At 41.4% G+C, this 72,089-nt stretch overlaps 2 protein-coding genes across 2 annotated transcripts; both read right to left on the reverse strand.

Moving 5' to 3' along the window:
• Nucleotides 1-4,556: 4,556 nt before the first annotated feature.
• On the reverse strand, nucleotides 4,557-11,066 carry LOC120019603 (enhancer of rudimentary homolog). Its single transcript, XM_038962937.1, has 4 exons — nucleotides 10,956-11,066; nucleotides 7,132-7,219; nucleotides 6,106-6,226; nucleotides 4,557-5,312 (listed from the first exon to the last, which is right to left on the reverse strand). Exons 1-4 carry the CDS (start codon nucleotides 10,956-10,958, stop codon nucleotides 5,210-5,212), a joined length of 315 nt encoding a protein of 104 aa, XP_038818865.1. The 5' UTR covers nucleotides 10,959-11,066; the 3' UTR covers nucleotides 4,557-5,209.
• Nucleotides 11,067-11,988: 922 nt separating this feature from the next.
• On the reverse strand, nucleotides 11,989-40,090 carry LOC120019244 (papilin-like). Its single transcript, XM_038962564.1, has 12 exons — nucleotides 40,034-40,090; nucleotides 39,431-39,636; nucleotides 39,276-39,336; nucleotides 39,059-39,161; nucleotides 29,948-30,078; nucleotides 25,407-25,715; nucleotides 22,533-22,709; nucleotides 18,195-18,345; nucleotides 16,483-16,554; nucleotides 14,033-14,180; nucleotides 13,699-13,777; nucleotides 11,989-12,261 (listed from the first exon to the last, which is right to left on the reverse strand). The coding sequence occupies exons 1-12, from the start codon at nucleotides 40,088-40,090 to the stop codon at nucleotides 11,989-11,991; spliced, it is 1,767 nt and encodes a 588-aa protein (XP_038818492.1).
• Nucleotides 40,091-72,089: the final 31,999 nt, after the last annotated feature.

Genomic DNA, 72,089 nt, shown 5'->3' on the forward strand with positions numbered 1-72,089 from the left:
GCAGTAAATAACAATAGCGGGACTATATACAGGGGGTACCGGTACAGAGTCAATGTGCAAATAGTTTGGGTAGCCATTTGATTAGCTGTTCAGGAGTCTTATGGCTTGGGGGTAGAAGCTGTTTAGAAGCCTCTTGGACCTAGACTTGGCGCTCCGGTACCACTTGCCGTGCAGTAGCAGAGAGAACAGTCTATGACCAGGGTGGCTGGAGTCTTTGACATTTTTTAGGGCCTTCCTCTGACACCGCCTGGTATAGAGGTCCTGGATGGCAGGAAGATTGGCCCCGGTGATGTACTGTGCCATACGCACTACCCTCTGTAGTGCCTTGCGTTCGGAGGCCGAGCAGTTGCCATACCAGGCACTGATGCAACCCATCAGGATGCTCTCGATGGTGCAGCTGTAGAACTTTTTGAGGATCTGAGGACCCATGCCAAATCTTTTCAGTCTCCTGAGGGCGAATATGTTATGTCATGCCCCCTTCACGACTGTCTTGGTGTGCTTGGACCATGTTAGTTTGTTGGTGATGTGGATGCCAAGGAACTTGAAGCTCTCAATCTGCTCCACTACAGCCCCGTCGATAAGAATGGGGGCGTGCTCGGCCCTCCTTTTCCTGTAGTCCACAAGCATCTCCTTTGTCTTGATCACGTTGAGGGAGAGGTTGTTGTCCTTGCACCACAAGGTCAGGTCTCTGACCTCCTCCCTATAGGCTGTCTCATTGTTAACAGTGATCAGGCCTACCACTGTTGTGTCATCAGCAAACTTAATCATGGTGTTGGAGTCGTGCCTGGCCGTCCAGTCATAAGTGAACAGGGAGTACAGGAGGGGACTGAGCACGAACCCTTGAGGGGCCCCCGTGTTGAGGATCAGCGTGGCGGATGTGTTGTTACCTACCCTTACTACCTGGGGGAGGCCGTCAGGAAGTCCAGGATCCAGTTGCAGAGGGAGGTGTTTAGTCCCATGGTCCTTAAATTAGTGATGAGCTTTGAGGGCACTATGGTGTTGAATGCTGAGCTGTAGTCAATGAATAGCATTCTCACATACGTAGGTGTCCCTTTTTTCCAAGTGTGAAAGGGCAGTGTGGAGTGCAATAAAGATGATGGCATAGCAGTAGGACGCCTGTTTGTCTTGTCCCGTCCCATGTATATATATTTTTCATATTTTTTTAAATCTCAATTTCCATCTACGGACTGAACACACTCTCCTGCAACCCGCCTCACCCAATGTGGTACGGATCTGCTATTTTTTACACTTTAGAACAGGAACCCCCATCAGAGGCTAACCAGCTATTTAGCTACTAGCTAGTAGTCAGTTAGCCACTGCTAGCGGCCTTGTCTGTACATTATGCCTTGAATCTATTCTTCCACTCTCAGAAATCTGCTCCTTTTACTCTCTGCTCCGAACACACTAGACGACCAGTTCTTATAGCCTTTAGCCGTACCCTTATCCTACTCCTCTTCTGTTCCTCTGGTGATGTAGAGGTTAACCCAGGCCCTGCAGCCCCAAGCTCCACTCTCATTCCCCAGGCGCTCTCATTTGTTGACTTCTGTAACCGTAAAAGCCTTGGTTTCATGCATGTTAACATTAGAAGCCTCCTCCCTAAGTTTGTTTTATTCCCTGCTTTAGCACACTCTGCCAACCCGGATGTCCTAACCGTGTCTGAATCCTGGCTTAAGAAGGCCACCAAAAATCTTGAAATTTCCATCCCTAACTATAACATTTTCAGACAAGATAGAACTGCCAAAGGGGGCGGAGTTGCAATCTACTGCAGAGATATCCTGCAGATTTCTGTCATACTATCCAGGTCTGTGCCTAAACAATTCGAGCTTCTACTTTTAAAAATCCACCTTTCCAGAAACAAGTCTCTCACCGTTGCCGCTTGTTATAGAACCCCCTCAGCCGTGCCCTGGACACCATATGGGAATTGATTGCCCCCATCTATCTTCATAGTTCGTACTGTTAGGTGACCTAAACTGGGACATGCTTAACACCCCGGCCGTCCTAGAATCTAAACTAGATGCCCTCAATCTCACACAAATTATCAAGGAACCTACCAGGTACGACACTAAATCCATAACCATGGGCACCCTCTTAGATATCATCCTGACCAACTTGCCCTCTAAATACACCTCTGCTGTCTACAACCAGGATCTCAGCGATCATTGCCTGCGTCCGTAATGGTTCCGCGGTCAAACGACCAGCCCTCATCACTGTCAAACGCTCCCTAAAACACTTCAGCAAGCAGGCCTTTCTAATCGACCTGGCCCGGGTATCCTGGAAGGATATTGACCTCATCCCGTCAGTAGAGGATGCCTGGTTGCTCTTTAAAAGTGCTTTCCTCACTGTCTTAAATAAGCATGCCCCATTTAAAAAATGTAGAACTAAGAACAGATATAGCTCTTGGTTCACCCCAGACTTGACTGCCCTTGACAGCACAAAAACATCCTGTGGCATTGTGCATTAGCATCGAATAACCCCTGCGATATGCAACTTTTCAGGTTAGTCAGGAACCAATATACTCAGTCAGTTAGGAAATCTAAGGCTAGCTTTTTTAGACAGAAATTTGCATCCTGTAGCACTAATTCCAAAAAGTTTGGGACTCTAAAGTCCATGGAGAATGAGAGCACCCCAGCTGCCCACTGCACTGAGGATAGGAAACACTGTCACCACCGATAAATCTACTACAATCAATAATTTCATTAAGCATTTTTCTACCGCTGGCCATGCTTTCCACCTGGCTACCCCTACCCCAGCCAACATCTCAGCACCCCCTGCAGCAACTTGGACAAGCCCCCTCGCTTCTCCACCAAAATCCAGACAGCTTATGTTCTGAAAGAGCTGCAAAATCTGGATCCCTACAAATCAGCTGGGCTAGACAATCTGGACCCTCTCTAAAATTCTCAGCCGAAATTGTTGCAACCCCTATTACTAGCCTATTCCACCTCTCTTTCGTATCGTCTGAGATCGCCAAAGATTGGAAATATGCCACGGTCATCCCCCTCTTCAAAGGGGGAGACACTCTAGACCCAAACTGTTATAGACCTATATCCATCCTGGCCTGCCTTTATAAAATTTTCAAAAGCCAAGTTAACAAACAGATCACCGACCATTTCGAATCCCACCGTACCTTCTCCACTATGCAATTTGGTTTCCGAGCTGGTTATGGGTGCACGTCAGCCACGCTCAAGGTCCTAAACGATATAACCGCCATCGATAAAAGACAGTACTGTGCAGCAGTCTTCATTGACCTGGCCAAGGCTTTCGACTCTGAATCACCGCATTCTTATCGGCAGACTCAATTGCCTCAGCTTCTCAAATGACTGCCTCGCCTGGTTCACCAACTACTTCTCAGACAGAGTTCAGTGTGTCAAATTGGAGGGCCTGTTGTCCGGACCTCTGGCAGTCTCTATGGGGGTGCCACAGGGTTCAAATCTCGGGCCGACTCTTTTCTCTTTATATATTATTGTCACTCTTGTTGCTGGTGATTCTCTGATCCACCTCTACGCAGACGACACCATTCTGTATACATTTGGAACTTCTTTCGACACTGCTAACAAACCTCCAAACGAGCTTCAATGCCATAACACTCCTTCCGAGGCCGCCAACTGCTTTTAAATGCAAGTAAAACTAAGTGCATGCTCTTCAACCGATTGCTGCCCACACGTGTCACTGGACAGCTCTCGGCTGTGCTTCCCTTTGTAGTCTAATAGTTTGCAAGCCCTGCCACAGCCGACGAGCGTCAGAGCCGGTGTAGTAGAACTTGTTCACATCTTCTCAGTAAATAAACAGATGCACTCGTACAGTAGTGTATTGATATGCTTCCAGTAAAACACTCCAAATAAAATCTGAAAAGTTTATTCCCTGTATTCAGAGAAAAAACAATTACCAGAGAACATGAAATCAGAAATTCCAAATATCAAGTTTACAAAAACAGGATTTCACAGGTCTAAAATAAAAATGGTAGCAAGAGGTGCAAATATGGAAAATAAAGCCAACATAATTCACCCTAAATTAATAATCAGCATTTCAGGTAAATCACATTCGTCAATGTTACAAAATGACCAAATTACACCCTTAACGGACACCATCAGTGGCATGTTTCAATTCAACTCTCCCCTACTTTTCATTAAAAAACAAAGCAAGGCCTCCCGGGTGGCGCAGTGGTCTAGGGCACTGCATCGCAGTGCTAACTGCGCCACCAGAGTCTCTGGGTTCGCGCCCAGGCTCTGTCGCAGCCGGCCGCGACCGGGAGGTCCGTGGGGCGACGCACAATTGGCATAGCGTCGTCCGGGTTAGGGAGGGTTTGGCCGGTAGGGATATCCTTGTCTCATCGCGCTCCAGCGACTCCTGTGGCGGGCCGGGCGCAGTGCGCGCTAACCAAGGGGGCCAGGTACACGGTGTTTCCTCCGACACATTGGTGCGGCTGGCTTCCGGGTTGGAGGCGCGCTGTGTTAAGAAGCAGTGCGGCTTGGTTGGGTTGTGCTTCGGAGGACGCATGGCTTTCGACCTTCGTCTCTCCCGAGCCCGTACGGGAGTTGTAGCGATGAGACAAGATAGTAATTACTAGCGATTGGATACCACGAAAATTGGGGAGAAAATGGGATAAAAAAATAAATAAAAAATTTAAAAAAAACAAAGCAAAGTCACACTCCTCATAACCCTCTTCCTTGAACAGAAATGGACATTTAATGAAAGAAACAATACAAAAATAGTTGTCCTGTTTTTAGTTCATGTAACCTTGTCTAGTTTCTTTTGTTCAAAAGACCCATCTTCACCAATACATTTGTCCTTCAATCAATTAGCCACTCCGACAAAGAATAGACCCAAACAAATTATAGGCTTGTCTCCCCGCCCATAGATCACTGTCGCCGTTCGAATACTTTCCTCCCTTCCTTGGAGTAATCAATGATCAGATTCAGTTGAATTGGTGAAAGCAACAGGTTGATAACCTTGCTCTCATCTATCCAATCACTTCTAGATCTGTGATTATCTCAAGGGAGGGTGAATGCACGCTGTGTATTCGAAAAGGGCCACTGTCCCCCTCCCTCTTTACAACCTCTACCAAAAAGCCAAGGATGAAGTTGCCCCTATGTACTGGTCCCGAATCAGTTTGGGCTTTTTACTTCCTACTGGTTTTCATTTCAGGGTGGAGTAAACTGATCCTAGAGCTGTGCAAAGGGGACAACCTCTTGGCTCCTTTCCCTTCCTATCTTTACTTCCCAGCTTGTTGGGCTTGACGCCGCAGCAGCACGTAGATCTTCTCCTTGATCCAGTCTTTGTTGTACGGCTGGTATGTCTGAGTGTCCGCCCGGTATCTGGATGGAGAGGAGGTGGTTCGTATTCATTAGACAACAAATGCAAGAAGAAAAAAAAAGACACATTTGTCTTTTTTACCTGGGGTGTATTCACTAGGAAGCAAACATAACGAAACGTAGAGGGACCTACCTTAATTTGTCCAATAGAAACTCTCGTTGTCGTTGCAAAATGCAACTGTTTGAAAGGGTTTGGACTAATGATTACACCCATTGAATTGTCCAATAAGAAACACTAGTTTTCTATCACAAAACATTTTGAATACGACCCAGGAGAGACATGTCAATAACATAACTTTGTTCTCATGAGATGAAGCCTTAGGGTCAAATAGCCTACTGGACCTCATTATTAGTGGGGTGAAAACAGAAGGTAATTCTTAGTCCCAATCTAAAGTTGACCCCTAGCCCCCTAAACCTTAGCCACTTTTGACAGCTCCTCAGAGCTGTGAAATGACTGGATAGAACAGGGTCGTATTCACTAGGAACGAAACGGGGAGGGATTACCTGATAAAGGCTTGTATTCATTTTACATTGCAAACCGTATTGCTAGTGTGGACTAATGAGTACAATCCTGCAGTATAGTATTAGCTCGATTAGCACTCTAGTAAGCAAGGTGAAGTTTAAGCTACACCATTAGGTGTAGCATGCTAGCTGTTCCTGTAGACTTCGCCATTACACTAACGCTAATTAGCGATGGCCCCAGAAACGACCTCAAACTTCCTTCAAACTGCAGGCAGAGACATAGAAATGGTACTGCACTATCCCTTTAACAGTGAGGTTGTACAGTATTACTTACACTAAACAGCTGAGGTCCGCCAAATCGTCAATGAAGTCAAACAGCTGGCTGATGTCATAGGTGATGGAGGGACTGTTGGGGTTCATCCTCTTCAGGTGCTCCTCGTACATTTTACACACACCTGGATTAAGAGGGACACAGGGCGAGACATAGAACTACATGTGAAAAATACTTAAGTTACGGACAAAACACCTCGCCAACAAACTAGATTCTGCAGCAAGCCTTTTTTCTTTTTCTTGAGCGGATGGTCAGGAGGCCGGGAACATATGAAATAATTTGTAGACTGCAAATTGACCGCAAGAAGCCCAAACATATATTTGACTAAAACAATCATTTCAAACCTTGCTTACATTTGTATGCGATTACATCTCGTATGTGTGGGAATACTTTGGAACAGATTTCCAAAGCTAAAAATCACTTGGAGCTGATTTGCTGGTGTACAGTCTTATGTCAACCAAATCAAGATATTTTAAAACATTTTAACTTTAGAGCTGAAAACTTGTAGGGCCAGATCTGCGGGTTGGGGACCCTGATGTTGATGTTCTGGTCAGAGTTGATTTGATGGCCACCTGCTGCTTTTAACCATTTGCTGGCACAGTGCGCTTTATTTTTTACACTAGGGTCGTGTTCAAAAGGGCACACTGTAGCAAAACGGCGACGTCAGCTAGCTGAGCTCATGTGCAGAAACGTCATCTCATCTAACGGTTGTGTCGCGCATGTGCAGGTCGTCAAACCAAAGGCATTCCTTTGCTATAACGTAGTTTTTGATGAAAGTGTCAGCTTGTCATTTTCACGAGGTTGTAGTAATGACATGCTCAGCTACGTTAGAAATTGGCTCAAATCTAGGTTGTGCCTTTAGATTGAAAAAAATTAACAAATAAGGACAAATTGAACTTCTACCGTCCACTTCCCAAACCACGGTCTGGTCTGTGGGGTCTGCTTCTCAAGGGCATTCCCCGGAAGTATTAGCCAGTTGGAACTCTTGGTTTAAAAACTGTTGCACTCTGTCTGTAGATTGACTCTCACCCTCCATGCATTCGTTGACTGACTCGTAGTCGGCATATGTTCTCCCCTCTGGTCTCTTTGTTGGCTGGACAAGCAGAATTGTGTGTGACTGCAAAACAGAGAAACGAGAAGAGTTATCACAGACTACGGCTGACCACAACTGGTCGATCGTTTGGTCGACTGAGATTGTTTAGTCGAGCAGTAACACATTTGACATTTGTTATGGATCCACACTAGCACTCTTCCTGCAGTCCGGCAAAATTAAGGCAGTTATACAATTGTAAAAACATAATACATTTGTTACAGAATTCACAACACACTTTGTGTATGCCCTCAGGCCCACACTCCACTACCACACATCTACAACGCAAAATCCATGTGTACGTGTGTGTATAGTGCGTATGTTATGTGTTAGTATGCATGTGTCTGTGCCTATGTTTGTTGCTTCACAGTCCCCGCTGTTCCATAAGGTGTATTTTTACCTGCTTTTAAAATCTGATTATACTGCTTGCATCAATTACTTGATATGGTAGAGAGTTCCATGTAGTCATGGCTCTATGTAGTACTGTGCGCCTCCCATAGTGTGTTCTGGACTTGGACTGTGAAGAGACCTCTGGTGGCATGTCTTGTGGGGTATGAATGGGTGTCCGAGCTGTGTGCTAGTATTTTAAACAGACAGCTCGGTACCTTCAGCTTGTCAACACCTCTTACAAAAACAAGTAAGGAAGAAGTCAATCTCTCTTCCACTTTGAGCCATGAGAGGTTGAAATGCATATCATTAATGTTAGCTCTCCGTGTACTTTTAAGGGCCAGCCGTGCGCACCCTGTTCTGAGCCAACTGCAATTTTCCCGAGTCCCTCTTTGTGGCACCCGACCACACGACTGAACAGTAGTCCAGGTGCGACAAAACCAGGGCCTGTTGGACCTGCCTTGAGTGTTAAGGCAGAGCAGCTCTAAGTGTTTGTCATTTCAGTCGCTGTAGTAGCTGACGTGTATAGTGTTGAGTCATCCGCATACATAGACACTCTCGCTTTACTCAGTCAGTGGCATGTCGTTAGTAAAAATTGTCAGTATCTCTGTCTGACCGCAGCGACCGTGCAAATAGCAGGCCCGGAATGAAGCATGACTAGTAGTGATTTAATGACGCTTTGAACATATTGCGACCTCTAGGTCACACAGAGACAAGCCGTTTTCGAGGGGCCTAAACAGCTACCCTGGAAAATTCCTTCTACCCGGATTATGTTTGAGAGGCTTCCATTAAAGAACACCCTCTGTGTTGTTAGACAGGTAACTCTTCATCCACATTATAACAGGGGGTGTAAAGCCATAACACATACGATTTTCCAGCAGCAGACTGTGATCGATAATGTCAAAAAGCTGGACTGAAGACATGATTGGTTGACGGTAGGTGGGGGCGGTACATCCTGTATAAACAAACTCACTTCCTTGACAACAGCGCTGCACTGCTCTGCGAAGTGCAATAATTGTGAATGCCCTGACTTTAGCTGAGGCCATATCACCGTAAATGCTGCATGGCCAATGCAGACTTCGGATTGACCATGTGCCCAGATGCACTTCTCTCCAGAATGCGCTCTCCCTCAAAATTGTACACATTCATTGTTTCATAAATTCATTGTGTGAATTGTTTGCGTTTGATTGTTAGTGTATATAAATTCCCCATTACATATCACCAGTAGGACATTTACTGTTAATTCCTATCATTTATAATCTACAATGTTTTACTTTGGTTACGGTCATTTCTTTTAATGCATTTATTATTATTATTCCAATCTTGCTGTTCTCATTGTCTGAGTGGACACATTGTTTGCAGAGTGCACAACCTATGTGACACGGCAGGTAGCCTAGTGGTTAGAGCGTTGGGCCAGTAACCGAAAGGTTGCTAGATCGAATCCCTGAGCCGACGAGGTAAAAATCTGTCGATCTGCCCCTGAACAAGGTAGTTAACCCACTGTTTCTAGGTCGTCATTGTAACTGACTTGCTTGATAGTGTCGTGGCTTTACTTTCATTAATTTGATGGCTGTTATTTATTCAATCAACTAACTGTATAATTGTTACCCGATTTAAATTAATCATGTAACAATTAACTCATTAGGATTTGGGGCACCACGGAAGAGGTTGTGTAAAGACGCTCATCTCCCGGACAATCACTGGTATGGCTGATTAACTGTCAGCTATACAAAAATATCTAGACAAGCGAACTCTTCACACCATCCTATTACTCTTTTCAAATCACCGTATTCTCCTACCATCATCACGGCTGGCTACCTTCCAGAGTGAACAACAGTAGAACCTGTCGGACAATCAGAGCCTTACCACCGTGCCGCTGAAAGGCCAACCCACATCCTTCCTAAGGCGGCCTGGTTCAGACAGAGAGACGGCAAACAAAGGCACTCACACGTAAATACATTCACGACTTCTTATTCCAAACGGGTAGCTGTTCGTGTGCATAGTATATGAACACTGTGGGAAAAGTTCTAAAATGTATCCACGATAAGTGTCCCTCTTTCTCTCCCCCCACTATTCATTTTCTGCGTAACAAGCCACCATATGAAAAGAGTTCGCTAGGGACCCGTTTCTCATGTATTAAGGGTGTATGTTTATTCTGTGTTATTTAATTAGCTAGTAAATAAATAAGCCAATTTGTCTCGAACCGAATGATATGACACGAGGTAATGATTAATAAGATGACTGTTCATCAATGTAATAGATATACCTTCTAGAGTTTAATTCGGGAGATGGTAACTATTTAAATAACCTCTTTCGTGGTTCCCCAAATCCTAATGAGTTAATTGCTACATGATATATATATTTTTTAATCGGGTAACAATTAAACATTTATTTAGAGATAGCAGTCATCAGATTAATTAAAGTATAGTCACAACAATAGTTATCTAAGTAAGTTACTGAATTAATAAGGTGATGGGCCATCATATTGTGTAAGCTTTCTGCCATGTTTGAGAAGTGAAAGCCCTTTGGATGAGTTCTTTTGATCTCCTTGTTTTTATTCTCCTCTGTTCTCAGCCCACCTGCTCCTCCCCCATCTGCTCCTTTATTAGCCTGATACACAATTAATTGGTATATACAGCCTGAAACTAATGACTACAAAATCATGTAAATGTTCCTTGTTTGTTTAATAAAATAACATCTTTACACACTACTGGTTGTCTGTGGTGTTGGTCCTTAAGATGGTCGAAATTTGAGACAATATCAACAGGAATGTATTTTTGACCTGACTTTTTAGAGTGCTGGTCCTGAAGTTGACATTTCTATCACCAGGCACACGCTCAAAACAATATAAATACCCGCTGACTTCAGTTAGTATGTGTGCACAGTGTTTGCTCATGACCGAAGGCACGTACACAAGACTTTTGTATCAAATTTTGACCATCTGAAGGACCAACACCACAGCAGGTAAAGGTCAAATGTAATTTTATTAAACATTCTTGCTCGAAAGGAACATTTAAGATTTTGCAGTCATTAGTTTCCTGCTGTATATGCCAATTAATTGTGTATTACAGCCTGATTAAATCAGACTAGGACTGTATCAACCGTGAAAGAAAAAAATGAGTGGCTTTTCCCTTTAACATGACCGACCTACCTACCTAATAACGCACAGGCTAACATTAGTAGCTATATTTAGCTCATACCATTTAGACAAATTAGAAACTATAGTAGTAGCTAGTAAAGTCGCCAGCTCATGCCAGAGCCCTGTGGCTCGGGCTAGTGCTAGCCACAGTAAGCTATCTTAGAGTATGCCAAACGATTGAATAAAGGTTTATCTTGCAATATATGAAGAAAAACTCCCATAAACAATCACTCTTACCATGTTTGTTCTGGTCTCCAAACTAGACTTGCAGATTCAGTGTTTAATTTGCTGTTATATTGCTTTGCTATCCCCGTGCAATGCAGCTGTTAAGGAAAGAAAGGAAGTAGAGGTAGATTCTCTTCCGGTAGAAAAGGTCAATGTCTACTTCAAAGTAAAAGCACCAATTTGTTAAAAGTGTTTTGTACCTTTTATTTAACATTAATAAACTGGGGTCAGACTCAATGTAAAAGGGCAGTGGTGTAAAAATACTTTAAAGTACTTAAGTCGTTTTTTGGGGTATCTATACTTTACTATTTTATCTTTTTGACAACTTTTACTTCACTAGATTCCTAAAGACAATAATGTACTTTTTACTCTATACATTTTCCCTGACAACCAAAAGTACTCCTTACATTTTGAATGGTTAGCAGGACAGGACAATGGCCCAATTGACACACTTATCAAGAGAATATCCCTGGTCATCCCTACTGCCCCTGATCTGGCGGACTCACTAAACACATGCTTTGTTTGTAAATTTTGTCTGAGTGATAAGAGTGTGCCCCTGCCTATCTGTAAATAAATAAAAACAAGAATAGCGTCATCTGGTTTTCTTAAAAAGGAATTTAAAATTTTACTTTTCATTTTGATACTTTATTATGTTTTAGTAATTACATTTACTTTTGATACTTAAGTATATTTAAAACCAAATACGTTGTATTTTACTCAAGTAGTATTTTACTGGGTGACTTACTTTAGTCATTTTCTATTAAGGTATCTTTACTTTTACTCAAGTATGAAAATTGGGTACTTTATTCAACCCTGTAAAAAGGAAATAAAAAGTGTATGATACAAGAAGAAGGACACCATGATTCAACAGATTTGTTCAGTTTATTGATATCAACAATGACAGAAAGAACAGAGAAATGGTGCAGGTCAGATTTTGGAAGACATTCATTCACAGATGAAATAGGTAAATCATATTGCTTCATATTTTTCCTTTCCCCTGTAAGGATACGGTGTGTGTCACTGAAACACATTCTTCTTGTGTCTCTTAAGACCGGACACGGTATGCCCTTGTCCTCACCCTCACGGTCCGTGCGTGTGGGGATTCCACTCTCGGTGTCACGACGGCACCGCCACACTTACTTTGGCAATAGTCCCTGGAGACAAAGTTGTTGGCATTGCCCTGGCATCCGCCGAACCAGAACTGGGTGCAACTGCCAGTGGCTGAGTTGTAGTAGAAGCGGGAAGTCCAAATGGCACAGGGTCCAGCGTCATGTGACAGGGAACACATATGGCCAGACTGAGCAGGAGCGGAGTGGTCCTAGAAAGTGAAAGAGAGAGTGAGAGAGAGCTGTGAACGATCTGAGACAAGGCAAGAAGGGCATTCTATGCCATCAAAAGGAACATCAAATTTGACATACCAATTAGGATTTGGCTAAAATACTAGAATCAGTTATAGAACCCATCGCCCTTTATGGTTGTGAGGTCTGGGGTCCGCTCCCCAACCAATAATTCACAAAATGGGACAAACACCAAATTGAGACTGCATGCAGAATTCTGCAAAAATATCCTTAGTGTAAAACCAAATCATGCATGCAGAGCAGAATAAGGCCGATACCCGCTAATTATCAAAATTCTACAACCACCTAAAAGGAAGCAATTCATACCTTCAATAACAAAGCCATCACCTACAGAGAAATACACCTGGAGAGGAGCCCCCTAAGCAAGCTGGTCCTGGGGCTCTGTTCATAAACACAAACAGACCTCACAGAGCCACAGGACAGCAACACAATTAGACCCAGCCAAATCATGAGAAAACAAAAAGATAATTACTTGACACATTGGAAAGAATTTACCAAAAACAGAGCAAATTAGAATGCTCTTTGGCCCAAAACAGAGAGTACACACTGGCAGAATACCTGAAATCTTTGACTATGTACATACTCAGTGAGCATAGCCTTGCTATTGAGAAAGGCCGCCGAAGGCAGACCTGGCTCTCAAGAGAAGACAGGCTATGTGCACACTGCCCACAAAATGAGGTGGAAACTGAGCTACACTTCCTAACCTCCTGCCAATTGTATGACCATATTAGAGACACATATTTCCCCTCAGATTACACAGACCCACAAAGAATTTGAAAACATATCCAATTTTGATAAACTCCCATATCTATTGGGTGAAATACCACAGTGTGCAGTCACAGCAGCAAGATATTGCCACTGTTGCCAACCAGTGAAGAACAAACATTGTAAATACTACCTATATTTATGTTTATTTATTTTCCCTTTCGTACTTTAACTATTTGCACATCATTACAACACTGTATATATAAATAATAGTTTGACATTTGAAATGTCTTTATTCTTTTGGAACTTTTGTAAGTGTAATGTTAATTGTTTTGTTTATTATCCATTTCACTTGCTTTGGAAATGTAAACGTACGTTTCCCATGCCAATAAATCCCTTAAATTGAATTGGAAAAAGACTGGTTGAGAGAGATGGAGAGCCATATTTCTGTGTATTAATTTTCCCTTTTGTACATCTTTACAACACTATATATAGACATATGACATTTGAAATGTCTTTACACTCAGAAGTTCTAAAATAATGTTTACTGTTAATTTTGTATTGTTTATTTCACTTTTGTTTATTATCTACTTTGAGAGAGAGATTTTCCAACCTAAAGGGATGGATAGACTGCTTTTGATTGTGAAAGACAAAGAGTGGTCTTGACATAATGGGTAGTGGGCAGCTCTTACCGCAAGTGGGTGAATATCAGGACATCCTGCCCTTCTATGACCCTGAGCAGGTGTCACCCCATCCAGACAGCAGCCGTACCTGACAACCAGAGACAAACACAGGTAAGATATAGGGTAGACAACAAACCGATAGCTGTTATGGAAAGGCACACAGGTAGGTGAGACAGAAACATGGACTCAAGATAGCATCCATGAATGTGAATGTCACTAGTTGGACTGTCAAAGTAACATCAAGTTGTGTCATAATCAGCCTCTGCATGCCATGTCTGTTTTACACAATGTTATCTCTATCGTAAAGTTGCACCCAACTGAACAGATGCCACCTAGGTCTTACCGGGTGCGTACGCAGTCATCTGCAGGACATTCCTCTCCTCTATGCCCACCGGAGGACGTGTGGCCATCAGGGCAGCAGCCGTAGTATGACTGGGAGCAGTGAGGACCAACCACAGTGGTGGAATGGGGGTCGTACACTGTGTTAGTGGCTAGAGAGAGCAAACACAGACACAGACATATGGCTACATCTTTAGATAATCTATACAAATAGCCTATATACTTAATGTACCTATAGTCTCAACAGTGACACGACTCCAGGATGCTGGCTTTTGCCTAAGCAGAGTTGCAAAGAAAAAGCCATATCTCAGACTGGCCAATAAAAATAAAAGATTAAGATGGGCAAAAGAACACAGACACTGGACAGGGGAACTCTGCCTAGAAGGCCAGCATCCCGGAGACTCTTATTCACTGATGTTGAGACTGGTGTTTTGCAGGTACTATTTAATGAAGCTGCCAGTTGAGGACTTGTGAGGCGTCTGTTTCTCAAACTAGACACTCTAATGTACTTGTCCTCTTGCTCAGTTGTGCACTGGGGCCTCCCACTCCTCTTCCTATTCTGGTTAGAGCCAGTTTGCGCTGTTCTTTGAAAGGAGTAGAACACAGCATTGTACCAGATCTTCAGTTTCTTGGCGATTTCTCGCATTGAATAGCCTTAATTTCTCAAAAAAAGAAAAGACTGACGAGTTTCAGGAGAAAGTCTTTGTTTCTGGCCATTTTGAGCCTGTAATCGAACCCACAAATGCTGATGCTCCAGATACTCAACTAGTCTAAAGAAGGCCAGTTGTATTGCTTCTTTAATCAGAACAGTTTTCAGCTGTGCTAACATAATTGCAAAAGGGTTTTCTATTGATCAATTAGCCTTTTAAAATTAGATAACACAACGTGCCATTGGAACACAGGAGTGATGGTTGCTGATAATTTGCCTCTGTATGCCTATGTAGATATTCCATTTTAAAAAATCAGCAGTTTCCAGCTACAATAGTAATTTACAATGTCTACGCTGTATTTCTGATCAATTTGATGTTATTTTAATTGACCAAAAATGTGCTTTTCTAAAACAAGGACATTTCTAAGTGACCCCCAAGCTTTTGAACAGTAGTGTAGATGGATAAAAATGTAAATAATACATGTTTTGACAGTGTATATTTTTGCTATTGTATATTTAGGAATGCCACAGTTATGTTTAGCCAGAGAGTATTTTCAGATGTTGATATACCACTTTGACTAGTTGAGCCTGTCTTGTCTATGTGTAGTTAAAAAAAATTGATGGATTACAACACTGTCTAGACAGAGAATGGGACATACTGTAAGAGAGGTGTGTTTTAGCGTAAGGAGAGATAGAAAAGTTCATTTTCAAATTCTTGTTTTGTTAAGCTATTTCTGTCTCTACCTTAAAGCCAGGATATGCATACAATTGGTACCATTGGAAAGAAAACCCTTTGAAGTTTGTAGAAATGTTAAAATAATGTAGGAGAATATAACACAATAGACATGGTAGGAGAAAATCCAAAGAAAAACCAACCTGAATTTTTTTTTGAGAGTGAGTGACCATCCTCTTTCAATGGCAAGTGTAAGAGCATACTAAAATTAACTCCCAGGATGCAATTCCTATGACTTCCACAGGGTGTCAGTCTATGTTCAATGTTTCAGGCTTGTAACTTCCAAAACGAATAAGAAATATTGGTTTTAGTACAAGGACACAGTCTTGGAAATTTGTGTTTGCGTGCTCCATGAAGACAGGACACACCTGCTAAAATTGGTTTCCTATTGAGCATACTTCTTTCTGTTAGAAATATTATAGTTTGATTACAATTTAGGGTGTCTGAAGAGTAAATAGAAATGTATTTTGACTTGTTGAAACAAAGTTTAGGGGTAGATTTTCGGATTCCTTTCTCTGCATGTTGAACGAGTCGATTACTTAAATCGATGGCGCCAACTAAACAGACTTTTTGGGATATAAAGAAGGATTTTATCCAACAAAACGACACTACATGTTATAGCTGGGACCCTTTGGATGACAAATCATAGGAATATTTTCAAAAAGTAAGTGAATATTTAATGGCTATTTGTGAATTTATGAAACCTATGCCGGTGGAAAAATATTTTGACATGAGGCGCCGTCCTCAAGCAATCGCATGGCATGTTTTCGCTGTAATAGCTACTGTAAACCGGACAGTGCAGTTAGATTAACAAGAATTTAAGCTTTCAACCGATTTAAGAAACGTATATTTACCTAAATGTTTAATATCCATCATTTTTATGATTATTTATTTGAATTGCGCGCCCTCCAGTGTCACCGGAAGTTGTCCCACTAGCGGGACGCCTAGCCCTAAGAAGTCTTTTAATTATCCCAAGTCAATCTCCACACATATGATTATAATTACGCACACAAATTGATACACATGCCCATGCATGCATAGAGACAAAAACATCCCTAACGCACACTCGTACCTGTAGAGTCATAAGGCACATATCCTCTCAGAGTGCTGTCATGTCCTGTTGGGTCATGGACACTTGGTACACCTAAACAGAGAGAGACAATGATACATGAATAGAAACTCCCCCACAGACACACACATATACTGAACAGAAGTATAAAAGCAACGTGCAACAATTTCAAAGGATTTACTGAGTTACAGTTCATAGTAGGAAATCAGTCCATTGAAATGTATTAATTTGGCCTAATTTTAAGGATTTCACATGACAGGGCAGGGGCGCAGCCATGGGTGGGCCTGGGAGGGTATAGGCCCACCCACTGGGGAGCGGGACCCAGCAAATCGGAATGAGGTTTTCGTCACAAAAGGGCTTTATTACAGACAGAAATACTCCTCATGGATTATCTTGGCAAAGGAGACATTCTTACTAGCAGAGATGTAAACAAATTTGTGCACAAAATTTGAGAGAAATAAGCTTTTGGAGTATATAGAACATTTGTGATCTTTTATTTCAGCTCATTAAAAACACTTTACAAGTTGTGTTTATATTTGTGTTCAGTATGTATGTATATACAGTACCAGGCAGAAGTTTGGACACACCCACTCATTCAAAGATGTCTTTATTTGACTATTTTCTACATTGTAGAATAATAGTGAAGACATCAAAGCTATGAAATAGCACATATGGAATCATGTAGTAACCAAAAAAGTGTTAAATAAATCAAAATATATTTTTGATTTGAGATTCTTCAAAGTAGCCATCATTTGCCTTGATGACATCTTTGCACACTCTTATTCGACTCTGGGATGCTGGCCTTGTAGGCAGAGTTGCAAAGAAAAGTCATATCACTGTCCAGTGTCTGTTCTTTTGCCCATCTTAATCTTTTCTTTTTATTGGCCAGTCTGAGATATGGCCTTTTCTTTGCAACTCTTTCTAGAAGGCCAGCATTCCAGAGTCGCCTTTTCAATGTTGATGTTGAGACTGATGTTTTGCAGGTACTATTTAATGAAGCTGCCAGTTGAGGACTTGTGAGGCGTCTGTTTCTCAAACTAGACACTCTAATGTACTTGTCCTCTTGCTCAGTTGTGCACCGGGGCCTCCCACTCTTCTTTCTATTTTATCTAGAGCCAGTTTGCTCTGTTCTGTGAAGGGAGCAGTACACCGCGTTGTACGAGATCTTCAGTTTCTTGGCAATTTCTTCCATGGAATAGCCTTCATTTCTCAGAACAAGAAAAGACTGACGAGTTTCAGAAGAAAGGTCTTTGTTTCTGGCCATTTTGAGCATGTAATCGAACCCACAAATGCTGATGCTCCAGATACTCAACTAGTCTAAAGAAGGCCAGGTTTATTGCTTCTTTAATTAGCACAACAGTTTTCAGCAGTGCTAACATAATTGCAAAAAGGTTTTCTAATGATCAATTAGCCTTTTAAAATGATCAATTGGATTAGCTAACACAACGTGCCACTGGAACACAGGAGTGATGGTTGCTGATAATGGGCGTCTCTACATCTATGTAGATATTATATTTTTTTAAATCAAGTGTTTCCAGCTACAAGTCATTTATAACATTAACAATGTCTACACAGTATTTCTGGTAAATTTTATGTAATTTTTTTGCTTTACTTTTAAAAACAAAGACATTTATAAGTGACCCCAAACTTTTGAATGGTAGTGTATATAGACACACACACACACACACACACACACACACTGGAATTGGACTCACTTTGGGCTTCATGGCAGGCCTGGGTGTTACAGTGCTCCACGGTAGCAGGTTTAGGGTGGGGGGCGCACCTGTCTTCCCCATATGGGTTCTGGTCTATGTCCATACACATTACCCTCCTCTCCCGCACCCCTCCACCACAATTCCTAGAGCACTATAGGGAGGAAGAGAGAGAGAGAGCAGAGAAAGAGAGGACAGAGAGAGCATGATAGATATATTTACACAGAAGTAGGAAGGATAAGAGAAAATGGTAGGACGTCGCCGGTCTACGAACCATCGGTCCTGGCAACCCATCATTACGCACATCTGGCAACCCATCATTACGCACACCTGCGCCCCATCATGAGGCACACCTGGACTTCATCACTTCCCTGATTACTTCCCCTTCATCTAGCACTCCGTTGTGTCACCCATTAGGTGGTATTGTTTCTTGTTTTCATGTTTAGACGCTACTCCTGTTTTTGTATTCACTCCATGGTCTTTCCTATTAAACTCACCGACTGCACCTTACTCCCTGCGTCTCCGTTACAGAATACTACCTAACAGAATGGAAGAAGCAGCCAACCGAGACCTCTCCCAGATGGTCGGCGAACAGGGGGACCTACACCGCCAACACCACGAGCAGCTGGGTCAACTGGAGACGGCAATGGATGAGGTTCTCTGCGTTCTTCAATGTATAGATCTTCCTCAAAGGACGTCCCCCCCCCAACGAGTGGAGGATCTTCTACAATGAGTCGAACCAGCACCCCAGCCTATTCAACAGTCTGCCCAGGTAAGTTTGTCCCTTCCAGACATATGACGGGACTCCATCATAATGCCATGGCCTCCTCCTCCAGTGCGCCCTCTATTTTTCTCATCAAACGGGAGCCCCCACCACCGAGAGGTCCGAGGTTGCCCCTGTTATATCCCTGCTGACCGGGCGGGTGTTGGAGTGGGCTACGGCTGTCTGGGGGAGAGGAGGAGCTGGTTTCCTATGGGAGGTTCATTGCTCTGTTCAGAGGAGACTTCGATCATCCACCGGAGGGCAGAGAGGGGGGTGAGCTCCTACTCCAACTATGGCAGGAGGACCAGACTGCTGCTGAGTACGCCCTTACCTTCCGTACAGTGGCAGCATTCAGCAGATGGAATGAGCTTGCACTCCGCTACTTATTCAGATGCGGATTGTGCGATGAGGTCCAGACGGAGCTGGCATGCCGAGTTGATACCCTCTCATTGGATGCACTCATCACGATGGCCATCCATCTGCATAAACTCCTTCGAGAGTGGTGGCACTCTCATCGCCTCTCTCCCTCCTTCGTTGACCGATCTGAGTAAGAGTCTGAACCCATGGAGGTAGGGGCCACACGCCTCCCCGTGGCTGAGTGACGCCGTTGGAGACAGCTCGGGCTCTGTCCCTATTGTGGTCAAGCGAGGCACCAGATTCAACGGTGTCCACTACGTCCCAACCCGGGAGCCACTAGAGCAGAGGGACGGTCCCGTGATCACCCGTCTCCTGGGGTAGGTGTGAGTATTCCATCATCATCACTCTCCACCAAACACTTTTTAGTATCGATTTCACTAGCTGGCTGTCCCTCGTGTCGTTCCTACAGCTCTAGTGGACTCCAGTGCCGCTGGGAATTTTATTGACCAGGCCCTTGCCTCTACCCTGAAAATAACATCATACCCGCTCTCCTTTCCGGTTCAAGCACTGTATAACTGACCACTGGGATCTGGGACACACATCACAGGACCACTCACCATCACCCTTTTGACCCCTGTACCAAGAAAATCTTCCCTTCCTCATCATCCAGGCACCCGTACACAAAGTCATCCTCGGCATCTTGTGGCTCCAACGCCACGACCCCACCATCTCCTTGTTGAGAATGGCGATCACTGTCTTGGCCGTGACCCTGGTGGTTGCTCTTCAGGCCAACATCCCGAAGGTTTACCAGGATCTCCGGGAGGTTTTTCCCAAGACCCATGCCACCTGTCTCCCTCCTCATCGCCCCTGGGACTGTGCCATCGACCTGCTAACAGACTATGCGCATTTGCGCAGCCGCATCTACCCCCTGTCAGTGGTTGAAACCAAGGCTATGGAGGAAAACAACATCCAGGAGGCTCTCCAACAGGGTTTCATCTGCCCATCCACCTCCCCTGCGTCAGCAGGTTTCTTCATGGCCAATAAGGAGGGGGGTATTCGTCCATGTATTGACTACAGAGGTCTCAATGCCATCACTACCAAGAACCGCTACCCCCTCCCGTTGGTGTCGGCTGCCATTGAACAGCTCCGTGGGGCCTGTTTTAAAGAAAAAGCTGGACCTAAGGAATGCCTACAATTTGATCCGCATCCGGGAGAGGGATGAATGGAATATGGCCTTCAGCATGATATCTGGGCACTATGAGTACTTAGTGATGCCTTATGGATAAGCCAATGCTCCGTCAGTGTTCCAGGCATTAGTGAATGAGGTGTTTCGGGAAATGCTTGGCCGTTAGGTGGTTGTGTATATCAATGATATCCTGATCTACTTGGCCACCTTGAATGAGCATATCGCCCACATCCGGGTAGTCCTGAAATGCCTCCTGGAGAACCAACTGTATGTCAAAGCGGAGAAGTGTCAGCTTCCTCAAGCTGCCGTCTCCTTCTTGGGATATAGGATCAGCCCGCAGGGAGTGGTTTTGGAGGAGAGGAAGGTAGCTGCAGTCAGGTCATGGCCAGTCCCAACCACCATAAAGGGACTACAACGGTTTTTGGAGTCCCCTCAAAGGTTGTCCCCGTAAGTTGGTGTGGAATTCTGCAGCCGATGAGGCCTTCCGCCTACTGAAAGGGGCGTTTCACCTCTGCCCCATTTCACCACCCAGATCCTATGCTTCCCTTCGTGGTGGAGGTGGACGCCTCAGAAGTGGGTGTGGGGACTGTCCTGTCACAACTTCAATGTAATCCACAAAAATTGTATCCATGTGTATACTACTCTAAAAAAGTGTCTCTTGCAGAAAGGAACCATGACGTCGGTGATCGGGAGCTCCTTGCGGTGAAGTTGGCATTAGAGGAGTGGAAATACTGGTTGAAGGGCGCCACGGACACATTTCTCATCCTCCCCGACCATCAGAACCTGGAGTACATATGGACAGCGAGGCGGCTGAACCCGCACCAAGCAAGATGGACCCTTTTCTTTACCAGATTCAACTTCACCCCGCTGCCCACATGAGGCTCCAATGCGCCGTCCTCCGCTGGGAGGAGCAGGTGGATCGTCACCGCAGTGAGGCGCCTGTGTTCCATCCTGGTGATCACGTCTGGCTCCACCAGGAACCTCCCGCTCTTCCTGCCCTGCCGGAAGCTGAGCCCTCGGTTTGTGGGGCCATTCAAAGTGCTCCGGAGGGTCAATGAGGTAACATACAGATTACAGCTTCCCACTAACTACCGGATCTCACCCTCTTTTCACGTTTCCCTCCTCAGGCCGGTGGTTCCTGGTTCCCTGGCTGATTCTGTCCCCCACGACCCACCTCCCCTGGACATCAAGGGAAGCCCCGCTTATGCGGTCAGATCCCTCCTGGACTCCTGACGTCGTGGGGGTCGGCTCCAGTACCTGGAAGACTGGGAGGGGTACAATCAAGAGGAGCGGTGATGGGTTCTGGGGGACGACATTCTAGATCCCAACATCCTCTCAGATTTCCACCTTCACCGACCGGACAAGCCCGCTCCTTGCCATCGGGGCCGTCCCCATGGCCGGCGTTGTCCTGCGACTGGAGCCGTGTGTTTGGGGTGGGGGGGGGGGGGGGGGGGGGGTGTACTGTCACGTCTACTCCTGCTTTGGTACTTGACGTCGCCGGTCTACTTACCACCGGTCCTGGCAACCCCATCATTACGCACACCTGGCAACCACAATTACGCACACCTGCACCCCATCATGAGGCACACCTGGACTTCATCACTGCCTGATTACTTCCACTTTATCTAGCACTCCGTTTTATCACCCATTAGGTAGTACAGTTTCATGTTTAGACGCTACTCCTGTTTTGTATTCCTGTATCTCCGTTACAGAGATGCTACATAAGGGTATAGTACAGAGGAGGCTGGTGGGAGGCGCTATAGGAGGACAGGCTCAATGTAATGGCCGGAATGGAGTAAGTGGAATAGTATCAAACATATGGAAACCACGTTTGACGCTGTTCCATTGATTCCAGCCATTACAATGAGCCCGTCCTCCTATAGCTCCTCTCACCAGCCTCCTCTGGTATAGTATGAGATCGAACATCCCTCTCCAACTCAAAATGCTTTGTTGACATGACAAAATTACTTGTATGTATTGCCAAAGCAACAATGTGGAACAATTTAACAAACAACTAAATGTATCTCTCTGTTACCAGTCCGAAGTCATGGACGTGCCAGCTGATGTGGATGTGGCAGGCTGGCTTGCGGCAGGCCTGGACTGCAGGTGGGCGTGTCAGACCACTGCAGGCTTGGTCCCCAAAGCGCTCCCCTCCCGCCCCCACGCAAACCACCTCTCTGGTCTGCTGGCCGTCCCCACAGGTCACCGAACACTGGGAATGGGAAATATATAATAGGGAAACTTGGCATCAAAACAAGATCAATGGCTCAATCTTACATTTGACATTTTAATAATTTAGCAGACGCTCTTATCTAGAGCAATTTACATTGGAGCAATTAGACCAATTTGTTATTTTAATGGACAACAAAAAAATGCTTTTCTTTCAAAACAAGAACATTTCTAAGTGACTCAACTTTTGAACGGTAGTGTATATTTGAGTTTAACCATAATATTTGTAGTATTGTTTGTTCTGTCTTTTCTGGTGGATTAAACTGAAATTGCAACCAACTTTCTATTGCTGTAATCTGAATGTGGCGTGAGATTGAAGCCTTTAGTGAGAGGACTAATGCTTTAATATTGAATAATTTCTGCCCTCCGAATTCATATTCATTATATAAATACATTCAATTTTGTCTGGCTTGCCATTCCAAATAAAATGTAATATTTTTCGCTCGGTGTAGGCAAGGCCATAATCAAATAGGTAAACTGGGATATGACTAAATAGTTAATCAGGGTGATTTTTCCACAAATAGACAGGTATTTTCCTTTCCTATAAAAATGTATTGTGATAATTTTCAGGATATGAATACCGAGTATGTCCGCATCACCGTCAGACCATTTTATTGGTAAACTACACAGTAATGTAAAGGTAAAAAAAAAATGTGATCCAAAATGTAATATAGTACACGTATCATGATTTGGTTGTAATCCAGAGAGGTTAGAAAAAAATATCAAGATCTCTATGAGGCTGTGAAAGGATCCAAATTGTGGATTTAAAAGAAAACAACATGAATCCTCGGCATACAATGACACCTTTGTTTTTAAACCCTGGATTTCTAGCCGCTTGATATTATTGTTGATATTATAGCTAACATTTCGATGGCCATTATAAATAAATATACTGATCGGGGACAGCCTTGTTTTACTCCTCTTGACAGTTTAATACTTTCTGAGAAGTAGCCATTATTTACAATTTTACACCTAAGGTTACCATACATAACTTTAACCCATTGTATAAGAGATTCTCTAATATTGAAATATTCCAGGCATTTATATATACATTCCAGTAGTACTTTATCAAAAAGCCTTTTCAAAGTCAGCTATGAATACCAGAACAGGTTCCCCTGATTTTTCATGGTGTTTTATTGTTTCCAGTATAGTTTGTTGATTGGACTAAATAGTTTTTGGTATATTTAAGTTTGTTTTCACTGTATTAAACTAAGCATACACTGCATACAACCTTGTTGATTTGATGATGTTTCAATGTTTAAGATGAAATGGTGCTGGAATAGCGGTGGCAATGCTCCTGTTGCCTTTGTGCGGACTTGCTTATCTACATGGTTCTAAATTAGTAGTTGTTTAGTAAGCTGTCAAACATTAACTTGCTTGACCATGCTGTAGGCCATGTAACTGTTTGTTACATGCAATATTTATTTGCTTTGTTGATTTCACAGGACAGATTTTGCCCTTCCGGTTTTGTGATGAAACAAATGCATGTGTAGTTGAATTTATTCCACCACTGTGTGACATGTCTTTTTGTTGTCTTGGCCTTATCAAGGTGGCATATGAACGAATGGGTTATAGAGCAAAAATATGCCTTTTTTACTGGCTTGGTGGGACATTACCATTATCGCGATCCTTGGTAGTATCGTGGCAAGGGAACAAAACACGAAGCGGATTGATCTTCTTTAGGAAAACAGCCCTAATGTTGGAAACAAACATCATTATGTTGTCATCCAGAGTCACATTTATTTATTTTCCAATCTGTAGCATACAATATTTTGCGTGGTTCTGGTACCGGTTCCGACTGACATTTTGGCGTATACATTGATGTGTGGACACTGTAGATGGAAATGGCTTGCATTGAGCGATAGCCCTGATTGCAACAGCCACAGTGATATGTTTTGTTCGCCTGTGTGATGTAGGATGTGAAATCTGAAACTACGGGAGGCTGGGAAACTACTTGAGACTGTCCATCAACTCCTGACTGAACCCTATGTCACAGCCACAGACAAATCCGTACATCTTAACACAGCAGGAGAGAGTGGTTACATCATTATAGCATATTCAGAGATCGATTTATAGCCATAAAAACCTAATTATTCTTAGATTTTAAACCCCCCAAAATATTTATGTTTGTCATTGATGGATAAGTATAATATTAAATGAAAGGTGTGTTCCTAGCGAGTTCAGGAAGCCAAACTAGAACTCGGTGTAGCGTTCACAGAGGTGGGGGCAGATGTTTTGATCAAGAGGGACCTCAGAGAAAATTTACATATTTTCTTAACACTAAACATGCAAATATGTATTTTACAGTTATAAGGAAGGTGAAATCTTATAGTTAGTGGATTTATAAGTTGATTATACTATATTTAGAAAGCATATAAGTCATTTCAAGCCCCTCTATTGACCATACTGGTACCAGACCTGTGTCAAATACATGAAAGTATTTGAGACTAGATGTCCTTGAATTAGTTTGGAGTATGTAGTTTTGGGACTATTCCATTGGTACCGGCTAAACTAAATCCATTGCAACTCAAAGTATTTGACATACAGTATGTATTTGACCCAGGTCTGACTGGTAACCCACCACAGTTCCACAACCACCTTTTAGTCTTATAATCATACTAGTAATAATACTGGTAACAGTCTCACTATACTGACCATACTGGTCCCCCCAGGTACCCACCACACTGAAGCTGGACACGCTGTACTCGGCACATCCCTGCTGGTTGCAGGCCTGCTGGCTTTCCGGCCTGGGTAGTTGCTGGGAGACGCAGTAAGAGTCATCCACCACATGGGGTGCCATCGAGTCCTGCACCATGCACTGCACGCTGCGGTGCTGGGTGCCACTGTTGCAGGGGGCCGAGCACTCGGACCAGGCGCTGTATGTGTAGGCATACGTGAGGGGCTCGCGGTAGCGGAGGTTGGCAGCGGGAGCGGGAGTGGCAGGCGCCACATCGCGGTCCATGCCAATGATTTCTCCATTTCTCACAGCCTAGAGAAGGAAAATATAGGGGGATTACATGGTCAAACAACATCCCTAAACAGATGACACAGCTATATTCCCCCCCACAACCTCCCTCCCATGCTAGTTTTGGTTATCCTCCTTACTCTCATCCCCAGGACAGGCCTGGGACACTCCTGCCCCCCCATGGCAGCCCCAACCCTGCAACAGGAGCCACGCCAAGTCCTCCTGTACACACCCAGAATGGAGCTTTGGCAGCCACTCCACACACTAACTTTAGCTATTATTATTTTTGCTTAATCACACTAGACCTGAATCAAACGATGAAACCAGCTGCCAAACGTTTTCTCAACGCAATGTTTGTTTTTAGTACGTGTAGTAATGTTATTGATCTGTCAGTTTCCCTAGCTAATTCCCTACTGTCACACTGACATAGTATAAACAGCTCTACACGCTTCACTGTCATGGTGAAAAGTCAGTAAACAACACTATGCTCATCATGTCTTAGTAGGATCAGGTTAATGTGTAGGCTACAGTCTGGGATCTGGGAATAATGGTAATTTCAATTGTTGAACCATTGATTCTATTCTTGGATAATATCATGTATAAATGTACACCAAAGTATTTCTTTGTCATGCCTCATCTGAACAGGATCAGATGGTGACAGGGGTCACAGCAGGGTCAGAGAACCAGAGAAGACCAGTCTCTGACGGCGCAGAAGTGAACTTTTGCAGATACAACACTTTATTCTCTCTGTGCAGCAAACACTGGACAAGCAAGAAGCTTTAAAGACTGAAACTAATTGAAGGCAGTGTGACAAACTTCAAAAGTTGATTTCAAAACTGTATCAAGGGTTGATAGAGGCTTTTCTAGATAACACAAAACATGTAAAACAAAAATGTGAGGAAGACCTGAGACACTATTGAGGATGATGATGAATGGATACCGATATGTTAGAATCCCCAGTCATATTCATATCATCTCAGACATAAATTACTGCAGTTTAAAACTTCTTATGGCTGCAATCCCGTCACCGGGATGATATGACAACAGCCAGTGACAGTGCAGGGCGCCAAATTCAAACAACAGAAATCTCATAATTAAAATTCCTCAGACATTCATGTGTCTTATATCATTTTAAAGGTAATCTTGTTGTTAATCCCACCAAAGTGTCCGATTTCAAATATGCTTTTCAGCGAAAGCACTACAAACGATTATGTTAGGTCACCACAAAACCACAATAAGCACAGCCATTTTTCCAGCGAAAGATAGCTTTCACAAAACGCAGAAAGAGATAAAATTAATCACTAACCTTTGATTATCTTCATCAGATGACACTCATAAGACTTCATGTTACACATTCCATGCATGTTTTGTTTGATAAAGTTTATATTTATATAAAAAAATCTGAGTTTACATTGGCGCGTTACATTCACTAGTTCCAAAAACATCAAGTGATTTCGCATAGCCACATCGTTTCAACAGAAATACTCATCATAAATGTAGATGATAATACAAGTTATACACATGGAATTATAGATATACCTCTCCTTAATGCAACCGCTGTGTCAGATTTTTAAAAAACTTTACGGAACAATAGCCAAATTAGCAGCTATGTTGGACTCACCAGAAACCAGAAAATACATGATAAATGTTTCCTTACCTTTGATGAACTTCATCAGAATGCAGTCCTAGGAATCCCAGGTCCACAATAAATGCTTGATTTGTTCGATAATGTCCGTTATTTATGTCCAATTAGCTACTTTGGAATTGTTTACCAAACGCGCTAACCAAAGTCACAAAGCGCGTCCACTATAACGTGACGAAATGTCCAAAAGTTCCGTAACAGTCAGTAGAAACATGTCAAACGATGTACTGAATCAATCTTTAGAATGTTGTTAACATACATCTTGAATAACGTTCCAACCGGAGAATTACATTGACTTCAGTTGACCGATGGAACGGAGCTCCCTCTCACGTGAACGCGCCAGTTCAGGGCGTGGGCACCTCATGGCAGTGATTACGCATTCCTGTCTCCTTCGGCCCCCCTTCACATTAGAGTCATCAGACAAAGTTCTATTGACTGTTGACATCTAGTGGAAGCCATAGGAAGTGAAAACTCATCCATATCTCGCTGTAATTTCAATGAGAGCTTGGTTGAAAATCTGCCACCCCCAGAAAAAATCCAAACAGAAAGTGGAACTTCTCAGGTTTTTGCCTGCCATGTGAGTTCTGTTATACTCACAAACATAATTCAAACAGTTTTATTAACTTCAGAGTGTTTTCTATCCAATACTATTAATAATATGCATATATTAGCAGGCCATTTACTCTGGGCACTTCTGTGCACCTTTCATCCAAGCTACTCAATACTGCCCCTTCAGCCATAAGAAGTTAAGACCATCCATAGAACGTACTATATGCCAATGAAACTGAATATCATCACTCAGAAATGTAATTCCTCCGCTGGAGGTGTAAAACACAAAAGGGAACATATTTGCGTATATTATGGTCTTATGAAGGCTGGCTGAGTTCTGGCAAAGAGTATGTTCTTTTATCTCAATATGTCTACAGGTTCTCCCTTTAACCTGTTTTTATTTGCTTAGAAATGTTGATACTGGAGACTGTTATCAGAAGAAACTCTGTAACCTAGCATTTATTACAAGATTTAGAGTGTATTTAGGCAATCCCTAGCTGCTGGGCTGCTCAGTCCTGGCCCTGGAGGTCTGCTGTACTGTTGTCACTCTGGCCTTGGCCTAACACACCCGAAACCAATAAAGAATGTTTCACTAAGATCCTAAAGCTGAGTGGGGTGTGTTGGGGCGCTGCAGGGCCGTGGACCCTTAGGGACAGGACAGGGTGACCCAGCTATATTGTGTGAAGTAAAAAGAGCTCTACAGTACTATTAGGCCATTGACATGAATGACAATGCATTCAGAAACTATTCAGACCACTTGTATTTTCCCACATTTTGTTACAGTACAGCCTTATTCTAAAATGTATTACATAGTTTTCCCCCCTCATCAATCTACACACAATACCACATAACGACAAAGCAAAAACAGGTTTTTAGATATTTCTTTGCAAATGTATGAAAAATCAAAAACTTAAATGTCACATTTACATAAGTATTCAGACCCTTTACTCAGTACTTTGTTGAAGCACCTTTGGCAACAATTACAGCCTCAAGTCTTCTTGGGTATGACACTATAAGCTTGGCTCAGCTTTATTTAGGGAGTTTCTCCCATTATTCTCTGCAGATCCTCCAATGCAGATGCATCCAATGCAAAAATGATATCTCTAGCTTAAACTGACAGGTTTTTAATGGGGATTTTTTATTATTACGGTAATTCGATTTCCACAGGGAACGGACGTCGACTCTAGGGGGTAAAATTTTATGTTTTGGTGCATCTAGGGCAATTCAGAAAGCTGATTGTATAAGGGCACAAGGCGAGACCCAAATGCAGACACAGGAGGCAGATGGGGACAGGTGATGGTTCATAAACCAGGTCAGAGTCCAAACAGTACCAGGCGATAGGCAGGCTCGAGGTCAGGACAGGCAGGAGTTCAGTGGTCAGGTCTGAGTCCAAACAGTACAAGGGGATAGGCAGGCTTGAGGTCAGAACAGGCATAGTGGTCGGTCAGGCAGGCGGGTTCGGCGTCAGGACAGGCAAGGGTCAAAACTAGGAGGGCTAGGAAAAAAACAGAGACTGGGAAAAATAGGAGCCAGGAAAACACTGGTTGACTTGGTAAAACAAGACGAACTGGCACAGAGAGACAGGAAACACAGGGATAAATACACCGGGGATAATAAGCGACACCAGGAGGGGGTGGAGACATGCACAAGGACAGGTGAAAGAGATCAGGGCGTGACAGATTTTTTACTGATGAATTTGTTTGTTTTTTATGATCGTGTTTTTCTTTCTGCTTGCACTTTGTATTTATGTAATTCATGGCTCATCTGTAAAAGAGACCTAAACATTTAAAAGTATACATTTCAGTGAAAGGGGATAGACAGATACAAAGACATGTATTGCATTTGTGCTTAAGGTGCTGGCACTATAGCCACTGAAACAGCCCCATGCATTTTGGTGTGTTGCCTTCATCAGAAAGATAACATTTCTAATGAATTTTCCAATTCAACAAGCAAGTTGAAGTAAGTACCTACCCAATGGGCACATATGTCAATTCAACGTCGGTTCAACGCGGAAACAACGTTGATTCAAAAAGTGTGCCCAGTGGGTAAAGTACTAAGTACTAACCCTGCAGATGCCGTTGATACAGATGTCACTGCGGCCCACATAGCAGGGTGTGCCATCCACCACGGAAGGCCTGTGTCTGTAGAAGAAGTTCTCGCCATGGGGGACGCAGTTCAGCTCACATGGGTTGGACGCTTCACAGGTAAACAACAACAGGTAAACGACAAAGTACATGAGTATTTCTTTGTGTATGGGTAATGTGGGTATGGTTAATAATCCATAGTGAAATGTTCAACTATTATTTGCATCAATATTACAGTTTTATTCAATAGCTTTGATGCATTTTTCACAAGTATGTGGTACATTTTGACAACACTTAGTACAAAACTCAAAACAGATCATCAAAAAGGCTTAAATTCTAAGAGCGTTTTCAATTGACGAAGTACAACACACAAAATCATAGTCACTTTTTCACCTGGAAATACAGGTTTCACATTGGAATATGTGTTCATATAGAGTAATTGCTTATCACAATGCAATGCTCACATTACTTTTGATATGATTGTCTATATAATTTTACTGTGAAATACCACCAGGTCATTGATTTAATCACAGAAACACAACATAATGATTTTTTGCACATTTTAGTTGTTTTAACAACCAGTTAATCCAATAGCAGAAAATGCAAGATACATGTTTCAAAATTGCCCTTTGAATATAATATGCTACAGTACTGTAAATTACAGTACATTACACTGTTTTCACATTAGGCAATACACTTGCAACACCTATCAAAATTGACCCTTCAGAAATCTAAGGTGTGATCAAAGGTGTGATCATTGAATACATCTTTCACAATCATTGATGCAAAAAAATATAGTGTTCAGATATAATTACAACATAGGTGTATTTAATTAAACGAAACGCATGAAATGAATGAAAGAAACATAACGTTTAGCAGGCACTAGTTTGTATCACGTCTGTCACAGCACATGTTCTAATTGTTCATGCACCTGGGGAAAAACCTTTTGGCATGGCGAATCCAAGCCTCACATAGGTCTGGGTTGATGCCATTGCATGCCTCATCCATTGCCTGGAGTACTGTAATATATGCCATTTAAGTAGCAGACGTTTTAATCCAAAGTGACTACAGTGAGTCCATATATTTTCATATGTGACCCCATTGGGAATTGAACCCACAACTCTGGTGTTGCTAGTGCCATGCGCTTACTAACTGAGACACACACTACAATACATAAGTACAATACAATACATGATTACAATACAGGTGAAAGGTGTATGATTTCCGTCCCCAGGAGCATGTCACCCTCCTGCAATGTGGATGAGAACCTGTCCAAATGCTCAAGACAGGCTTGACGCAAACTAATGCCTGCTAAACATTGTTTATTCATTTCACTTCATTTGTTTCTTTCGATTGCAGTGCACCTATGTTGTAATTATTTATGAACAATACTTACATTTTTTGCTTCAATAATTGTGAAAGATGTCTTCAACGATCACACATTTGTGACCCGACTCAGGAAACTAGGTGTACTGTGTGTTGCAAGTCACGACTTCACAGGAGAGCTGTTTGAACGTAAAAATGTGTTTTTAATCAAAATGCGTTTTTTGGCAGAAATGGCTTCTCGAACATGTGAACTTTCATGTGCCTTAACAACAAACTTGTATGCCATCTGTAAATACAAATAGAATTGTTAAATTACAAGCCTTGATGGTTAAGTCAGAAAGAGACAACAACCTTCCCACTAGCCATGATTGGCTGAGATAATGAGTGGGCTGGAAATGCCGAGAGAGGAGTTCGGATTGGTCTGCCATAGAGAGGGCTTCTGTCTATTTGAGCTGGTCAGTCTGTGTTGGTAATCCTGTCGAACACTGAACACATTTTTTTCTTACGTCTACAGGATCGGTGGGTACCCCGCGGAACAGTTGAGCTAATGTGGTTAGCATGAGGTTGTAAGTAACAAGAAAACAACAGGAACATTTCCCAGGACATAGACATATCTGATATTAGCAGAAATCTTAAATTCTTGTTAATCTAACTGCACTGTCCATTTTACAGTAGCTATTACATTGAAATAATACCATGCTATTGTTTGAGGAGAGTGCACAGTTATGAACTTGAAAATGTATTAATAAACCAATTAGGCACATTTGAGCACTTATGATACAACATTTTGAACAGAAATGCAATGGTTCATTGGATCAGTCAAACATTTTGCACATACACTGCTGCCATCTAGTGGCCAAAATCTGAATTGCGCCTGGACTGGAATAACACAATATGGCCTTTCTCTTGCATTTCAATGATGGTGGTACAAAAAAATACAAAAAAACGCATGTTTTTGTCTTTGTGATATCTTTTGCCAGATCTAATGTGTTATATTCTCCAACATTAATTTAACATTTCCACAAACTTCAAAGTATTTCCTTTCAAATGGTATCAATAATATGTATATACTTGCTTCAGGTCCTGAGCTACAGGCAGTTAGATTTGGGTATGTCCTTTTATGCGAAAATTGAAAAAAGGGGGCGGATCCTGAAGAGAATGTATTGTTTTGTGGAGCTGCAGAAGTGTTCCTTTCCACTTTCTGGAGGATCAAGTTTTGAAATCAGTGGAATTAGAGTATGACAGCTAAAGAGATGGAGAAAACACCTGTCTCCGGATTACATCTTCAAACTAAAGACAACCGTTGCATGGCATTCGTGACAGGGAGACGCGTCCATCATTCATGATGATGTATACAGGTAAGATAGTCTAGGGTTAGTTAGCTACATTTTCAGATATTACAGGTTTAACATTTTTGTTTACATTTTTTCAAGATGGCGCTGCAGTAGGACGTGTGTATCTGTCTTTGTCTTATGCCGTGTCTTAACCCGTGTAAATAGCCGGTCTTTTTCGCATATATCTTAATCTTACTTTCTATCTATGAACTAAATATACTTTCCTGCAACCCGCCTCACCCTATGTGGTACTGATCTGCTATTGTTATTCCTTATAACTGGAACTTCCATCAGGAGCTAGCCAGCTAACTAGCTACTAGTCTTTGTTAGCCACGGCTAGCGGTCCTCGCCTTTTTTCCCCGTCATCAGCCAGTCTTAGCTCGGACAACACCTGCTAGTCTGCACAGCGCGATATCAACCCAGAGCATATCACCGGATTCCTGCCGCTCTGGATCATTACACCGGATCATTACTCCAGATCATCGCAGCTAGCTAGCGGCAAACGAGTGGCTACTGTTAGCTAACGCCTCTGTCCCGAAGCAAGTACCAACTAGCCTTGAGATAGCCTCGAGCTAGGCCCATATACCAGCTAATTCTAGGTCTACAATACTTCCTTTGTCAATTGGCCTGGACCCTTTATTGTCGACACAGAGCCCCGCCCATCCATCACGACTGGACTGCCGACGTGATCACCCGATGTGGTCTCAACAGGCTATTCCGTTAAGATGTCGCCGAAGAACCATCTACTAGCCCCGGCCCACTAGCTTTTCTGAACGCTGTGTCCCCTGCTTGCCTAAGGTAGTAGTGACTAATGAACAGCACCCTGACTCACCTATTGCTGCTCGTTTGACCATATGATCACTCGGCTACACAGCTGATGTCCCCTGGACTGTTTCAATGACACGGTACCTCATTTTGTTTACCTGTCGGCCCCAGCCTCGAACTCAGGTCCTGTATGTACCTAACTGACCCGCTCTGCCCATTCATCGCCATTTACCAATTGTTGTCTTAGCTCTTCTGAGATTGCTTTATGCCTCTCTCTAATGTCAATATGCCTTGTCTACTGCTGTCTTGGCTAGTTCTTATTGTTTTATTTCACTGTAGAGCCCTCAGTCCCACTCAACATGCCTTAGATAGCTGTTTCGTCCAACCCCACACACATGCGGAGACCTCATCTGGCTTAACTTGTGCCTCCAGAGACGAAACCTCTCTCATTGTCACTCAACGCCTAGGTTTACCTCCACTGTACTCACATCCTACCATAGCCTTGTCTGTACATTATGACTTGAATCTATTCTACCACGCCCAGAAATCTGATCCTTTTATTTTCTGTACCCAACGCACTAGACAACCAGTTCTTATAGCCTTTAGCCGTACCCTTATCCTACTCCTCTGTTCCTCTGGTGATGTAGAGGTTAAACCAGGCCCTGCAGCCCCCAGTTCCACTCCTATTCCCCAGGCGCTATCATTTGTTGACTTCTGGAACCTTAAAAGCCTTGGTTTCATGCATGTCAACATTAGAAGCCTCCTCCCCAAGTTTGTTTTATTCACTGCTTTAGCACACTCCACCAACCCTGATGTCCTAGCCATGTCTGAATCCTGGCTTAGGTAGGCCACCAAAAATCCTGAAATTTCCATCCCCAACTACATCATTTTCCGTCAAGATAGAACTACCAAGGGGAGTGGAGTTGCAATCTACTGCAGAGATAGCCTGCAGAGTTCTGTCATGCTATCCAGGTCTGTGCCCAAACAGTTCGAGCTTCTACTTTTAAAAATCCACCTTTCCAGAAACAAGTCTCTCACCGTTGTCGCTTGCTATAGACCCCCCTCAGCCCTCAGCTATGCCCAGGACACCATATGTAAATGAATTGCCCCCAATTTATCTTCAGAGTTTGTACTGTTAGGTGACCTAAACTGGGATATGCTTAACACCCCGGCCATCCTACAATCTAAGCTAGATGCCCTCAATCTCACACAAATTATCAAGGAACCTAACAAGTACAACCCTAAATCCGTAAACACGGGCACCCTCATAGATCATCCTGACCTACCTGCCCTCTAAATACACCTTTGCTGTCTTCAACCAGGATCTCAGCGATCACTGCCTCATTTAATGGGTCCGCGGTCAAACGACCACCCTTCATCACTGTCAAACGCTCCCGAAAACACTTCAGCGAGCAGACCTTTCTAATTGACCTGGCCCGGTTATACTGGAATGATATTGACCTCATTCCGTCAGTAGAGGATGCCTGGTTGCTCTTTAAAAGTGCTTTCCTCACCATCTTAAATAAGCATGCGCCATTCAAAAATGTTTTAACTAAGAACAGATATAGCCCTTGGGTCACTCCAGACTTGACTGCCCTTGACCAACACAAAAGCATCCTGTGGTGTACTTCATTAGCATCGAATAGCCCCCGCGATATGCAACTTTTCAGTGAAGTTAGGGAACCAATATACACAGGCAGTTAGGAAAACTTTTTCAAACAGAAATGTGCATCTTGTAGCACAAACTCCAAAAAGTTCAGGGACACTGTAAAGTCCATGGAGAATAAGAGCACCTGCTCCCAGCTGCCCACTGCACAGAGGCTAGGAAACATCGTCACCACCGATAAATCAACGATAATCGAGAATTTCAAAAATAAGTTTTCTACGGCTGGCAATGCTTTCCACCTGGCTACCCCTACCCCTGTCAACAGCTCTGCACCCCACACAGCAACTTGCCCAAGCCTCCCCCATTTCTCCTTCACCTAAAGCTAGATAGCTGATGTTCTGAAAGAGCTGCAAAATCTGGATCCCTACAAATCAGCTGGGCTAGACAATCTGGACCCTCTCTTTCTAAAATTATCAGCCGAATTATCAACCTCTCTTTCGTATCGTCTGAGAGCCCTAAAGATTGGAAAGCTGCCGCGGTCATCCCCCTCTTCAAAGGGGGAGACACTCTAGACCCAAACTGTTACAGACCTATATCTATCCTACCCTGCCTTTCTAAAGTCTTCGAAAGCCAGGTTAACAAACAGATCACTGACCATTTCAAATCCCACCGTACCTTTTCCGCTATGCAATCTGGTTTCCGAGCTGGTCATGGGTGCACCTCAGCCACGCTCAAGGTCCTAAACGATATCATAATCGCCATCGATTAAAGACAATACTGTGCAGCCGTCTTCATCGACCTGGCCAAGGCTTTCGACTCTGTCAATCACCGCATTCTTATCGGCAGACTCAACGGCCTTGGCTTCTCAAATGACTGCCTCGCCTGGTTCATCAACTACTTCTCAGATAAAGTTCAATATGTCAAATCGGAGGGCCTGTTGTCTGGACCTCTGGTAGTCTCTATGGGGGTGTAACAGGGTTCAATTCTCAGGCCGACTCTTTTCTCTGTATACATCAATGATGTCGCTCTTGCTGCTGGTGATTCTCTGATCCACCTCTACGCAGACGACACCATTCTGTATACTTCTGGCCCTTATTTCGACACTGTAATAACAAACCTCCAGATGAGCTTCAATGCCATACAACACTCCTTCCGTGGCCTCCAACTGCTCTTAAATACTAGTAAAACTAAATGCATGCTCTTCAACCGATCGTTGCCCGCACCCGCCCGCACGTCTAGCATCAATACTCTGGACGGTTCTGACCTAGAATATATGGACAACTACAAATACCTAGGTGTCTGGTTAGACTGTAAACTCTCCTTCCAGACTCACATTAAGCATCTCCAATCCAAAATTAAATATGGAATCGGCTTCCTATTTCCCACAAAGCATTCTTCACTCATGCTGCCAAACATACCCTCGTAAAACTGACTATCCTACCGATCCTTGACTTCGGCAATTTAATTTACAAAATAGCCTCCAACACTCTACTCCACAAATTGGATGTAGTCTATCACAGTGCGATCTGTTTTGTCACCAAATCCCCATATACTACCCACCACTGCGACCTGTATGCTCTCGTTGGCTGGCCCTCGGTTCATATTCGTCTCCAAACCCACTGGCTCCAGGTCATCTACAAGTTTTTGCTAGGTAAAGCCCTGCCTTATCTCAGCTCACTGGTCACCATAGCAACACCCACCCGTAGCATGCGCTCCAGCAGGTATATTTCACTGGTCACCCCCAAAGCCAACTCTTCCTTTGGCCGCCTTTCCTTCCAGTTCTCTGCTGCCAATGACTGGAATGAATTGGAAAATCACTGAAGCTGGAGACTTATATCTCCCTCACTAGCTTTAAGCATCAGCTGTCAGAGCAGCTTACAGATCATTGAACCTGTACATAGCCCATCTGTAAACACTACCTCATCCCAATATTTTTTGTTGTTGTTGTTGCTCTTTTGCATCCCAGTATCTCTACTTGCACATTCATCTTCTGCACATCTATCACTCCAGTGTTTAATTGCTAAATTGTAATTATTTCGCCACTATGGCCTATTTATTACCTTACCTCCCTAATCGTGCTACATTTGCACACAATGTATATAGACTTTTCTATTGTGCTATTGACTGTACGTTTGTTTATCCCATGTGTAACTCTGTGTTGTTTGTGCTGCACTGCTTTGCTCTATCTTGGCCAGGTCGCATTTGTAAATAAGAACTTGTTCTCAACTGCTCTACCTTGTTAAATAAAGGTGAAATAAACATTTTTAAAATATTTTTGACAGAAAGTGGTTTCATTTCAAGCTAAAGTGTACTGTTAGCAAGCTAGCTAGGTTGCTAGCTAATGTTAGGTGGCTGGCTCCCTAGTTGACATTATTATTCATATCCCAGAACCGTTTTGCTTTTCTAGTTAGAGCCTAATGTTAGCTAGCTAACATTGAACCTGGTTGGTTAGCTCCGAGCATATTCATGCAGGGTAGTAATGAATTGAATTGTCACTGTGTTCATTGTTGTTTAACTAGCTAACGTTGGCTGGCTGGCTCGTTAGCTAAAGTTACCTGACGTGTGTGATCTTACACGTTGTTTACCTAGCTAGGTTATTTGTTTACCTAGCTAGCTACATGTCTTAAGCTAAAGTGTACAACACCCATTGAATATGGCCGGTGACAGTAAAGATTGGCAAAAAAGCTAAATGAAATTGTTGCCAGCAGAGCTGGTTAGGCTGTTTTCATGTCATCCATAGGTAAACAAATCATCGGCCAGAGCGTCAATTGTACGCTCCGAGATCAAAACAAGATGGGTGGGGCTAAAGCTTAAGAGGGTGTGAACGATGCTGAATGGGTGTAGACAAAGAGGAGCTCTTCAATAGATACCAAAACATTCATAGGCCATTTTCTCAAAAGTGAGTTCACAAGTTTATCAACTTTAAAAGCAGAGTTACGTTCCCATTGTTCCTCAAACATGCAGTGTATTATATACCATTTTGTAGCTCTGAGTCTACTTTTATCCAATGTAAAAAAACACAATTTCAAATTTTGCTACATAAGACCGAATCCAGGTGGTGGGTCACATTTGATAACACAAAGGATAGAAATAATGGACATCTTATTTTCAGTCAATTTTGATGGGCAGTGCAAGTGTATTGTCTAATGCGAAAACAGTGTTCAGTACTGTAATTTACAGTACTGTAGCATAATCCATTCAAAGAGCAATTTTTAAACATGTATCTTGCATTTTTTGCTGTTGGATTAATTAACTGGTTGTTAAAACAACAACATTGAGAATATATCATTATGTTGTGTTTTCGGTGATTAAATCAATGTATTTCACAGTAAACATATTTTTGATCAAAGGTTGTGTGGTAAAAGCAGTGGTGTAAAGTACTTTAAGTAAAAATACTTTAAAGTACTACTTAAGTCATTTTTCTGTGTATCTGTACTTTACTATTTATATTTTTTGACTACTTTTACTTTTACTTCACTACATAACTTGAGAAAATATTGTACTTTTTACTCCATACATTTTCCTTGACATCCAAAAGTACTCATTACATTTGGAATGCTTAGCAGGACAGGAAATTAGTCCAATCACGCACTTATCAACCGAACATCCCTGGTCATCCATGCTGCCTCTGATCTGGCGGACTCACTAAACACATGCTTCGTTTGTAAATTATGTCTGAATAATGGCGTGTGCCCGTGGCTTTCCGTAAATAAAAAGTAAAAGGAATTTGAAATGATTTATACTTTTAGTTTTGATACTTTTAGACATCTACTCAAGTAGAATTTTACTGGGTGACTTATACTTTTACTTGAGTCATTTTCTATTAAGGTATCTTTACTTTTACTCAAGTATGACAGTTGGGTACTTTTTCCTCCACCCTATGTGAAAGATGTATCCAAACAAAATGAAGGCAAAATAAAAGGTTTTGAATATGAGACTTGCTTCGTTACAAGTGTTACCAGTTTGGAGTTTGGTACTAAGTGTTTAGAAAATTCCCTTTCACATACTTGCGAAAATAGCATCAAAGTGATAAAAAATACTGTATATAATCCCTATTGCACCTCCATGGTAAGGCAGCCAGGTGTAGCGTTTCCTCTGGAAGTCCATCCTACTAAACTGGGCACACTGCTCCTCACGGAAATCCCTGGATCCCGCTGGACATGCCTGCATCGAGCAATTACAGACAATGTCAGTCTGTTAGTGTTTACATCGGAAACAGAGAGAGATTGTGTGTGTGTGTGTGTGTGTGTGTGTGTGTGTGTGTGTGTGTGTGCGCACCTGCATATTACAGATGCGGTACGATTTTGAAGATCCCACGCAGTTGTTTCCTCCATCTGTCCTGCAAGTCAAAGAGAAGTAGAGTCAGAAAGACACACAATCATCATATACACTCTCTCTCTCACTTGCATGCTGTCTCTCTCTCTCTCTTTTACCTTGCAGTGATACATTGCCTGATCCTCGTGGCTACTCCAGTGCCACAGGGGCGACTGCACGCCCCATAAGCCCCATACTCCCCCCAGTAGTCATTGCTGGGCGATGTTAGCTGGAACACAACAGCAGCCAGCACATCAAGCACTGAAACACCACTGTGTACTAGTACACACAGTACTCTACACCAGAATAGCAACTGGAAAACATCCTATCACCACAAACCATTCCATATCATTACACAAACCCTTATTATACACCAGTATGGTAACGATAGAAAATCCCATCATTCCAGCTGTTTTTGTAAACAAAATCATACTATTTGTGTGTGTGTGTACATTCACAGTGTAAACTTGAACTGTATTGTATGCTATTGAGTTGTGTTGTATTCTTGTTGCTCTTTTATGTGTATGTTGTGTATGTGGTATTATTAGATTATCATATGTACTGTATTGTCTGTTTTGTTTTTGTCTCATTTGTCTTTCATTGAGAACCACATTGGAAATATGTTTTGTGTAATACTGATATATTATCGTCAGGACTCTATACTTTGCACCTGTACTTGTTTTTACACTACAAAATAATACAATCAAATATGTATCACTTACAGAGAATGATGGTACAGCCAGTAACTGCAGGAGAACCAGGACCAGCAGGATGCCCATGTTTACTAGGGAGTAAGTGCAATGATAGTGCTGCATTAGAGAACGCTACAGATTGTAAAAACCTTACAGCAATGTCCTTCTAGAGGGATATTTCTAAAATGTTCAACTTCATATTCGTCATCTCCAGCACCTCCCCAACATCAGCATGTGAACATGACGCAATTTTTTAAATGTTTTGTCGTAAAAAAAGATAAAGGAAGAGACTGTAAGTGTTTCCAATGATATCATCAACTAATTAGTAGAACGTTTGTAGGCAATTAGTAGGCAATTCCTACTCATAATTGGTTAAAATCACATGACGTACACCGGTGTTGTCAATAGAAACACGTAGCTTCTTCTGTCTATGTTACTCGAAAACATAGAAACAGACAATTTTCACAAATGTTGATGTCGGGGTGGTGCTGGAGAGGATGAATATGAAGGAAAACATTTGTGAAATTTCTCTTTAACGAGTTTCATTTAATAACATCTGATTAACTTTCGGATGAATACGATTATATACAAGTACCAGTCAAAGGTTTTGGACACACCTACTCATTCCAGGTTTTGTTTTTTTATTATTATTTTATACATTGTAGAATAATAGTGAAGACATCAAAACTATGAAATAACACATATGGAATCATGTGGTAACCCAAAAGATTTTTAAACAAATTAAAATATATTTTATGTTTGAGATTCTTCAAAGTAGCCACCCTTTTCCTTGATGATAGCTTTGCACACTCTTGGTATTCTCTAAACCAACTTGTTGAAAGTACATTTGTGGAATTTCTTTAATTCTTAATGCATTTGAGCCAATCAGTTGTGTTGTGACAAGGTAAGGTTGGTATACCGAAGATAGCCCTATTTGGTAAAATACCAAGTCTGAGTGGCGTCACTACAGACCCTGGTTCGATTCCAATCACATCCGGCTGTGATTGGGAGTCCCATAGAGGGGTGCACAATTGGCCTAGTGTCGTCCGGGTTAAGGTTTGGCCGGGGTAGGCCGTCATTGTAAAAAATAATTTGTTCTTAATTGATTTGCCTAGTTAAATAAAGGATAAATAAATATTATGGCAAGAACAGCTCAAATAAGCAAAGAGAAATTTACATTTAACAGACGCTCTTATCCAGAGCGACTTACAAATTGGAAAGTTCATACATATTCATCCTGGTCCCCCCGTGGGAATTGAATCCTGGTCCCCCCGTGGGAATTGAACCCACAACCCTGGCGTTGCAAGCGCCATGCTCTACCAACTGAGCCACACGGGACCATCAGAAATGACAGTCCATCATTATTTTAAGACATTAAGGTCAGTCAATCTTTGAAAGTTTCTTCAAGTGCAGCCGCAAAAACCATCAAGCTCTATGATGAAACTGGCTCTCATGAGGACCGCCACAGGAAAGGAAGACCCAGAGTTACCTCTGCTGCAGAGAATAAGTTCTTAAGCCTCAGAAATTGCAGCCCAATTAAATGCTTCACCGAGTTCAACTAACAGACAAATCTCAACATCAACTGTTCAGAGGAGACTGTGTGAATCAGGCCTTCACGGTCAAATTGCTGTAAAGAAACCACTACTAAAGGACACCAATAATAAGAAGAGACTTGCTTATGCCAAGAAACACGAACAATGGACATTAGAGCGGTGGAAATCTGTCCTTTGGTCTGATGAGTCCAAATTTGCGATTTTTGGTTCAAACCGCCTTGTCTTTGTGAGACGCAGAGTAGGTGAACGGATGATCTTCGCATGTGTAGTTCCCACAGTGAAGCATGGAGGAGGTGTAATGGTGTGGGGTTGCTTTGCTGGTGACACTGTCTGTGATTTATTTCAAATTCAAGGCACACTTAACCAGCATGGCTACCACAGCATTCTGTAGCAATACGCCATCTCATCTGGTTTGTGCTTAGTGGGACTATCCTTTGTTTTTCAACAGGACAATCAATCAATTTCAATTAAATGTATTTATAAAGCCAATCTTACATCAGCTGATGTCACAAAGTGCTGTACCGAAACCCAGCCTAGAACCCCAAACAGCAAGCAATGCAGGTGTAGAAGCACAATGACCCAAAACACCTCCGGGCTGTGTAAGGGTTATTTGACTAAGAAGGAGAGTGAAGTACTGCTGCATCAGATGACCTGGCCTCCACAAATTACCCGACTTCAACCCAATTGGACCGCAGAGTGAAGGAAAAGCAGCTAACAAGTGCTCAGCATAAGTGGGAACTCCTTCAAGACTGTTGGAAAATCATTCCAGGTGAAGCTGGTTGAGAGAATGCCAAGAGTGTGCAAAGCTGTCATAAAGGAAAAGGGTGGCTACTTTGAAGAATCTCAAATATGAGATATATTTTCATTTAACATTTTTTTTGTTACTACATGACTCCATATCTGTTATTTCATAGTTTTCTGTCTTCACTGTTATTCTACAATGTAGAAAATAGTAAAAAAAAAATAAGAAAAACCCTTGAATGAGTAGGTGTGTCCAATTTTTGACTGGTACTGTATATAATGATAATATATAATAACAAGTGTCTAACTGAAAATGACAGTGAATATTGACCAAGAAATCGCTCTAAGCTGAAATTGTAATTTGCCTTCTTTAATTGTTCCAACGACTACATCCTATTGGTGCGTATATTTTACATACAGGCCATACACAGACAGCTTTAACATACACAGAGGAGACAAAATAACCACTTGTCACCACAAAAGTCACATTCCCTAAAATGTTTCCAAAAATGTAACGAGTAGAGAATATGATAATAGAATATATGATCATCATTCAATAGTACCTTATCAATATCTCTGTAGTTTAAATCCAAGCCTCTTGCCCAGCATCCTAGAAGGAAGTGCACTCACCCAGAAGACAGGACAGCAACTGACACAGTTATCTACCCACTCCTCTCAGCTCTCAAAGCTGTTAGCTACAGGTGTCAGGTTACAATTAACTCCTTGCATGAAATTAACACCTTTTATATCCAGTACAATGGATCCTTTCCACTTGGATTTGCCCCGGCGCTCACTTTGCCTTTCATATTTATTTTTATCAGGAGATGATGATGCATGTGTACACTGCAACTCAAGTGTTAGAACACCTACTCATTCTAGGGTTTTCCTTTATTTGTACTATTTTCTACATTGTAGAATAATAGTGAAGACTTCAAAATTATGAAATAACACATATGGAATCACGTAGTAACCAAAAAAAGTGTTAAACAAATCAAAATATATTTTACGTTTGAGATTCTTCAAATTAGCCACTCTGCCTTGATGATATCTTTGCACACTCTTGGCATTCTCTCAACCAGCTTCATGAGGTAGTCACCTGGAATGCATTTCAATTAACAGGTGTGCCTTCTTAAAAGTGAATTTGTGGAATTTGCGTAGGTGTGTCCAAACTTTTGACTAGTACTGCACATACACATCAATAAAAGCATAGAGTATCACATTTGAAAAATACATGTTTATAACTTACAGAGAAAACAGCTTATAAGTGATGTCCTTTAATGGATTGTTTGTGGTTCATTCTGACCACTGAAAGTCCCTTTCGCACACCCCACAACCACAATCCCACTAAACACACACTGATAAAACACATGAGAAGAGCAGTTGGAGTCGCCAAGTCGCTGAAATCGTCTTAGGGGGTTAATTATGAGTTATTTCAGTGTGAAAGCACAGAGGAAGACTAATGCCAGGGTGGTGAAGGAATCGTGACCTGTTTCTATATGTTAGAGAACCATTAGTAGCGGTTCCCATGCCACGTTTTCACCAGATGAAAGAGGAGACATTACTGCTTCTCTGCTGTTGAAAAAACAGCCAAACGGAATGCTGGACTATATACTTTAATTTAATCAGTAGCCTATCTATCCTGGGGAGAGAATGGGGAGGGAGCGAGAAAGAGAGACAGAGAGAGAGCGACAGAGAGAGAGACAAACAGAGAGAGACAGACAGAGAGAAAGGGGGCGGGTAGACAGAAAGGACAAGAGAAAGGGACTGAGAAAGGGACAAGGCAGAGAGTAAAAGGTAATGATAGGGAACAGATGCTACTGTAAATCAGCCCATACTGTATATGGACAGGATGGGACCTCTCAACTGAGACACAATTTATGATTTACTGTGGGTCCAGTTAACAAAAATGTTTTCCATTGGATGACGTGAAGTGTCCTCCGTTAACCTGAGAGCGCCCAAATCACACTAGGTACTATATTTGTTTTTGTACAAGTGCCCTGAAGAACTTTGGTGACTGTCTTTCAGGTGCTTGTGTGACCGACTGGGTTCAATCCCAGGGTCTCATGCATGTCACAAGACTGTTAGCCTGCTGAACTAAAGCCTAGGAATTAGTTCAGGGAGCTAACACGAGTCTTTAGGTCTCAAACAAGACTCTGTTAAACTTGCATAGGCTCAGATATTACTGATTTCTCATTGATTGATTCATCTCTCAAAATCACAAACTGCAAAATAGAATACCAATAAGTAAATTATGTGAGTTTGAACCTAATTGGAGCTTCTTCAGATCAATGGACATTTTTCTCTCTACCTTATCGCTTATCATGAGCAAAAAAAAAATATATATATATATATATATATATATATATATATATAATCATAGACATCAATGGCTCCATTGTCAACATTTTTGTTGGGCATGCAAATAAAAAAGGAGTGTGGTTTTAATTGCAGCAGAGCAAACCCTCTGTTTATGGTATTGGTGGAGGAATGAAATGGCAAGAGTGGCGAACACTGAACACTGAAGCCTAGCAATTTTTCCTTGGAATGATATATGTGTTATCACTATAATACAAAAATGGAATGAACATCCTGCCAATCAAAGGCCAGAATTTAAAAAAGTACAGAAAAAAGGCTGGTCCGACGCTAGCCTGTTCGGCATGACAATTCCATGAGGAGAATAAGAGAGCAGAAACAGACGGCCAGTAGGCTAATCCAACACTTCGTACACAGGCTTTTAAGGCCAGTGCTGCCGTAACCGCATGATCGGAGGAATTGAGAAAACTAAAACTATTCATGAAATAGCAGCACGTCTACTTCAATAATTTCCTCAGCTTCTTCAGCATCAAAATGGAAATGTTTTATTATTTTGGGAGGATTTTGAGGATGGGAACAGCTAACTTCCTGCAATTCTACACATATTGCCATTGGGCAGAGAGGAACATTTGCAGTTTTATAGCAAATCTCATGCTATTCTACACATGACAGATCATTCAGCATTTTAAAAGCTGATTTACTGCCAATTTTCAATGAGAGAAAATGTAAAAGTTTTACCGGTAAATTCCTGTAATTCTATATATTTTTTGCCATGGCTTATAAGGTTTTTTTTCAAACAACTCTCTACAAGATAAAGTCCCCTAACATGAAGAATATAGTTATTTGAGTTGAATTGTTTGAAGAATATTTTTTTCTTCTGGTAACTGTGTATCAGATTCATGTTAATTTCTATCTTCAAGTACCAGAAAATACCCAGCAATGGTGTGGTTGGAGGTGAGAGTGTAACTCCACTGTTCTTCCCTCCAAAGGCAACAGACAGCACAGCAGGTACAGACTGATGAGAGCTCAAACAATGTTTTATTCTCTTGGAAACGAAAAATAACACACACTGCAGTGAAGGATCCTCTCACTCCTCTCATTCTCTGCAACAGCATGAAACAGTCTGAGGAGAAAATGGTCAATCACAATAGTATAAATAAAGGTGTAACACAGCTAATAACCCACAAGATGTCAGTCTTTACTCATTCATTTATTAAATGTCAATAAGAGTGAACATTTGTGACCCGTTTCAGGAAACTACTTCACACAAGAACCATTTGAACGTAATCTTTTTTTTTAAATGTTATCAAAATGCATTTTTTGGAGCAGAAATGCCTTCTGGAACATGTGAACTTTTATGTGGCTTAATTACAAACTTGTACGCCATCTGTAAATACGGAAAAACATTTTAAATTACGAGCCTAGTTGGTTTAGCCACAGAGAGTCAGCGACCTTCCCGTTAGCCATGATTGGCTGAGATAATGCGTGGGCTGGACATGCCAAGAGATGAGTTCGGATTGTATACAGTGTATACAGTGGTTTTGAGTTTATGCTGCGACTGTTTGTGTTCGATGGTGGCACATTGTGTTAAATTGCGTCATTCTGTCATTGCACCACACTATCACAAGGGGTAAAGGGGAGGTAGAACGCTGATCTATCAGTAGTCTAAACTCTGGCACAAAATAAAAAATCGTAAATGAATGGACGTGTTTTCAGTCCGCGAGTCTAGAGTCCTGCATCAGGCAACAACAAAAAATGAGCAAACGGTGGTCCTGGAGTTAAGAGAGAACTTGGGTAAATACAATGGGCGAATTACACTTGACATGTGGACTGATGATTTTCTAAAATTAGGCATGGTGGGCTGTTGGTTTCTCTCCCTCTAAAAACAGAAAGAAATAATTATAAATAACAAACTGGCTTCATTTACCACAGTGTGAAAGAGTGACAGTCCCTTTACATAAAGTGCGTTTCTGAAACACGGAGTCCTTCTTTACTGATGTGAAGAAGAAACGGAATGAAAAAGTCCAGCGAGGATTTGTCAGGATAAAGCTGATTGACTCACTCATTCATGGCTTTGGATCAAAATAAATAAGTACCAACATTCTAACTGTGAGTCTTTAATAAAGACATGTTTTGACTGTTTTGTTCAAATTAACCTGGATTATTCTTAATGAGTTTGAGAGCCGATCGGTTACCCAACAACATAATATCAATTTATTTAGCAAAATTGTTTTTAAGACTACAGACAGCAGGCTATTATTCCACTTTTCCTCCATGCATTAATTAATTTGTCTGCATGTCTATTCAGCATTTGGCGAAAAAGAAACCACGCCATAAATTAATAACATATATATTTTTTTCTCTGTAAGGTTTTACATTTCTAACTCAATATCACAGCTCAGATTTGCCCTAATTAAAATGCATCAAGCCCTACAAATATGTAAAATTATTATTAACCCTGCATTATATTTGTGTAAAAGCCCTTAGATATTAATTTAGAAATCTCCAGTCCTCTAAATTTAATTAGATCTACAGGGAAATGTTATTGATCTGCCAGTATTGTCATTGACTTGTTTCTTGTGTTATTGGCTTGTTTATTGTTTATTCCATGTGTAACTCTGTGTTGTTGTCTGTGTCACACTGCTTTGCTTTGTCTTTGCAGTTGTAAATGAGAACTTGTTCTCAACTAGCCTACCTGGTTAAATAAAGGTGAAATAAAAAATAAATAAATAACATCACTGAGTACCACTCTTCATATTTTTATGCATGGTGGTGGTTGCATCAAATTAATGGTTTGCTTGTCCTTGTCCTTGGAAAAGGACTATAGAGTTTTTTATGATAAAAAGAAACAGAATAGAGCTAAGCACAGGAAAAATCCTAGTGGAAAACAGGGTTCAGTCTGCTTTCTAACAGACAATAACCTAAAACACACTGACAAATATACACTGGAATTGCTTACCAAGATGACATTGAATGTTCCCGAGTAGCCTAGTTACAGTTTTGACTTAAATTGGCTTGAAAATCTATGGCAAGACTTGAAAATGGCTGTCTAGCCAACCAACTTCACAGAGCTTGAATAATTTAAAAAAGAATAATGGGCATATTGTACAATCCAGGTGTGCAAAGCTCTTAGAGACTTACCCAGAAAGACTCACAGCTGTATCTCTGCCAAAGGTGATTCCAACATGTTTTGACTCAGGGGTGTGAATTCTTATGTAAATAGATTTTTCTCTATTTCATTTTTTATATATTTGAAAAGGTTGTTAAGCCAACTTCAAGCTCAAACAAGGTAGGCGTGATTGATCCTTGCCTCTAATTGGTACCATCTCAGCTCATGCGTCAGCTGAGGCGGGGCACTCGGGTTTCCTTTCTGAACTGGGTCCGCTAAATTGTTAAATAAGGTGAAAAGGAGACTGGAGTGCCACTAAGACGTACAGTGCATTCGGGAAAGTATTCAGACACCTTGACTTTTCCCACATTTTGTTACGTTACAGCCTTATTCTAAAATTGATTAAATCATTTTTTCCCCTCATCAATCTACACACAAAATGGATTAAATCGTTTTTCCGCCTCATCAATCTATCAATCAATACCCTATAATGACAAAGCAAAAACATTACAAAACTGAAATATTACATTTACATTAGTATTCAGACACTACTCAGTACTTTATTGGCAGCAATTACAGCCTCATGTCTTCTTGGGTATGACTCTACAAACTTGGCTCACCTGTATGTGGGGAGTTTCTCCCATTCTTCTCTGCAGATCCTCTCAAACTCTGTCAGGTTGGATGGGGAGCGTCGCTGCACAGCTATTTTCAGGTCAGTCCAGAGATGTTCGATCGGGTTCAAGTCTGGGCTCTGGCTTGTCCACTCAAGGACATTCAGAGACTTGTCCCGAAGCCACTCCTGCGTTGTCTTGGCTGTGTGTTTAGGGTCATTTTCCTGTTGGAAGGTGAACCTTCGCCCCAGTCTGAGGTCCTGAGAGCTCTGGAGCAGGTTTTCATCAAGCATCTCTCTGAACTTTGCTCATTTCATCTTTCACTCAATCAGTCCCTGCCGCTGAAAAACACCCCCAGAGCATGACGCTGCCACCACCATGATTCACCATAGGGATGGTGCCAGGTTTCCGCCAGACGTGACGCTTTGCGTTCAGGCCAAAGAGTTCAATCTTGTTTCTCATGGTCTGAGAGTCTTTAGGTGCCTTTTGGCAAACTCCAAGCAGGCTGTCATTAGCCTTTTACTGAGGAGTGTTTTCCATCTGGCCACTCTACCATAAAGGACTATTTGGTGGAGTGCTGCAGATATGGTTGTCCTTCTGGAAGGTTCTGCCATCTCCACAGAGGAACTCTGGAGCTCTGTCAGAGTGACCATCTGGTTCTTGGTTACCTCCCTGACCAAGGCCCTTCTCCTCCGTTTGCACAGTGGTTCCTAACTTCTTCCATTTAAGAATGATGGAGGTCACTATGTTCTTGTGGACCTTCAATGCTGCAGAAATGTTTTAGTTTCCACAGATCTGTGCCTCAACACAATCCTGTCTCGGAGCTCAACCGACAATTCCTTTGACCTCATCATCTGTGGGACCCTACATAGACAGGTCTGTGCCTTTCCAAATCATGTCCAATCAATTGAATTTACCACGGGTGGACTCCAATGAAGTTGTAGAAACGTTTCAAGGATGATCAATGGAAACAGGATGCACCTGAGCTCAATTTCAAGTCTCATAGCAAAGGGTCTGAATACTTATATGGTATGTCTGTTTTTTATTTGTAATACATTTGCAAAAATGTCTTAAAACCTGTTTTCACTTTGTCATTGTGGGGTATTGTGTGTAGATTGATGAGGAAAATGTTGTATTTAATCAATTTTAGAATAAGGCTGAAACGTAACAAAATATGGGAAAAGTCAGTGTTCTGAATCTTTTCCGAATGCACGATTCTCATCTGATGTAACATCCAGGAAACCCTTGTTTTTTTCCTTTTCAAGCAAATACTTTTCCCCCCTGCTTGACAATCAAATCAACGTTTATTGGTCGCGTACACAGTTTAGCAGATGTAGGGGGTGCAGCGAAATGCTTATCAGTTAGTGGATTTATCAGTTAATCTTTTATTTGCAAGGCCCCTTATTCAAGCCTATACCTCACCAGAAAAGGATAATAAATGCTCATTGAATGACCTTGAATGACCATAATGACCTTGAAAATACAAAAACGTCAATGATTGATCACCAAATCCAATTTAGATCAAAGTGCCATCAGCTTTGCCCGGCTGATTGAGTTCTGATGGAGGTCTGGACTGGGCCCAACACATTAAATTAATATAAATCGTCTGTGTTAAGACAAACAAACACACATTCCTGGATGTGCTAGTTGGACGGAGTTCCAGAACAACGAGATGAGCAGCTAGCTGATATCCACTCCCTTGACAGTCCTAGGCGTGTCACCGAGCAGAAAGAGCTGTGTCTGGTCGCTTGGGAATATAGCTTGCGTCATGGCGTTGAGTGATTCGTACGCTGCCATTGAGACACAGCCAACGCCGGTGTGTGACTGTGAAGAATGAAGACATGGATTGTTGCATGCAAAAAAGGCCACGAAAGGGCACCGTCTGTTTTTGAACAGTGACCTTTTTTTTGAGTGATTCGTACTCTGCCATTGAGACACAGCCAACGTATTCTACACAGCAATCCTGTATTCTATCACAATTGCCAACACACTGACTTCGCCGCATGCACCATCATACCTGTGTTTGTCACAATGGTTTAGTATGCGGTTAACCTCAGTGACGTCGCATCAAGACTAGAAGGACTGTAATTCAAATATTCGACGATGACTGAACAATAACAAAAAAAGTAATCAAAATAGGTCCTGGGGGAACTCATTAATTGTGGATATGCAACCAGTCGTGTAGTGAATTCATGACGTGTTTTTTTCCGTGGGATAGGGGTCTATAGGCGATATGTGTTGCATGTGGTCATAAACCAGTATTGTAGGTTTTTAGATGTGTTTTTTTTACATGGAAGCAAAAAATGAAAGGCCCCTATGTGCAATCATCTAGCTTTATGCATATTGCAATAATTATAGGTTACTGCAACGAGAGAGAGAAACAGTGGAGTTCTTATTCATGACGTATATAAAGAATACTTTAAATCATGGCATTTGAGGACAGTGAAATTAATCAACTCAGGGTATTGGCTTGCATCGCTCCTGCACCCGCCTACCGGACGTGTTTTGAGACCAGAACGTCCACTTCATTTGCTGGACAAGACAGAAGGCGCCCTTTATGTGCTACATTACCTCATTTAGAAAATCACCACCTCGCTGCCCGGACCTCAGAGCCTATCTATAAACGCCTATTCGAGCTTTCGCCGGGCCGGGTAAACAATTGCGGTGAGTGTATCTGAAAGCCCGTGGACCACGGAGACTGTAGCGCACCATCTCATTATCTTCCTCGTAAATGCCTCATAAATACCAGAATGGTGCAATTGTTTTACGCGATAAGCCCGTGTTCGAGCCAAGATGAGCTTGAGAGAAATCTGCTCCGTCAGTGAAGGACACGTTGTGTGTGTTAAGCATCCAACAGGCTAAGCGTCTTCTATTGCGCGGTGTATAGCATCTAATCATTCAAGACGGACGGCGTGGCGGAGCACAGAGGGAAGGAGGGCAAATATGAGGGACAGGGACTTCATGCCCAACGTGGAACGGGGGAAACCCGCCACATACACTGGGGACAAGAAGGCTAAAATGGCTGCGAAGACCAACAAAAAGTGGGTGAGACTGGCCACTGTTTTCGCATACGTGTTGTCCGTGTCTCTGGCGGCTATCATATTGGCCATATATTACAGCCTAATATGGAAACCAACGTCTGCCTCCTCCTCATCATCATCATTTTCGAGACCCAATGCTGTGACCCCCGTCACGGCAAATACTACGAACAATACCACCAGTGTACCAAATGATACCATACACACAGGTACGCAGAAGACGGACACTTTTACACGCGATGAGTTGAGGTCCATGGCATCACGTGTTACAATAAAAACAGATACCGCCGGGACCAATGCATTTCAGTCGTTGGATAGTAGCAGTAAAAGTCCCACGGTCCCCTCAGACGACAATACGCCCACAACAGCGGTTGAAGGACCAACAATAGTACACTTGGTCACCGCACAAAGCTACGCAGCCACACAGAACGAATTGGCCACGCCGACAGAAGTCAGAGACGCGTCTCCAAGTGTCACTCGAGAGGATCCAGCGAACTTGCCGACGCACACAACCAGGAACCAAGAAGAGACGTGGTGGACGTTTGGAGTACAACAGGAATCGCAGGAAGGATATGGGCTGGATTCTATCCGAGCGAGTCAAGCGATGGATTCTTCTCGAACAAGAGTGAAGCTCGCGGAAGCCTCAGCGGCTCCAAACGCAGACCAACAGGCTTTGCGCACGGACTCTACCTCTGACCAAGCCCAGGGTACGTGGGAACTCGTTACCTTTACTGATGCACAACTTGATTCTGATTTAATAACGGAAGGGTCCTCTTACTTCCTGGAGGAGCTGGTTACCATGGACAACGGGGATGCCTCAGTCAAAACTACACATGTCCTGAGCGCCCGTGATTTTTTAGACACCATACAAAGTGTGGTGTAGGGCCTATATATTCTTATAATGCATTAACGCTTTGGGGAAATTATAATTCAAATATTCCAAATGATACCTTAATTTGGCACCGTTATTTGGATTGTTGGCATCACAACATTTCTATGGGTTATATCTTCAGTTCAAATGTGACCCCATAGTCTACTGCTGAGGAAATTAACTAAATAATTGGACTAGTCTGGATTGGGCTATAGGCATGTATGTGTTGTTTACATTGGGCCTTATTCTCAAGGATGATGGACTAATACACAAATACTAAGCTATTTAACGAAAATACGTTCGACAAATGCTGGCTATTTTTAGGCCTTTAGGTTATGTCCCAATGTAAGATGATGTCATGAATGGATTCGCAGAGGAAAAACATGTAGTCCCTCTCAGGTATGTCCATATAAACTTGATTCAAAGCGAGATTCACTGTGTTCTGATCTTTTTAGTAGGAGTAGAATTGTGCGCACCGGCCTATGTTGATGTTTTAGCCAAATGTAGCCTCCTTTTTACAATTCCCATGTGCAATACATAGCCTGTATCAAGAGACAAATAAAAACCTTGAGAATAATATTGTTTTTTTATTGTTTGTCATTTCTTTACACTATAGGCTAGTAGGTTATTTAGAAAAATGTATTTAAGATTAGGCTTTATGAATTTATTTCAAGAACATTTTGTTTGCGCACTATTACGCACTGCTTCCTTGACTGAATCAATGATTCAAGTGTCAAATAGAGTTGCCCCTTATTGTTTCAACTGGGTAGGGTTGACATCTTTAATACTGAGAAAGATTGCTCTGTCTTTAATAGGCTACTTTTCAATTTTATATTGCTTGTTGGTGCGTAGAATTATTTTCCATGGCAGGTGGCGAACCAACATATCCACGTATTATCAAAACAAGGTCAAATGTTCATACAGAGGTGTTTGTACACCAGAAAAACACAGTCATAACTTTACTGTGAACAGCACCATTAATCTAGTCTTATAATAATACGTAGTAATGAGCTAACCCACATAATTGATTTATTCTCAAATTGATAATTTGAGAAGAAAAAAAACTGAATAGTGTTATTATAGCTTTTTACATTTCGGGTAATAATCATAAATGGCAAAGACAACCACGTAAACATTTTCACAATCCATATTGTTCAGAAACACTCATGTGAAACTCCACGCCAGCAAGTGTCAAGCTGACCATTACACCCCATTACCTTTCCGCAGGCCTGGAAATGGTTGCATGTTGAACTAAAGTACCCACCTGCAAACCTAATAGCGTATCACCAGTGGTGCCAAACTGTTCACAAACTTGACCCTAAGGGCTTTGACAGATGTCATATTGGACACACACAACCCTGTCGGGCTGATCCTAGCCTACAGTCCTGTAACGTCAAGCCTCACGTAGAGTGATTGTTTCAGTGCATAGTTGTTCTGACAAGACCAAAACAAGGCATATTGCCCAAAACCGTCTTTCATTAACTTTATTTTCCTGGTGCTCTAATGGTACCGCCAGACAAAGAGATGAGAAGTGATTGTTCGATGCCTTTTTCATCACTCACCAATTTACAGAAAGTAATACAAAATGCCTCCTCTCAGACCACAACTCATCCATTCCCTGTCACAAATAATAGTGTTACTTCAGTTTAGTCTGGTTGTGTGCTGAAAATTAAACAGAGTAAGACAAGGGTTGAAATAGTCTGGGACATTTTTATCCTGGCCGATTGAATATTTTGGAGAATAGTCATTTTGTCCTATAAAGGTGAATGGTGGGGGCAGGGAAAATGTGTCATCGGGATGACATTGCTTCACCAATTGGGATGAACTCCACCGTAGCTGCAGCAGAAACTGCTTTGTTGGACAACATGGCACAAATACAAGCAGGGCATTGTGGGAGGCCGTCAAGATCATTAACATAAGGGTTTGTTGACCTTTCAGAGCCCTCAAGGGATTGTATGGAGGACTAACCAAACCAATCAAACCAGTAAACCACAATGCCTAAGAGAAGGTTAAGAAGGTTACGTGTTCCCCCAGAGATGTAGATTGTAACCCTTTGATGTAGCAATATTCCACAATATTCCAACCTGAGGGCCAGGGTATATGTAGGGGCGGTTTCAGAGGGGTGTTACGGGTGGCAACTACCCCTCCCCCTGAAATATGATTGATCTTAATATTGATCTTAATGAGAAAATGTATTAGATATTACAAAGTATGACAGCTGTTACCTTATTGTTTTGTCTATGGGCCATGAAATGGGTTTCTTGCAAACTGCAGACACGACATTGGACAATAACATTGAAAACAGTTTACAGGCTGACACATTTCCTAATAATTTTCACTGAGGCAAGGAGTTCACATGAAGAATATGGTTTTAGAATTTTGGGGCATTTCACATTAAATTGCACATTGAACACAAGATCATATCAACCCCCTTGGATTTGTTCACATTTTGTTGTTTTACAAAGTGGGATAGAAAAATATTTAAGAGATTTTTTGTAATTGATTTAGACAACATACTCCATAATGTCAAATTGAAAAGAACATTCTTCACATTTTTACAAATGTATATATATTTTTATAACTAAAATACAGTTGTTGCATAAGTATTCACCCCCTTTGTTTAGGCAAGTCTTAACAAATCACATAATAAGTTACATGGACTCACACTGTGTGAAATAATAGGGGTTGACATGACTTTTTAATGACTACCCCGTCCTCTGTCCCCCATACATACAACACCTGTAAAGTCCCTCAGTCAAGTAATGAATATCAAGCACAGATTCCACTACAAAGACCATGGAGATTTTAATAAGCCTCATAAAGAAGGGCAGAGATTGGTAGATGGGTAACAATAACAAATCAGACATTGAATATTTATTTCAGCATGGTCAAGTTAATAGTTACGCTGTGGATGATGTATCAACCCACGCAGACACAAAGAGACAGGCGTCCTTCTGAATTGAGCTGCAGGATGTCCCCATGAGGCCTTTGGTGACTTTAAAACCGCTACATAGTTCAACGGCTGTGATAGGAGAAAACTGAGGATGGATCAACAATATTTGAGTAACTCCATAGTAATTACCTACTTTACAATAATACAAATATACAGCATAAAATTATTCCAAAACTTGCATCCTGTATGCAACAAGGCACTAAAGTAATAATGACTAAAAGAAACATGGCAAAAGAACACACTTTTTTGGCTAAAATGCCAAGCCTTATGTTTGGGGCAAATCCAACCAAAACACATCACTGAGTAACTATTTTAAAGCATGGTGGTGGCTGCATCATGGTATGAGTATGCTTCGCATCGGCAAAGACTGATGAGTTTGTCACGATAATTCGAAAACGGGATGAAGCTAAGCACAGGCGAAAGACTAAAGGAAAATTTGCTTCAGTCTGCATTACACCTGACACTGGGAGAGGAATTCACCTTTCAGCAGGACAATAACCTACCAACACAAGGCCAGATCTACACTGGACTTGCTTACCAAGAAGACAGTGAATGTTCCTGAGTGGCCAAGTTACTGTTTTGAGTTAAGTCTGCTTGAAAATCTATGACAAGACTTGAAAATTGCTGTCTAGCTATGATCTACAGTCATTCTTCCTTTAAAAGTTGCGTCATACTGCAGCACAACTTGCGGGTTGCCGCAGAATTCTATGGCACGTTATTTAAGTGTCAGCCATTAATGCTAGTTAATGCTAGCTTGACCACCAGAGGGCATCTTTGAGAAGCTAAGTTATTGAAATGACATGGAGCTGTAAGCCTAAGAGTCCTGTTTACTGTAACTGTTTTAGCATAACTTATTATTGGCATAAAGGCCTACTTCAATATACAGTAAGTATATCAATCAATCATTCATTCATTTGTGCATGTCATCACACAACATACAGGTCATGCATGTCTTTAAAAACATTCAAGCATTTTAGTTATAAAATAAAATATCAAAGGGAGCCTTGAATATTTAAACAATGAATAAACCTCATGTCAGCAAAAGCGATTGAATTCAGGAATGCATTTTACTGTTTTTAATATTAGGAAAATATGGTGATGTACAACGTGACCGGTCGGGAGTAGACCTAGGCTACTAATTCAGAAGGTTAAACCCATAGGTTTAAGACCTGCAGTAGGTTATAATAAATGGGAAATTGCGTGTCAATTTGATGATTGAGTTGGAGGCGTGCATGGCCACGCAGTCATGGATGAACAGGGAGTACAGGAGGGGGCTGAGTACGCACCCTTGTGGGGCTCCAGTGTTGAGGATAAGCGAAGTGGATATGTTGTTTCCTACCTTCACCACCTGGGGGCAGCACGTCAGGAAGTTCAAGACCCAATTGCACAGGGCTGGGTTGAGACCCAGGGCCTCAAGCTTAATGAAGAGCTTGAGGATACTATGGTGTTGAATGCTGCGTCAATGAACAGCATTCTTACATATGTATTCCTCTTGTCCAGATGGGATAGGGCAGTGTGCAGTGTGATGGCAATTGCATCGTCTGTGGACCTATTGGGGCGGTAAGCAAATTGAAGTGGGTCTAGGGTGACAGGTAAGGTGGCGGTAATATAATCCTTGACAGGTCTCTCAAAGCACTTCATGATGACAGAAGTGAGTGCTATGGGGCGATAGTCATTTGGTTCAGTTACCTTTGCATTCTTGGGTACAGGAACAATGGTGGCCATCTTGAAGCATGTGGGAACAGCAGACTGGGATAGGGAGAGATGGAATATGTCTGTAAACACACCAGCCAGCTGGTCTGCACATGCATTGAGGATGCAGTTAGGGGTGCTGTCTGGGCAGGCAGCCTTGCGAGGGTTAACACGTTTAAATGTCTTACTCACAACAGCCACAGAGAAGGAGAGCCCACAGTCCTTGGTAGCGGGCCGCGTCGGTGGCACATACTGGCGTTCGATACTGTTGATTCTGTTTTGCTGAAGAAGTTATCAAGAATAGGCCTGGGATATACAGCCTGTTTATGGTTTCAGAATTATTTTAGCAACAGGACTAAATCTGAATTAAATGTGAATTTCTTGAGATTAAAAAAGGTTATCCTCATTGTTCGATTTTGGGTCCATTATTGTTCACCTTGTATGTTAATGACATAGGAAACACTGTTAATAGACATAGGAAACACTGTTAATACTTGTAACATTCATCTCTATGCAGATGACACAGTTTTGTATTCCTGTGCCACCTCAGTGCACAGGAACTTCAGCATGACTTTGATTCAATTCAGAAATCAATTACAGATTTTAAATTAGTGTTAAATACAAGGAAAACCAAACTCATGCTGTTCTCTAGGTCACAAAATATTGACCCGGATGACCTGCATATTTGCGCTACAAATGGAGCCCAAATTGAGATTGTTTCTCAAAAGTACCTGTTCTCATAAGTACCTGTTCGTCTGGATTGAGGACAAGTTGTCCTTCGTAACGCATGTAGAACATCTGATTAAGAAGCTAAGATCCAAAATTGTTTTTTTAAATCGAAATAAATCAAGCCTCAGTATTGAAAATAGGAGAAAGATTGTGCAAACAACTCTTCTCCGTGTATGGGATTTTGGTGATATTGTTTTCGTGCATGCAGCAATCTCTTGTTTTGAAACCCTTGGACACAGTCTCCCATTCCGCAATATGTTTTATAACTGGGGACAATTTTAGGACTCATCATTGTAGTCTGCATAAAAATGTAGGATGGACCTCTCTGTCTGTAACAAGAGAGCTGCATTCTCTGTTATTTATTTACAAAGTAATTTTACAGAAACTCCCTCCATATGTGACTTCATTAATGAAGTTTAGAATCGCAAGTTACCAAACCCGTTCATAGGAATGGATAACACTAGAGATCCCTCCAGTCTCCACAGATTAGGGAAAATCTGCGTTTAGTTTTTTGCCCCTAATTTGTGGAACAATCTGCGGAGTTCACTGCAGCTAGATGTGCTGGTGCCACTCAGGCAGTATAAATAATTGATTGAGGACCTCTATGTAGTTGAATGTGATTGCTTTTATTAAATATGTTTATTTTTGTTCATTGTTTGCTGAATTATACTGTTTTACATACAGTGGGGCAAAAAAGTATTTAGTCAGCCACCAATTGTGCAAGTTCTCCCACTTAAAAAGATGAGAGAGGCCTGTAATTTTCATCATAGGTACACTTCAACTATGACAGACAAAATGAGAAAAAAAAATACAGAAAATCACATTGTAGGATTTTTAATGAATTTATTTGCAAATTATGGTGGAAAATAAGTATTTGGTCACCTACAAACAAGCAAGATTTCTGGCTCTCACAGACCTGTAACTTCTTCTTTAAGAGGCTCCTCTGTCCTCCACTCGTTACCTGTATTAATGGCACCTGTTTGAACTTGTTATCAGTATAAAAGACACCTGTCCACAACCTCAAACAGTCACACTCCAAACTCCACTATGGCCAAGACCAAAGAGCTGTCAAAGGACACCAGAAACAAAATTGTAGACCTGCACCAGGCTGGGAAGACTGAATCTGCAATAGGTAAGCAGCTTGGTTTGAAGAAATCAACTGTGGGAGCAATTATTAGGAAATGGAAGACATACAAGACCACTGATAATCTCCCTCGATCTGGGGCTCCACACAAGATCTCACCCCGTGGGGTCAAAATGATCACAAGAACGGTGAGCAAAAATCCCAGAACCAGTGTCCCCCTGCTTAAGCCAGTACATGTCCAGGCCCGTCTGAAGTTTGCTAGAGAGCATTTGGATGATCCAGAAGAAGATTGTGAGAATGTCATATGGGCAGATGAAACCAAAATAGAACTTTTTGGTAAAAACTCAACTCGTCGTGTTTGGAGGACAAAGAATGCTGAGTTGCATCCAAAGAACACCATACCTACTGTGAAGCATGGGGGTGGAAACATCATGCTTTGGGGCTGTTTTTCTGCAAAGGGACCAGGATGACTGATTTGTGTAAAGGAAAGAATGAATGGGGCCATGTATCGTGAGATTTTGAGTGAAAACCTCCTTCCATCAGCAAGGGCATTGAAGATGAAACGTGGCTGGGTCTTTCAGCATGACAATGATCCCAAACACACCGCCCGGGCAACGAAGGCTTCGTAAGAAGCATTTCAAGGTCCTGGAGTGGCCTAGCCAGTCTCCAGATCTCAACCCCATAGAAAATCTTTGGAGGGAGTTGAAAGTCCGTGTTGCCCAGCAACAGCCCCAAAACATCACTGGTCTAGAGGAGATCTGCATGGAGGAATGGGCCAAAATACCAGCAACAGTGTGTGAAAACCTTGTGAAGACTTACAGAAAACGTTTGACCTCTGTCATTGCCAACAAAGGGTATATAACAAAGTATTGAGATAAACTTTTGTTATTGACCAAATACTTATTTTCCACCATAATTTGCAAATAAATTCATTAAAAATCCTCCAATGTGATTTTCTGGATTTGTTTTTCTCATTTTGTCTGTCATAGTTGAAGTGTACCTATGATGAAAATTACAGGCCTCTCTCATCTTTTTAAGTGGGAGAACTTGCACAATTGGTGGCTGACTAAATACTTTTTTGCCCCACTGTACATATACACTACTGGTCAGATGTTTTAGAACACCTACTCATTCAAGGGCTTTTCTCTATTTTTACTATTTTCTACATTGTAGAATAATAGGGAAGACATCAACACTATGAAATAACACATATGGAATCATGTAGTAACCAAAAAAGTGTTAAAGAACATCAAAATATATTTGTATTTGACATTCTTCAAAGTAGCCACCCTTTGCCTTGATGACAGCTTTCAACCAGCTTCATGAGGTAGTCACCTGCATAAAAATTTACAAAGTAATTTTACAGAAACTCCCTCCATATGTGAACTCATTAAGGTGACTATGTTTCTCTTAGCTTGGACATTGGAGGAAAGGTTACATCAGACAAGACCATGGTTGCACACAGTTTGAATAGCTACCGTACAACTATAGCTAATACATTAGTTAGCACGGTTCCTTGTCAATGATGTTGCTATGGGGAGAGTCAAGTCCAGCAGTTTTACTCGCAGCAGGGGATTCAAGTAGATGCTTTTTCATTTGAAAAGTCAACTGTACTATAGAAGCTGAAAGGACTTGACCATTCCAAGGCAACTGGCCTTGACAACATTCCTGACAGATTTCTAAGGGATACTAAGGTAATTATCACCCTCTGCATAACTCACATTATAAATCTGTCCTTTGAACTAGGGTTTTATCCCAGTGAACTAAAACTCGCATTCCTCTGTATAAAAAAAGTGAATAAGTTAGATCTTGGAAACTATTGGCCTTTCTCAACCCTGTGCATTTTAGCGAAGGCCATGGAAAAGATTATGTTTGAGCAGATTGACAATTATATTTCCGTACATAACCTACTACATGAGCTCCAATCTAGCTTTAGGAAACCCCATTCCACCAACACTTGTCTACTAAACCACGTCAGAAAGGAAGTAGATGGAGGGACATTTTGTGGTATGGTTATGTTAGATCTCCAAAAGGCGTTTGAGACAGTGGATCATGAGATTCTGTTAATCAAACTAAAAGCCATGGGCTTTAACAACTTAGCCGTAAAATGGGTTAGTTCTTATCTGCAAGGAAGAAACAGATGGTGGATGTGGATGGGTGTTAGGAATTTTGTTAATAAATAATTAAAACAAATTCTAGCTTTAGATAAAACTATAACTAATTGAACTCTGCACGCCTGGTGAAAAGAGATTTGTGTTGTGGGTTATAAAATAAGCAGAAAGGGTCGTTAAACTATGGTTGAACTGACCCAACTTAGCCCTGAGGTGTTTAGATAAGGCTGTGGGTAACTTTTTAGGTCTTCCATTATCTTGAGTTGTCTGCTAAAGTGGTAATAAATTATAGTGAGCCTTCAGGATAATAGATTATATTGTGTGTCATGTGTGTGCGCTGTGAAGTTGGAATTAACTTTTGAACCTGTTTTCTATTTGTCAGGACAATGAGACTTATTCTGTAACCTATGCCATCATATCTTGTATATAAACCTGTTGTTTATGATCAAATGGGAGCGTGCTCCGAGAATAAATTATATTATCTAATTTTAATAAGACTGTATCCTGTCTATTTTATGTTAATAAGTATCTTACAAATAGACAGATTGAATTTAATTAATGAGTACATTAGAGGAATAATTTAATTCCACTAACAATTGGTCCTTCGAGCCGGATTTCCAAACTTTGCCTCTGTCATCCGAAGATATTAGCCGAAAACCGTGCACGGGCGGGTCTGGACCCGTTATTTAAAGTCCTGGCCTCTGAATTGAGGTTAAAAAACAGGCTGGTATATATATATCTGAGGTCGACAGAGACGGTGACGGAATCCAACCGGCATTGCTTTTCCCAGTCTGCAAGACGAAGGTAAATAGTCTTTATTCTCGAATGTTGGGGGTATGATGTAAGTTATCTTTGATTTTAAATTCTAAACGTGTTTAGAATATATCAATAATAGTGGCTTCGCTATTCCAAACATATTGTGGGTTACTTGTATGACCAAAATACAAGATGGATGTAACAGGTCCGAAAAGACCTGGGTAGGTGCATTACCGAAATAAAATATTGGCCTTAATGATCCGGGCCTTGCAAGCCGTGAGGGTTATTAAGGAGGATATAGTAAGTGTTGTTAGATAGGACGGTCGTTTTGTACAAATAGGACAGCCATTAATTCAAAAGACATACCTAAATAAAGTTTTAACCTAAGTGGTCTATCTGTATATGTGAAGTAGTCTGACTATGAAAAATAGCGGATAGATATATTAAATCAGGTGAGGATAAATTGGGCTTGGTGAGAAGGCAGGGTAATCCTAGGCGAACGGAATAACTGATCCTATTCAATACTGAAAGTGATAATATCCAAAAGGGTGGGAGGGAAACTTAAAATAGTGAAGTGAGATTGGATAAATACAACCAGAGTTTGACCAGGGAAGTGTGTCCCCTGGGTAATAACTGATAAGTGAGATCTAATGTCCGATCGATAACAACGCTATAGATAAAGTTTCCAGGGAAGAGAGTCCCTGGAAATAAAAAATTCATACACATAGATTATAACTAGGTAACGGTAAAACGCACATAACATAGAAATATATACACCTAGATTGTGAGAGCGGTAGGAAGTGGTAACACACACATAGAGAAATAAATAAATAAATAGAAAGACATAGATAGGTGATAAATACCATAACTACTAGTAACGGCAAGGATTTATCAAACATGGGTAGTAAATCCTCCAAGGAGGTCCCGGTATTAACGGGAGACCAGCGTTTTATGGAACTGAAAGATAAGAGGAACTTAGAATTCTGTCCAAAATGGAGAAAGCAGTATGCATTTGATGGGAGGCTGAATGTTGAAAAACTAGAATTGCTTATAAAACAAATACATAAAGAGAGTGGTGGGGATGTGAAGAAGCAGAATAAACATGGGTTATACACAGCTAGAGTCTGGCTTTCGGAAGCTAGGAAAAGAGTAGAGGGTGATAACAGAAGTCGAGAAAAGTGGGTAATAGTAATGTGAGTAAAAAGAAAAGCGAAAATGTTTTAATTGCAATAATTTAGGGCATATCGCCTGGGAGTGTAATATTCCCTGCACACATTGTGACAGGTTAGGACATAAACATCAAGATTGTAATTTAATTAAGAGAGGTCAGGCGCGGCTATCGGGAGGAAAAGAGTTGAGTTCTTGATGGCGGTGCTGGAAGAAATATGTTGCATGAGTAAACATAATCTACATTTATTAAAAGTCACGAGATCTGTTTCCTAGTCTATAAATGTTGATTTTATTGTTTGACTGCTAATCTATTAATTTGGCATGGGGGAAATATAGCTGGAATAAGGCTTGTACCTTTTAAATTAGGGCAATTTTTGTAGTCTGTGTTGTAATTAAGAATACAGATAAATGTAAAGTGGGTTTAAATGCGGATAATTTTTTGTTATTTACATAGCTTTGGTGGATCAGTGGTAGAATTCTCGCCTGGAACGCGAGAGTCTCGGGTTTGGTTCCCGGTAAATGCTTTGGCTAAATTCAGAGTTTTTTGATTGTAATTAAACTAATTATATGGGTTGCCTAGAAAGTTATAGTTGCTAGTGTTTGTATAAGATATAAACTGAACGTTTTAATAGATTGTTTAGGTTAAATTAATAGACTAATTCGTTCCACTTAAAATAATAACGAAGCAAATTTTGATGCAAGATGATGTCTGTTCACTAAATTATCTGCTGAAATAATGTATTGAGAATTGAGTCGTATTTAAATTACTGTATCAATAGAGAAGACAGTTGCCTAAATTAAAGAAATTCTAAACCATAGCGGAGAGATAATGGCGATAGAAAGTGATTACCGAAATGTTTTTCATTCTTATAGATTGACTGACATATGTTATAATTTTGGCGCTGCGTGTGTTATTTTTAAAGAAATAGGATACATTTCATAAGTGTGAAGAGCAAAGAGAAGAGGAAGTTATAAAGTTTGGTTTTTAAGCTTACGATAGGGGTAAGGAAAAACGTTGAAATGAGAGGGGTTATATATATTTTTGCCCATTGGGAAAAAAGGAATAGAATATGTTAAGTTGAAAGTGATTTAGGTGTGAGTAAGGAAGAGAGTTAGTTGCTGTGTTGGCTACTAATTTTCAGAGTAAGTTGTTAGAGGTTTGTTATGGAATAACGTAAAACTGCATCATTACGTTTGATAAACAATAACGTTATTTAAATTGGTTTGACCGTTGTTCAGGTACACTCTTTTCTGTACTTCTGGCAGTACAATTTTGATTGAGAGATGTTGTAAGTTCTGATTCAACAGATGTGATAAATTAGGTTTGGTTTATCGAACCCGTACTACTGTTGCTGCAGACAGCCAACAATTATTTACAATTCATTGAAAGTCGTTGCGGCTTGGGTCTAGGTTGAGCGCCTGTTGATGACATCACTCACAAGGCACTTTTGTCGCCACGGCAATGATGTTGTGACTGGGGTGTGGCAGAGAAAAGTGTTTGTGTCATTTAGAAGGAAAATGCATGCATTATTGTTTTGAGTCACTTTTCAGAAGTTGATAAACATTTCCAAATACATTTTTAAAAGTAGCTGTAAATCGTCATGGTAGTTAGGAAAGATGCTAAAAACTAGCAACAGATTCGCTGGGTGGGCATCATTGATTTATGGCGTTTATTGGACTATATTTGGCTGTGAGAAAGGGAGATCTAAATGTCTGAATCGTAAAACATAGTGATAATGGATTCTGATGGTTATTGATTCCTGGTTTGATTGTTTAAGTAACACCAGTTAATTTGAGTAGGAAAGTTAATGTAGTCTAACATTATAATCCGTTTCCATTATGTGGAACAATGTCAGGGTATTAATGTTGAAAAGCAACCTCTATAGTAAAAAACAATTGCATATGTTTTGGGAAATTAGCTAGGTTGAATTTGGTTATTTGAGCTTTTCCTCTGATACATAGACATCTGTAACAGGGGCATCAGTTGTTGTTTTTTGAGGAACATGCAGACTGTGTTTTATTTTATTGAAATGTAAACATGAGTCTCTGAGTAATTTTGTCATCTGAACCATTATAGTAGTGAGTTCTTGTATAGTTTGTTTTTTGCTGATTAAAGTGGTTTGTTTATTTGGTTACTGTTTATTGTTTATTTTAGGAGTTGATTTAACTTAATTAAACATTGTATTCTGGTGTGTTTAAGTAGGATTCCTTCTTCCGGGACGGATGGAAGTTATCTAAAATATGTAAGTTGAAGGAGCCATGGGAAAATACGTTTACATTTTTATTAAATACCTGGGATTAAATTACTGATTTCTTACACTGAGAAATGTACGACATTTGAGACAGAGGAAAAAAGTAATACGTTTAGATAATAAATATCAGGTTAATTGCATCTAAGGCTAGCATGTTCACTTAAGTACACATATACATTGACGTTGTTTAAAACTTATGATTAATGATTTGAGGTAAAGAGGAATTATCATTAGGTTTGGTTAATAGTTCACTTTTGAGTTTCTGAATCAATGTAGCACAGTGAATGCTAGTTAGGTGTTTTGTGTTTTTCCTGGGAGAGTGGGAGTTTTATTGTCTCTTGGATGTTTCCTGGGACTATTATCTTGGGGAGAGTGGGTGAGATTGAGGCCTGTCACGTTCCTGACCTGTTTTCCATTGTTTTTGTATGTGTTTAGTTGGTCAGGGCGTGAGTTGGGGTGGGCATTCTATGTTATGTGTTTCTATGTTGGGTTAAATGTGTTGCCTGATATGGTTCTCAATTAGAGGCAGGTGTTTGACGTTTCCTCTGATTGAGAACCATATTAAGGTAGGCTGTTCTCACTGTTTGTTTGTGGGTGATTGTCGCTGTGTCTGTGTTTTGTTGCACCACACGGTACTGTCTCGTTCGTGCATTCGTTTTTCCTGTTTGTGCGTTCTTCGTTTCATGTAGTTCTCATGTTCAGGTCTGTTTAGTTCGTTTTGTTACTTTGTAATTTCTAAAGTGTGCTTCGTCATCGTTATTCTTTTCTTTATTAAATTCATTATGTATTCATCACCCGCTGCGCCTTGGTCCGCTCATTCACCACAAGACGACCCTTACAAGGCCATAAACGACCAAATTGAAAAGGGCCTGAAAGGTTTTTGTTTTTTCATTAAGGTTTGCAAATATACACACATAAAACATTTGTTAGGACTATTTGTTTTAGTGCAAATGTATTTTAAAGGGGCATGCTCACATATGGAGTTTTATGAGTTTTTATTTTCTGAGTTTTAATTACACAAGTTAATTTTTTTGATTTTAAGGATAAAGGGTTCTTTAAAATGTCTAGGAACATGACTATACAAGGGTGGTATAACCTTTAACCTTTATCATGGCTGTCTCTTGAAGTCTGATCAGCTTCAGGGGAGGGCCATGAAAATAATGCATTTGTGTTCATTTGGGATACTAGTTTTGAGGTAAATTAATTGGCTATTATTGATTTGGTATTACAACAGGAAAAATCTCCTTTGTCATCAATAATAAATGAGGGAAGATATGATACATTGAGGTTTGGACAGGAGATATTTTAAGCCAATAGGGCAGGAAAATACATAAGCATTAAAATTATTTATGAGAAGAAATAAGTTTTAGTTCTTAGGAGTGGTAATTTACTGTGGATAAGGTATCCACACTGTAAAACATATATTAATTATTTATGAGACTGAGTTTAAGGTTAACCAATGTTATTATTGAATAAAAAACAGTGGACTCCTGAGGGAGAGAGCTTATTAGTAAAGAAAGGATTTGATATGGTTAGCATTTGTTTTGGCCATTAGAAGATTTTTATTTAAATAGTATTAAAATTGACAGGGGTATATGGCATATGTGATGATTTAGGATTATTGATAGGATGGAGATAGGTTGATTAAGGTTATGTAAGGACTTTAGAGATTGACACTATAAGACATGTTGTTTTTTAAAATCCATTATTTTAGATAAAGCCAAAACAGTGAGACACTTAGTTAATATTTGGATGGAACACATAGTTGTTATTGACTATTATGAGAAAAAGGCAGACAGAGGGGTCTGCCACGCACTGTTGAGATCTTGAAGGTTTGAGAGCAGAGTGGAGAAGGGGGACCAGGACATGAGCAAGGTAGGCTGTGAAATAAGATAGGTGAGAAAAGGGATACGGTTTAAATCAATGGCAGAGCCAGGTAACAAAGGGGGGATGGGTAAGTTGTGGTCTAGGATAGGATGTGGCCTATTGGATGATAAACTAGTAAATAAAAAAATCTAGCTAAACAAGCAGATATAGAAATAGAAAGAAGTATTGTTGATTACATGAAAAGGTTGTTTGTTTAACCAAACCTGTATGTCCAAGATTAACGCACTACAGGTGAATTACAGGTGAAGTGAATCAATCCAGTCCCTGAGGCCTGTTGGGGGGACCATACCAAGGACTCCTGGTAACAGCTAGCTGAAAGAGCTACCCGGATTCATATCACACTGCGGGAGGGTAAGACACATTGACACTGTCGAACAAGCACAGTGTCCGAGAGGAGAACTGGAATTAACAGAATTCCGGGGGCCATCTCTCGGATGAAGATTTCCTTTTCCCCGTCATTCCATCCCTGTGTTTGTTCATAGAAGTGAAAGTGTGTCTGGCTTCTTGCTGATGATGTTTTCTCTGGGAGAGGGTGGGGCTTTATAGGTGGGCGGTCCATCCTGAGCTGTCTAATCGTGGGAGCAGTGTTCCTGATACACCATGAACCCCGAGAAGGCCAAAGAGGGTAGCTAGTTAGAGAATGAGGATTTTTTGTATTAACCAAGCATAAGAGATCACTTGATCTGGATTGACAGGAAGTTAGAGTAGAGATTGGGAAGGATGTCTCTGTGGAGTTCTATGTAGACCAAATGGGGTCTCTGACCCTTTGGCAGTTAGGACTAAGAGCAGCCATTGTGGAAGACATCTAGGCAAGTCCCTGTGTAGTTCATGGAAACAGGTTATAGCTCACATCATGAGAGAGGGCTACATAAATCTACATACCCAGTATGGAAGATGGAGAGTAGTGAAAGTAAGGGTTTCAGTTGACAACCTAGTGCCATTCCGAGTACGAGAAGTTAGAGCAGATGATAGTCAGCCAGAATACAAGCAGAGCCCCAGACAAAGCAGATACTGACCGTAGAGTTGTCCAGAGCCAAGGGCCGATGTGGATGGTTCAGATGAAAGATTTTAAGGAAGAGATTGAGGTGGAAACTGTTATGGGGATTCTAACCTATGGTTAGAATTGATTCAATATAAAGCCAGATCTGTGGCGAAAGAATAATGCTAGGCATGCCTCAGCAAAACCTCAGTTCATAACCATTTCCTTTCCATTTGATGGAATTGCTACACCCATGGAATGCCTGTATGATAAAGCGGTTCAAGAGGGCAGGAAGCTGAACTATGACAGTTGCATTGATCTGTGATATGTGTCCCCAGGTGCCGATTACATCCAGATTTTCTCTTTCACAGTGACAGGATTTTATGGATCGCTACATAACACACGGATGGGAAGTAGGGGAAGTCAGTACATGCAATAGGACTGAGAATGTTACAACCGAGAAGACAATGAGGGACCTGACTGGCAGATGAAAAGGTTTAGAGTGTGGAGGTATGAAGCTGTGACCTAACCTGCCTACCAATTGGACCGGTAGTTGTGCACTAGTGCAGTTAGGCATGCTCTTTACCCTTACCCAGATCCAATTCAAAGAGAGGAATTAGATCATAGCAGGATTAGAGTCAAGTATTTTCTAGTGGTCCACTCTCAATAAGAATGTGGACTAGATCAATTATATTTATTATAAATCAACAGCGCTTCATCTATTATACCAGAGATGTAATGATGGCTTGGCAGAATAGAATAGAATCGCGTTAGATATGTTATTGGCAGAAAAGGGTGGGGTTTGTGTGTTATTCGGGTCGATGTGCTGTACGTTTATCCCAAATAACACAGCTCCGGATGGATCAGTGACCAAGGCCTTGGCAGGTTTAACCACCCTAGCTCACGAGTTGGCAGTGAACTCAGGGGTGGATACTTCTCTGACTAATTGGTTTGACAGTATGTTTGGGAAATGGAAAAATGTCATGATTACTGTGTTATGTACCTTCACCTGTGTGACTGTGTTAGTTTTGTGTGGATGTGGTTTGATTCCGTGTGTGAAAGTTCTCATTTCAGAAATCGATGACACAACAAATGATGAAGTACGGACCAATTCTAAGCTCTGACCAGTGAAATGATGAATGTATGGGCACGGATCTAGTGGAGGACGACTCCGGATCTTTTAATTATGAGGAACCGAGATTGGACGAGACTGTATTTGACGTTTAGAGAATTTAGACGGTTACATGTTTCAATGTATAGACTGTTTCTTTAATGAAGATTGTAACGAAAATCCTAAATAGAAGAGTTATGAGTCTGATGTAATTTAGAACAGTCATTGATGTTGATGGAGTGTAAATACATGTATTGGTTTGGTTTATTCTTGTATAACATTTATGTTTCTATATGGTATTTGATATGTAGCTATGAATTGTTTTGTTATTTAGGGTGGATTGTTAGGAATTTTGTTAAGAAATAATTAAAACAAATTCTAGCTTTAGATAAAACTATAACTAATTGAACTCTGCACGCCTGGTGAAAAGAGATTTGTGTTGTGGGTTATAAAATAAGCAGAAAGGGTCGTTAAACTATGGTTGAACTGACCCAACTTAGCCCTGAGGTGTTTAGATAAGGCTGTGGGTAACTTTTTAGGTCTTCCATTATCTTGAGTTGTCTGCTAAAGTGGTAATAAATTATAGTGAGCCTTCAGGATAATAGATTATATTGTGTGTCATGTGTGTGCGCTGTGAAGTTGGAATGAACTTTTGAACCTGCTTTCTATTTGTCAGGACAATGAGACTTATTCTGTAACCTATGACGTCATATCTTGTATATAAACCTGTTGTTTATGATCAAATGGGAGCGTGCTCAGAGAATAAATTATATTATCTAATTTTAATAAGACTGTATCCTGTCTATTTTATGTTAATAAGTATCTTACAAATTCTTATAAATAGACAGATTGAATTTAATTAATGAGTACATTAGAGGAATAATTTAATTCCACTAACAATGGGACCCTGTCTAAACCTAAAAATTTGAACAGCGGGGTACCCCAAGGGAGTGTGCTGGGTCCAGTTTTCTTTCTGTTGTATATAAATGATCTGAAATCTGCCTGTACATGTGATATTTTCCTCACAGAGCCCTCAGTGCTGAACTTCTGAATGTCAGTAAAGGGTTATATGACAATAAGGTGTCACTTCATCTTGGAAAAACAGAGTCCATCTTGTTCGAGTCCAAAGGGAAACTGAGGACATTTCTAGATTTTAATGTGTTAGTAGGTGACTTAGTAGTCACAGCAAAATACTGTTAATTATTTTGGATGTGTGCTAGAGGGCAGCGCATGGCACAGAAAGTTATCAGAAGTGAACCATAAAATTAGGATTCTGGCAAGAACCTCCAAATATCTGGATAAAAATGCAATGGTGTCATTGGCAGGAGCTCTTGTTCAGTGCCACTTAGACTATGCATGCGCTTCCTGGTACCCCCAAGGTAATACAAAATGAATTGCAGACATCTCAGAACAAATTAGTCATGATTATTCTTAAACTTCCAGCACATAGTCATCTTGACCAGCTAGCTAGCTAACAGTACATTTTAGCTTAAGACATATAGCTTGCTAGCTAGGTTAACAACGTACCTAGCTAGGTAAACAAAATGTAAGTTCACACACGTCACATAACGTTAGCTAACAATGAACAGCGCCAACAATGCCACAGTGCTGGGAGCTAACCAACCATGTTCAATGTTAGCTAGCTAACATTAGGCTCAACGAGAACAGCAAACGGCTCTGGGAAATGAATAATAACATCAGCTATGGAGCCAGTCAACTAACGTTAGCTAGCTAGCCAACAGTACACTTTAGCTTGAAATGAAACTACTTTCTGTCAAAATTAGAAAACGTGTAATATGTGAAAATGACTATCTTACCTGTATACATCATTGTGCATGGACGCGTCTCACTGTCAGGAATGCCATGTCACGGTTTCCCTTAGTTTGAAGATGTAATCCGGAGACAGGTGTTTCCTCCATCTCTTTAGCTATCATACTCTAATTCCACTGATTTCAAAACTTGTTCCTCCAGAAAGTGGAGAGCCACACTTATGCAGCTCCACTAGAATACATTTTTTAAAGCCGCGTATTACAGGATTACCAATACAGACTGACGAGCTTCTATGGCAGACCAATCCAAACTCGGCATGTCCAGCCCACTCATTATCTCAGCCAATCATGGCTAGTGGGAAGGTTGCTCACAATTTCTGTGGCTTAACCAACAAGGCTTGTAATTTAACAATTGTATTTATATTTAATGGCATACACGTTTATTATTAAGGCACATGAACGTTCACATGTTCAAGGCAGCGTTTATGCCAAAAAACGCATTTTGATAAAATAAAAAAAATAAAGTTTAAAAGGCTCTTGTGTGAAGTCGTGACATATGTCTAGTTTCCTGAATCAGGTCACATTTACTTAAGTATTCAGACCCTTTACTCAGTACTTTGTTGAAGCACCTTTGGCAGTGATTACAGCCTTAAGTCTTCTTGGGTATGATGCTACAAGCTTGGCACACCTGTATTTGGGGAGTTTCTCCCATTCTTCTCTGCAGATCCTCTCAAGCTCTGTCAGGTTGGATGAGGAGGGTTGCTGCACAGCTATTTTAAGGTCTCCCCAGAGATGTTAGATCGGGTTCAAGTCTGGGCTCTGGCTGGGCCACTCAAGGACATTCAGAGAATTTTCCCGAAGCCACTCCTGCGTTGTCTTGGCTGTGTGCTTATGGTCGTCTGAGGTCCTGAGCACTCTGGAGCAGGTTTTCATCAAGGATATCTCTGTACTTTGCTCTGTTCATCTTTCCCTCAATCCTGACTAGTCTCACAGTCCATGGCGCTGAAAAACATCCCCACAACATGATGCTACCACCAACATGCTTCACCGTAGGGATGGTGCCAGCTACAGAAGTGACGCTTGGACTTCAGATCAAAGAGTTCAATCTTGGTTCCATCAGACCAGAGAATCTTGTTTCTCATGGTCAGAGTCCTTTAGGTGCCATTTGGCAAACTCCAAGTGGGCTGTCATGTGCCTGTTACTGAGGAGTGGCTTCCGTCTGGGCACTCTGCCATAAAGACCTGATTGGTGGAGTGCTGCAGAGATGGTTGTCCTTCTGGAAGGTTCTCCCATCTCCACAGAGGAACTCTGGAGGTCTGTCAGAGTGACCATCGGGTTCTTGGTCACCTCCCTGACC

This window comes from Salvelinus namaycush, chromosome 24 (genome assembly GCF_016432855.1).
Source record: "Salvelinus namaycush isolate Seneca chromosome 24, SaNama_1.0, whole genome shotgun sequence".
Classification (NCBI taxonomy): domain Eukaryota; kingdom Metazoa; phylum Chordata; class Actinopteri; order Salmoniformes; family Salmonidae; genus Salvelinus; species Salvelinus namaycush.

What these genes read in the sequence shown, in the direction of transcription:
- LOC120019603 (XM_038962937.1), bottom strand. An exon ending in AGTCAACGAATGCATGGAGG is followed by an intron (nt 6,227 to 7,131) that starts GTGAGAGTCAAT and finishes CTCTTAATCCAG; the next exon opens with GTGTGTGTAAAATGTACGAG. An exon ending in GCGGACCTCAGCTGTTTAGT is followed by an intron (nt 5,313 to 6,105) that starts GTAAGTAATACT and finishes CTCTCCATCCAG; the next exon opens with ATACCGGGCGGACACTCAGA.
- LOC120019244 (XM_038962564.1), bottom strand. Translation starts at nt 40,090, where the DNA reads ATGGGCATCCTGCTGGTCCTGGTTCTCCTGCAGTTACTGGCTGTACCA. An exon ending in AGGCAATGTATCACTGCAAG is followed by an intron (nt 39,337 to 39,430) that starts GTAAAAGAGAGA and finishes TTTGACTTGCAG; the next exon opens with GACAGATGGAGGAAACAACT. An exon ending in CTGATATTCACCCACTTGCG is followed by an intron (nt 12,262 to 13,698) that starts GTAAGAGCTGCC and finishes TTCACTTTCTAG; the next exon opens with GACCACTCCGCTCCTGCTCA.